Source organism: Pagrus pagrus (assembly GCF_965226575.1).
Source record: "Pagrus pagrus genome assembly, chromosome: 12".
In the NCBI taxonomy this organism is placed as follows: Eukaryota; Metazoa; Chordata; class Actinopteri; order Spariformes; family Sparidae; genus Pagrus; species Pagrus pagrus.
This window is the reverse complement of record NC_140196.1, coordinates 1803003-1863950: the sequence shown is the minus strand read 5'-3', so window position 1 is coordinate 1863950 and position 60948 is coordinate 1803003. Positions and strand designations below refer to the sequence as shown.

At 43.9% G+C, this 60948-nt stretch overlaps 2 protein-coding genes across 3 annotated transcripts in view; one reads left to right on the top strand and one right to left on the bottom strand.

Annotated features, from left to right (window-relative positions):
- Positions 1 to 742: 742 nt before the first annotated feature.
- basp1 (brain abundant, membrane attached signal protein 1) lies at positions 743 to 49221 on the bottom strand. Its single transcript, XM_084369267.1, has 2 exons — positions 49062 to 49221; positions 743 to 4395 (listed from the first exon to the last, which is right to left on the bottom strand). The coding sequence occupies exon 2, from the start codon at positions 4377 to 4379 to the stop codon at positions 3753 to 3755; it is 627 nt and encodes a 208-aa protein (XP_084225393.1). The 5' UTR covers positions 4380 to 4395; positions 49062 to 49221; the 3' UTR covers positions 743 to 3752.
- A 7423-nt stretch (positions 49222 to 56644) lies between these two features.
- Positions 56645 to 60948, top strand: part of myo10 (myosin X) — a 112131-nt gene continuing 107827 nt past the window's right edge. For both annotated transcript variants that reach the window (XM_084369251.1, XM_084369250.1), the window contains exon 1: positions 56645 to 57100. In XM_084369251.1, coding sequence (XP_084225377.1) covers positions 57080 to 57100 — 21 coding nt within the window. In that variant the 5' untranslated portion in view covers positions 56645 to 57079. The remainder of the gene's footprint in view (positions 57101 to 60948) is intronic.

Below are 60948 nucleotides of genomic sequence, written 5' to 3'. Positions count from 1 at the left end.
AGCAGGTCTTTGTTTGTCTGCTGTTTAGTGTTGAGCGGGTAGAACCAAGATCCATTTGGATTTGAGCTTGTTTCCTGGAAGCTGATGTCTGTGTTTTTTATTGGAGGTTGGTTCAAGCCTGAGAACTGAACCACGCAAAGTAATGAGCTACAAACAGAAAAGAGTTTATCAGGGCTGCAGAACTGACTAACCTAAAGGTTCATATCTGTGGTTTTGAGAAACGTACATTGCCGACTTTTATTCTGGGTCGGCCCTTTCAGATGATCACCTTTATCTGAATCAGTGTTGTTGGCTCCTGTTCCTGGGGCTGCCCTGCTCTGCATGTTTTAAATGTTTCTCTGCTCCAACACGTGCAATGATATATAAGAGAGGCCGAAACCGACCGTGAATATGAATTTACATGAATATACATCTAAGTAGTAAGAACTGTGTGAGTGTCAAAGCCTGAAATATCGTCTGTCTCTGTGCTTTAGAGCTCCTCTGTTGTCCAAAAACACCAGAGCACCAAATGTGGATTAATCCGCCGCTGAAAATAGTGCCTAACAAAAGCAGTATTTCCTCCTGTTTGATTAAAAACTGCCGTGAACAGCTGTTTTTTGGAAATTACTGAACCTTAAAATAAGTTACATCTTCAGTAAGTAGCAATAGACTTAAAAAATGACATCTAATTATTCTAATCAATAATATTTGTTGTGTTAGCTTGTGAGTGCATGAAAAAAAAAACTTGACTTGCACAAAATCCTCAAGTTTCAGTCAATTTCTTACATTTTATTACTGTTGCACCATTTATACAAGTACATATAATTTTGAATGCATCAATTTCCATATCATCTTTTTGTTTTGTTTTTGAATGGACGTGGGGTGGAAGTAGCAGTGGTGAGACATGGAATGAAAATATCAACTGTAGTTGCCATGGATGCAGACTGAGAAATAATTTTTTTTTCATTTTTTTTTTTTTCTCCACTTGACCAAAAAGACAGGACTACAGGTTCACCCAACCACGGACATGCAATTTACTGAGTCAAGAGAGGAAGAAAAAACTGAACCGAGTGACACGCGGCGCTCCTCGAGTGTTTGTTTCTGCTACGGTTTGACAAGTGCTGGGAGGAAAACGTCCTGTGTCAGTCGGATGCAACTGAAACGCTGGCGAATGGATGGCTGGGATGAGTAAATATATACATTTACATACCTACATGTATGCAAAGGTGGAGATTACCAAAGTACGTTTACTCAAGCACTGCAGTTAGGAGGCATTTTAAGGTGCTGGTATCTTACTCAACTGAATTTTATAGTCTTTACTCCCATTCACACAGACGGTTAGATTATGAAATATCGCTGGTATTTCTTTTCCTTCAGTGTTTCCTTATTCCTTTCCTTTCTTGTTTACCTTCCTTCCTCATTCCCTCATTCCTTTGTTTCTACATCTTCTCTCTGTTTCATTCTGTCGTTACTTCGCTCCATCTTTGCTTTTTTCAGCTCAAATAAAAGCATGAAAATCACAAAAACTCAGTATCAGTACTGAAGCGTAGGATGCTTGAGTACTTTTTTTTACTGCTGATTCCTTCCTTCCTTCTTCCCTGCTGATCCTAACACGTGACAATCCCAAAAAACAGAGATACAAACTTTCTTCACTATCAGTACTTTCACCTCGGATGACCGTGCAGTACTTTATATTACTGTGGTGGAAAAATACTCCACAGCAGCAAATACTTTCTTAGAGTAAAAGATGCAGGTGAGTACATTCCCTCTCTTTCAGTCTGTCTTTACTTCTTTTCTGTCTTCAGCTCACATTGTTGTAGAACTGGAGATACAAAGCTTCTTTTGCAGTATTAGTACTTAAACGTTGGATGCTTAAGTATTTCTTACTGCTAGCTCCTTCCTTCCTTCCTTGTTTCCTTTCTGCCATGGAGTATTTTTCCAAAGTAATATTGATAATTTTACTAGAGTTAAAAAAAAAAGTAAGTACTTTTCTTCCACCGCTGCATACATGTACCTACATGTAATATATATTTCTGAAAGTAGAGTGAAGAGATGCAGAAATGATGCATGAGAGGTGAAAATGATAAAATCAGAAGCTCCCTTTTCATGTGCAAGGCTTGTCCATCCCATGATGATAGCAATGGCGTGTGGTTGCCATAGAAACAAAGCACTAAACCCCCAACCCCCCCCACATCCTCGATGGGATCAGACTGCTAATGACTGACCTGGACCAAACAGCGCTTGTAAATGACCTCGTCTCAGGTGCTTTCACCTGCTCCGATACCAAACTGGTGAGGTTCGCTCCACAGGGGCAGATGTGGATATGGGATTGTTTGATGACTCTACAAGTTGTGGAGTGTTTATTAAAATTTCTAAGCCAGGAAATACTTTAACTCCATCATCTGAAAACATGCGCAGACAGAAGTTGGAGATTTTTGGGGTATTTCGGGGAGTTTTCTTCTCATTTTGTGTCCTCGGCTTCTGTTATTTTCTGTCATGCAATAACATGTTGCAGGCACGTGTTAGCATTTTATACATCATTATGCTTTTACACTATACTTTTACTTTTTAAGAATATTTTGCTGCTAATCCTTCACTGAAGTAGATTGTAGGACTGTATATCTACTGTAAGAAAGTCTACTTTATCCCACTTTTACTTAAATAAGTGTCTCTATTTTGAGAGACACTGTGTGAACTCTCCTGATGATGCAGAAAACGTCACCACCTTGGTATTTTCAGCAGCACGTGGTTGCAGCGCGTGCTCGCCCAGGTCAGCAGCAGATTTGTCTTTTAAAATAAAAAATCTGTTCAAATTTGTCATCAGATTGTGATGGAGGATCAGAGGTTTCCTTCAGGCTTCCTAAGAACACTGCGGAGGTCTTTTCAGCGAGGCTTTGCAGATTTTTTAAGCGTATTACAAATGTTAAAAAACCTCTTAGTTCACTTATAATATAGCTAAGGGTTTCAGTACAAAATCTAGAAGTCTATCTGAAAAAATTCCTACGACTGTTTTGTTACGTCTAAGAATGTGTTTCGCTCTGCAGAGTCAGACCTTTCAACCTCTGAAATGTCCCAGAAAGCCTGAACATCCTCAGCCTCACATGAATTTAAACTTTAAGAGTTCTTTGAGAGAGTGGTGCGTGACCCAAAGAGGAAAAAATGGATGGTAACACAACCCGACAATATTAAAAAAGCTTTGGAGGATGGGTTAAAAAAAGGATAGAGCCACAATTCAACCGAAGCTGAGAACACAATGCTCTGAAGAGGAGGATGAGAGGAAGGGTGAGAGCTGAAGGGTGGACAGATCAATGGTCCAGCTGGTAAAGTGATTTCCTAACCCCCCTCCCCCCACCTTCCCTCAGTCCATTTCCCCAAGTGTTTAAATTGTGACATCCACAGAGCGGAGGGTGCACGTATGAACGCAGGCTTTCTGTGGGCTGAGATGGGTTAAACCTCTTGATGTACGAGAGAGAGGGATGATGGAGGTGGAATGGCCGACACAGACTCGTATCAAAGTTCAAATACTACAGCAGAAAAAAATAAAATCAAACATAACAATAATAATAGCAATAATCATCTGCAGCGGTGGGAAACTTCTCCAGGTGGTGTGCTCCAGTCCTCCTCGTTCAACAAATCATCATTATTACAATTATTATTATTATTGTTATCATCATAATATGGGTGGGCTAGTTAATTTCATTTCACTTTTTTTTAATCTTCATCGTTGTTGAGTTAGGTACTTTATTTTTTAATTTCCGAAAAGAAGCTGTCCATTAATCTTGAACTGCTACGGTTTGATCCTTGCTTGGTGCCTCTGTGGCGTTCGCCTCCTTGGCGGGAGGCTCGCTGGCTGGTGTTGAACTAGGGGCTGCGGCGGCCTCCTTTGCCGGTGCCTCTGTGGGCTTGGGGTCAGGGGAGGCAGCGGGGGCCGCCTCGGCTTTGGCTGCTGGTGCCGCGGGGGCCTCAGTCTTTTTGGCGTCGGCCTCATCTTTACTCTCAGCCGCCGGGGTCGGCGCCGCGGCCTTAGCCTCGGGCTCCTTGGCGGCAGGGGCCGCTTCCTTGGCCGGGGCGGGAGCAGCTGGTTTCTCCTCAGCCTTGGCGGGCTCTGCGCTCTTAGGTGCCTCTTTAGGCTCAGCGTTGGCGGCAGGTTTCTCGGCCTCCTTTGCGGCAGGAGCTGCGTTCTTCTCCTCCTCTTTAGGCGCTGCAGCGTCGGCTGCCGGAGCCTCCTTGGCCGCCGTGTCGTTTGCTACCTCCTTAGCGTCGGCAGCAGCCTCGTCTTTGCTGTCTTTCGGTGCTTCGCTCTCCTCAGCAGAGGCCCCCTCTGCCTTGGCATCCTTGTCTTTGGCCTTTTCATCGTTTACATTGTATCCCTTCTTCTTTTTGCTGAGCTTGCCTCCCATTTTGGATCTCTGGCCTCTGAAACAGAAGGAAAAATACATGAATTTCAGTTAATTCATTCATTTACGAAGAAAGCGCAATAAGAAGAAAGCACGTCCTCAAACCATGTAATGAACCAAATGTGAGCAAAAGTCTTAAATAAAAAAATATCGCTACAGATGACTGAGTGATGTTCCTGCTCCTCTCCTCTCCTCTTCCTGATGAAGAGCAGTCTCTCTTTGTGATAAAAATGACTCACTTTATTGCAGCAGCAGCGTCTCAGTGCACAGACTCGTCTGTATGAGACAGCGAGTGCAACATTTTGACATGTCTGCAGGAGCTTTCATGAGAGCAGAGACCAAGAAGAAAATGATGCTCACAGAAATGATGTGCAATAGTTATGCATTTATGGAGAAACATCTCTCATGTTGCATTTTTGATGTGTTCTCTCGGCCTGAACCACATGCTCCTCAGAGAGCCTCTCAGCACGATATCTTCTTCTTTCAGATCAGGCAAAGCTTATTTAACCATGATGAGAGGAAACAGTAATGTGAGCTGCTACAGAGAGAAATTGAAGAAAAGAGTAACAGCAGTTAGACTCTGTGATGTTCATCTTGAGAAAGACGCTGAAATCTTCACAGTTCAACTACCAAAGAGAGACAAACTGAGTCTTATATTCCATCATCCTGGACTACAGAGACCCTCACATCTCGTCCTCACCTCTCAGATCAACAACTTCTAATTAAGAATGCAAAGAAGCGCCTCCGCAGCTGAGAGGAAATTACAATATGTGTCACAGAGACAACACTCCAGTCAAAGAGGTTTATAAGTTCCTCTAACTGAAATCACACCTCGCAGAGATGGTAGTAATACATTAGACATCATCCTCGATGAACAATCAGCCCATTAGTCACAACCGTGAGCAGATGAGACACTTCCTTCTGCGCAGTGATACAAAAAGAAAATTGTTCCGACGTGAAACTGCTCACAGCAATCGTTAAGTACCCTGGGCATGATTTCTGGAACGAGACATCTCTGAACGATGAACGAGGTGAACCCGATGAAACGGGGGTGGGGGTGAACTGTCCCTTTAAAAGATTTAACAGAAACTTCTGTTTTCAGAATCAGCGTAAAGCAAATCAAACCCAAACAATCTGAATCCTGAATTATGACCTCTGAAACAATCCTTTAATAAATAAATAGTGCATAATGTACAACACTGTGTCATCAGCAAAGAATATTCTCCTGGAAAACTGAAGGTAACCTGGAGATTTCTGTGTGAAGAGACACAAAGATTGGTCTTCATGTGATTAAGAGCTGTAGGTAAACAGCCATTGAGCAGGTAGATAACACTGTGTGTAGGCAGGCTCTACACACACACACACACACACACACACACACACACACACACACACACACACACCTGCAGATTCCTGGCTCACTCCCTCAGCCGAAGCATTTTTTTCATGGATCTCACCATCTGTCAGCTCGACAGGGAAGAGGACTTCAATACCACAACAAATCAGGCTTATTAGGAGCAAAGACTCAAGAACGGCACAATTTGTTGTTTGAAATATGAAGTCTGTATATTGATGCCTAAAACTGCCAAAAACAACTTGGCGCTCTGTCCTGCTCATTAAGCCAAGAAAACGTGCTGTTTATGTTTCAAAAGCTGCCTCTACATTTCCAAACTGCTGCATTCACTGATGAAAAACTAAAGATGTTTTCTTCAACCTTGACAGTATTATGACAAGAAAATACTCAAACTATTTATTTACTGTCCCTAAAAAGGCAACGATCTAAATTTGATGACTAGAAAGCACTCGGCGAGCGCACACCTCCGCCAAAGCACAATCCTCAAATTGTTTTTTATACTAAAGATGTCTTTAATCCATTCTCGGCTCTGAAGCAGCATGTAAACACTCAGTTTATTCTATGACTGTCTGTCACTGTGTCAGGTATTTAACTATGTGCAGCACTTCATGAGAAAACAGTGAACATAAACTAAAAGAAATACACAATCTCACAATAAATCCCTGATTTCTGTCGCCAGAATAAAATGTTGGCAGTTAATGTTTCTGCAAACCACCGGTACATTCATATTAGTACATTTCATACGTATCATATTAACATTTCAGCAATATATGTCATATCACGTCACATTACATGTGTATGAGCTGACTTTCATCTCAGGGAGTGTCGTTACAGCTACATGAGAAGGCTGCCAAGCCGGTGACCACTGTTCAAGACTGCGTTTCAACATCTGTAAGCGTGTCGTGTCAAGTTTGTCGTGACGAAACCAGGTTTCTTTTTCTAACCCTTACAAAGTAGGTTTGGTGCCTAAACCTGGCCAGGCCATAAGCAAAGTGTCGTCACAACATTACATTGAAAATTTAACCTAAAGAAACCAGAATTTAGAAGATAAAAGTTTCAAAAAAGATAAAAGTTTCAACATATCCGCAGTTTACAGAAACGTTCATTGTCAGTATTTATCCTGGGCTGATGCATTTAAACTTTTGAACTTCTGTCTTTACTCATGTTTTCATTTTAAATCTGTTGTTACAATTGAGCATCTTGTACTTTATGAGTATTGCATCAGAGTCAAAGCAGCACATGTTAAAAATGTATTTATTTTGAATTATTAAACACTAATTCTGATAATCAGAAAAATGCTGAAAATCAGATCTGATAATCGGTTGACTACAGTGTTCAATATATAGGCTACATACAAGTAAATATATGTATCATTTAGTTTTACTAGTACTTTTGATACTCAAGTACATTTAATATAAGAGACTTTTTAGTTCCTTTCAGTTTTACCAAAGTAATACTTGAACACGATATTTGTACTTGTGGAATGATTTTGTTAAATCTACACATTTATTGAAGTTGTTCCTTCGTTGTATCATTTTCTGTGGATCCTACATTTTGAGTTTTCCCCACATGAATCAGTCTATGAGTGATTAAAAGAACATGAATAACTGCAGTCGAAGATCTTTTGCTCGTCCTCATAGAATCTGTTAATCTGTACAAACATTATTTAATCACCATTGTTCATTTTTAATTTAAAAACAAACATTTTGATAAAAAGTTAAATTGTCAAAAACAGAATTCAGCAAATGAAAATACGTCAAATAAACGACTGAAAGTCTTGAAATGTGGTGATTTTAATGGACTAACTTCACAACACCTCGAGATTACTCTTCATTGGTGTGGCTGACACCAAATCATCTATTTATTCTGCCGTCTGTAAATGTGAAATGTGTCAGAACGTCTCTGAGAGCAGACGTGACCTTTTCCACCCAAACAAACCCGACCACTGAGACACTCTGCTGGCTACTCACAGATTCGCCCTGTGAATGGGACAGAGCCGGCGGTGAATCCACTCAAAATGCTAATCACCTCGTCGCCACTGACTGAATTACTCCACTATTCATGCAAAACTCCCCTGAACGTCCAACAGTCGGTATCTGCCAGGGCCGCCGTTCCTGCCGCAGCTTTATACGGGGCCACAATGGAGGTCTCTCTGCTGCATCACATCATTTGACTCCCGGCTTGCGCTGCCAGTACAATGACTCACAATCATCTGGGCGGACAAAGGCTTCTTTTCAACCAAAGGCACGCTTCCTCGCTGCTGGGCGTGTGGTTTTAGTGTTTGAAGAGCTGGGGCAGGGCCGAGACAACCTGGAGAAAATGCTCCGGGTCACACAAAGGGCTTGATTTAACCTGCGAGCTGCGGCACAAAAGGAAGTCTGATCTGCCGGCTGTGAACGTCCAGCATCAGTTCATGCAGATGCCGATATCAGTGCAAGCTTAGGTGGACATGTAGCAGACCCTCCTCCCCAAAGTGTCTAATAAAGAACTACAGTGAATGAGCAAATGTTCAATGACTCAACAAATTCTCCAACTTGCTTTTACAGACCTCATTCCTATCACTTCATCTTTAAGTTAATTAACTTAAATGGATTCTTTTGACCCTTCAAACGTTCCCATAAAGACTTTAGAAAGTGTCTCAGTCGCTTCAGACACAGATTTATTGTTGCGGTTGTAAAAGCTAATCTTCTAACCGTGTAAATCCCTGATCTCAATCTCTGAAATCACTTTCCTGTTCCCTGGCCGAGGTGTTATGTGGAAATCTCTTATACTTCGACTAAAACTATTAGTCAACAAGATTTCGCCAGTCATTCACTAATGTGTTGATTTCTGGTCCTGCACAGAAACCTCTGCACCGCTTTTCAGGCCTCAGTGTGGCACTTTAATGGGCCCAATGATGCAGGAGGGGGTCATTGTTATATTCACCTCTCCTATCAGTCAGTCCTGTCAGGTTTTATTCAGTTTTGTTCAGCAAGATGAGTGAAGACCACAACATCAGATAAAATGTGTGTTGAAAACCTCGTGAATTCAGATCTGAAGCAGTTTACTGGACCATGCTCGCCAGAGAAATGAGAAGTCGTCTTTTCAGACACTTCAAGAGAAACTCGGCACCCGTGAGTGTCTTCTCTTCGTGCTGCCCTGCAGAGGTCAACTTTACATTTTCGGGTGAAGTGTTCGTTTAAGTGTGTGTCAGTACACCGTGACATCACACATTAGTCTCTTTTTAACCACGAACCTTCAACAATAACTGTTTGTTGCTTGATCGAAATTTAACGACTGAAAGTCACCGACATGATTTGGTTTGGAAGACAACGACCTGTTTTGTGATTTAGGGATGAGGACTTTCAGTCATTCATTCATTCATCAGATGAATTTTAGACACACGGAGACTCTTCCTGGATCTGTGCTCTCCACGTTTTTTAATGCAGTCTTCACAGACCTCAGTGAGAAAACTCACTGGTCCATCTATTTTCCCTGAGAGTGCAAACACACAAGATTAACACCACCTGCGCTTTTTCCTCCTGCTTTTCCGTCGTGTTCAGCAGTTGCCTCCCCTAAACCACCGACTCTCCAATCGCTCAACCCCGCGAGCTGCTGAGTTAACAGAACACATGATTGATCACAGCGGCGCTCGGAGTAAAAAAGTATTTACACAACATTATTAATCGACGATCAGATTTGTGTCTGGCGAGGGGAAAAGGTGGCAGAGAGGTTTTAAGATGAGCAGAGGAGCAGATGGCTGAGTCCTCCTCAGATTCGTTCTCTCGCTCGCTCTCTGACGAGTCATCTGTCACGCCCACACGCCGACGACACCGCTCCGCTCTGCTGTCTTTCTCGTCTACGCCGCTCTCCTCCCACTTCCTCCTCTCTGCAATAATCCCTCCATCATCACTCCAGCCTCGCCTCTTCTCCGTGTCTTTGCTCTCGTTTGCTTCACCTGCAGTGTTTTCTGTCCTGGGTGTGTAATTTCAATCCTCTGAATTGCTTCTCCTCCCTCCTCTGCCGCCAAGTCTCTCTCTCTCTTTATATCTATATTTTCTTTGGCACGTCTAAATTAGACTCTCCCACCTGGGATTATTTTCCTCTTTCTATTTCGCTCTGTTAGATGCACCTTCGCTATCTTTTCTCTCAGCTGGATCCTCGTCCTTCTTAAGAAGTACACAAAGTTAAACGATTTTTTTGTTTTTTTTAGTTCAGATAGTGATATGATGGGTTTATGCTAATATTTAACAGGGGTATAAACAGTGGCCAGGTATTGTATCCCTCTCTGTCATTACTCGATCTCTGCTTTCTCTTGGCACATGTTCGGGGGTCAGATTGTCATCGCTCCCTCCCGTCCCTCTGCTCAGGCAGATGGAGGTCTCCAGGAGGTCCTGGGGTCTCAGTAAATCCCCGGCCTTGGAGCAGCGGTGAGCCCGGCCTGGCAGGTTCTCTGTTCCTGCCATCCAACATGACACATTAAAGGTTAAAGCTGTCACCGGCCGACGTCCCGCCGTCCTGCTCGGACACACTCACTCCGCTTCCACGTCCGATGGAAAATCATATTGACAGCAGAAAGCAGAAGGAGCTGCAGGAGCACTAGCCACACTTTGGTTTCAGGGCCGAGGAGCCGGATGAAGAAGCTTTTTTTAGATCGTGTCATGGAAAGCTTCTTCCTTCCACATTTACATGAAGTTACGTAAGTGCTTTCTCTTAACCTCAACTGGTGCTTCTCATTCACCAGCCTCATTATCAGAAACACACCGTGTGTTCGTTGTGAGTTCTGGATTAGACTCTTTAACACTGGATTTAGTGGCTCGGTTGTTGCTGTTGACCACCTGTAAACTCACTGATACTCTGTATATTCTGGTCTTTAAATCAAACATGCATCTCTTGGCATTAACAGCGCCGTTTCTTTGTTCCTAGAAGTCGACGTTTTGGGAGAAAGGTGGTTTTCATGGGACTGTGACACAGACAGATCGTCCCATTTTGGATCCAGCCTGCAGCTAAAAACAACACGGTTTCACCTCGTGTGTCACACTGACCTTCATTTTAAGACACTTCTACCTTATCAGAGTGTGACTGAGCCAATCTCAGCGGCTGCAGCCGTCTGTTTCAGCCCGGCTGGTGTAGATTTAGACTCGATCGGTGCTCAGCCAGTCGGCTCTTCACCTGACCTCCCTGACACAGCAGCTGTCAGATTAGTAACAACTCTAAAGCTTCACAGAGATTGGATTTTCATGGTTTTAAGCAATTTGTCTGCATTTTTTTGGGATCTGTCAAAAGCGCTTAAAGGGTTGTTTGATTTCTCAGAGCCACCGCAGATTCATTCATTTGCATTAATTCAAACTAGCACATACTTTTCTGATGGCACCTTATAGATATATGATATTAACACTCATCACTGTCTTGTTTTCAGGATTCTGAGGGTTCGACAGGACGATGAAATCACCCTGACTGCTCGACGTCTCCGTTATGTCTTGTATTGTGAACTGGATGGTGGGTGTGCACAGGCCTTTGCTTGTCACGATGCCGCTGTAACTGTTAACATCACGGATCGATCAGCAATAAACGAAAGTCCAACAGTTTTGCTAAAATGTTATTGGGGCATTGAATGAAGGATTTCATTTGCAGCTCACCTTCGCTGGCTTATTTCCTGAAAGTGCCACATGTTGCTAAACAACAGTAAACACACGTGTGGTTCCTGCACACGTTATACTCCACGAGCCCTCATAAATTAATATTTCTGGATACACTACTGGGGGACAAAGTATATTTTATCTCACTCAGCTGCCAACCTTTTCTTATGAAGCCAAGGTTGCCAGATATGGTCGCCATAGAGGATTTTGCTCTCTACATAGACATCAAACCTGGACACCTCACCCTGACGACACTTAGATTAGTGATATATGAAGGAGTACAGTGGAGTGAAGTATCTGCCCTGTGCGCTCCCAACATGAATGTAACGCTATAATTCATAACACAGGCCTGAGCACTTCCTCCCGCTGCCATCCAGCTGGCTGATTTAAGACGAGTCTGTTTCACCAAACTGCAGCAGGCGAGTGCAGGGAGCTGAGCGGACAGGCTGGAAAACTGGAGCAGAAAATTTGGCCCAATCACACACGCAGACACACAAATAAAAAAAATAAAAAAAGCCCTCTGCACCGGCTCTTTGCACTGAGTTGGAAGTAAAGTGGGAGCAAAGGATGCTGGGAGCTCACAGTGAGCGGAGGCCGATTTGAGATATTCAAGTCACTGAAATGACAGATTGGAGTCCATGACGAAGGTTTTAGGAGGTGAAATTCTCACATTGTGCCCGGATGATTTTCCCACAGAAGCGTGCTATTTTAAAACGCAGCTCTCCGAATACTTGGCGAGCGAGGAAAAATTTTCTCCCACCGTTTCCACCACGTTTTCTACACTAGTATTCCAGCCTGAAAATGTAGAGCTGCCTGTGAATCTCAGGATACAGTAGCAGGCACAAAGTGTACCATCAGCGCTGCTCCCCTGTGTCAGAGCTAGCAGCAGGCCGGCAGCTAGCAGCTATTTCTGTCCGACAGTAAACACATCCAGTCTACTGTGACCTCCAGCTGTGTGCAGATCACTTCATTCACGTGTACAGAAGGAAGGTGTTTGGAGCTCGAATGTACGACTACGTTTCAAATTACTTATTTTAACACAAACCGTTGAGATTTCCTAAATCTAACCGAGTCGTTTTGGTGCCTAAACCAAACAGAAACTGTTCATAATGTGACGATAAAGGTCCAGTGTGGGTCACCAGGTACAGCGGTCGTATGTCAGTTTGCATGTTGCTGTGGGTTCGGTCATATATGTCATTCGAGTGAATGAACTAGGCTACATAAAGCGTAATTTCATGGATGGCGGCCGACCCGTCCTGCAATCTCAAAGCGTCTATGTACAAGTTGTAATACCTTTTCAAATAAAATAGGTCATTTGTCAGACACAAAACAAATATCACACGTTTGAGCAACGATAACTTCTGAGTTTTCTGTGAATAGTGATCTGTTTCCAAAGTCTTCAGCCACACTAACAGCTCAGTGAGGCTGCACTTCAGCACAGCAGTGCTATAAGCTAAATGCTAATGTGAGCGCGCCAACACGCATGACTGTCCTGTAATGAATTATGGGTATTTTGCTGAAAGCTTTGATATCACCTGTTCAATCAGTGAACGCAGCCTGAAAGTCTGACCTGGTTGTGTCAGACAACAACACAATCTTACAGCAGAAACAAGGCCAGAGGCTCGGTCCGTTTCACAATACATCGAGAAGAGAACGACAAAGTGTTGCAGGCTGGTGAGCAGAGAGAGGAAATGATGTCACAAAACACTTCCATTGTTACTTAATCAGAGAAGCTTACAGGCTGTATTTTCAGTGCTGGCTCTGATATATTACTTTAACATACGCTCAGTCTAACAAATAATGGACCCACAGTCTCTGTCGCTTTATCTCTTTGTTGCTGTTGTACCACCGGCACTAGACAAAGTGTTCCAGTATTATGAAATATTGCCCTCAGTGATGTCCATTATTCTCTTGGTGCATTTCCATAATCATAACATATTACATTGTTTGTATCAATCATGAAATCCAGAAGCTTTTATTTCAAACAGAACCAAACTACTCAGACTGCAGCAGCCAAGGTCATACTTTAACTTTTTTTGCTTGTTTCGGTACAGAAATCTACAGAAATGGGACAAGCAGCTCATTTGTGGTAAACGACTTCCCATCCAGACAAACTTCTGCCAGCTTTGCAGACATGGAGGTCATGTGAGCGTCTGAGGATGAGAGGATTTTGCAGAGTGAAATGCCACCGAATCCACAGAGGGGGACGTAATCCCTTTCACTTCTCTGTTTTGTTTTGTCTGCCGTCGGTTTTCCTCTGCAGCCAACAAAGCGTCCGGAGCCATTTTGTATTCAGTAATAAACGTCTCGGTAAAAAAAGCGTCTCAAAGCGTCTCGCTGGCTTTCATCTCGGCCGAGTGCGTCCTCTGACTCGCAAGCAGCAGCTGAACACACAGCGGCTCTCTGTGGTCGCACAGCGCTGATCAATAACCATTTCCAACCCAGGAGTTTTCTCAAGCTCTGTCAATTTGAGGATTGATCCTCTAAACACCAATGAATCATGGTGCTGTTGGTGTGTTTATCAATGCCTGTGTGTGTGTGTGTGTGTGTGTGTGTGTGTGTGTGTGTGTGTGTGTGTGTGTGTGTGTGTGTGTGTGTGTGTGTTCAGCCTGAGGCCAGTGGGCAGTCTGTGTGTACTCTGGGTAATTAGAACAAAGTGATGACTTGTTTAGATCACTTCCTGCTTCAGGAGTAAATCCAAAACGTGCTATTAGCTCAACTTTGACACGCTGCAGTTAGCAAAACTGTTTAATTTCCTTTGGGTTAGAAGTTTTTTTGAATAAAAACAAGCTAAATAAATAGGACGAGTCAGATAATGACTCTGATCTGATCTGCAAACCGTCTTTCAGTTCCAGCAGCCGTAGCCACTCGCAGCTACAGTCGATCCACCATCTTGTTTTACAGTAAAACATCTCAGGAAATATTGGGTATATTATATAAAATGTATTTTGTGACATGACCCAATACTTGCAAACTAAAGTCATTCCTATCATCACTTTGCGTTTGTTGCTATTTAGCAAATGTTAGCATACCTCAAAATGTATCTCACAGGGTTCCCAGTGACCAGTGACACAAAGTTTTTTCACCGAAGATGTTGATTAAACGTTCATATTCAGACGATATTTCACTGGGATTGGAGACACTAGTTTTGAACTGTGAAATATGAATTTGGTTTCTTGTAGTCAGGCTCCAAGATGATGATATTTGCACATTATAAAAGTTGTTTTTACAGCAATAATAAATATAATGATGTGGACAGTCTTCAGCAGTAAACACAATGTCTTCTTACATAAATGTATAAAGCCGCTCTGATTATATCGTCCTGGTAGCTTTTTGTTAGCAGTATACAGATGATACAGTTCCATATTTATCTAATTTCATATCAAAAATGAAATTAAATGACGTCTACGTGTAGACAACATTTCAGCTGCCAGTGCAGCGTGATTTTAAAATTACACATGACAACACATCTATAATGCAACAGCAGTGCACCTGAAAGCATCGTGTGCAGCTGCAGAGAGTAGACACCAACGCTGTAGTTAATGTGACCGATTGGACTTGTCAGGTGCGTTCGCTGCCTCGACTCTGTTTTCACAGACTGATAACAGAGTCAGAGGCCGCGGACGAAGGCAGCCGCCCATCACTGAACCTCAAGGCCCGTTTGGTATTTACACGGTCTAACCTGCCGACACTGCTGGAAAAACATCAACAGCCAGCCTCAGAGGCGCTCTGTCAGATTTCACAATTAGAGACTGATTATTTCTGATTCATTTTACTTCCTGTTTCTTCATCAAGTAATGAATTACTGTGAGTTAGAGATCCACGGTTACGGAGCTTCGGTCTGTATCCCGCAGCGTGAGAAGCAGCGTGAAGGGACATGAGCCGACTCGCCCGGCAGCTCCTCTGGGAGGTGACGCTAATTTAATGAAGTCTAATTAGTGTCGCAACCTGTTGCTGGAGTTGGATCAGACGGAGCTGAAGGCAAGCTGTACAATCTCACAGGAAACATGGTGAACGCAGCACGATGTCACAAGTCACTAATTATGTGACCGATCAGAAAGCTACATTGGCATTTAATCGGCTGTCATGAGTCTAATGATTTCACCTCAGTAAACTGAGTTTTTGTTAAGTCCTGGGTCTCATTTCTGTTCACCGTGATACCATCTGACTTAAGATCTTAGGCTGACTGTGAAAGCAGCTTATTACCACCCATATTTCTTGTTAGGCTGTGACCTCTAGTGGTCGTAGTAATTATTACAGCGGCAAAGGAGGAAGTGAGGGGAAGGTTAGGACTTTCCCCCTGGAGGCTGCTGTTCATGTCAGTGTGAAGCCAAAAGAAATTAGTATTTGTACTGTTCGTAACTGAAGATGCATCATTAACAAAGTGATTCGAACTAAAATCAATTTGTTTCCTTTGTTTTCCAATCAAACAGCGACCGTACGACGGAGGTCAGGTAGGCCTGTCGCCGTACGCTGCGACATCATGTTGTTGATGAACGGTGATACATGTCGACCCCTTCAGTCGTTTAGATTTGAAGTGTTGAGCTCAAACAGTTTTTCTTTGAATAGTAAATTTATTATAAATATGTTCAGCTTGAAAAAGTTTTCAGTTTCTCCACTAATAAGTGTTTCAGATGACAAATCTAACGTATCAATTTATCCAGACGAAGAAATATGAATCCTTAAAATCCCTTAAAATGAGCCTTTTATATCTACAGAGGGAGTTTCCTCTTCGCCGGACTCCGCCATGTTTACGCGGTTACATGAAGAGGGTGAGGTTTGGGATATTTAACTGGTCCGTGTCACTGGACCTCTTTAAGAGATAACCTACAGTTTTACAACATCGAACGTAGAAACACGTCTTCACAGGTCAACTGGAGGATGAGAACTGTTTTGAACGATTTAGATCGCCGGTGACATTTAACCAACTTAACCCGAAGCAACGAGTATTTTGTTCACAGCCGACATTAACAGTCATCAGGTGTGACCGTCTCTTTCAAATCCAGTAAAGTTTCTAAAGTTCTGCAGCAGAGTACATTTCTCTCCTCAAACTCTGTTGAACTTTTACTTTGTCTATTCCCAGATACAGCTGTGGCACTTTGACATTTTAAAGATCCTGACTGTGGAGAAAAAACTGCTAATTAAACCCTCCTGAATCCATCACAGGGAAAAAGCTTCAGACTACATATAACCTGGAAAAAGGTCTCAGTGAGTGTGAAGCATCACACCGGCTACTTTAAAGCGTCCTGCACACCTACAGTATATAACACTCGGCAAATCTGCGACGCAAACGTGTTGGGGGGACGTATTGTTGAGTGATGTGCATCGAGACTGTAATGATTAACAGAGCTGTGATTGTCTTCAGAGGTGACAGGAGTCTTCAACACGTCTCCAGAAACATGCAGGGCGACACATCGACTGCTGAGTTCTTTGTCGTCTGCATGAATAGAACAAATCGACCCGCCATTGAACTTTAAACACTCAACACGTTGAGTGGCAGCGACACACGAAGCTATGGATCCATGTTCAGTCTGAAGAAACATGCACAGGTCACATGTCAAACTCTGTGATTGCAAGTCAAGAGTTCAGGTGTGTTTCTGTTCAGCTCCTCACACCTGATCCAGATGAGGCTGATTGCAAAGTCCAGAAATAGATCCTCTTGAGCAGAGATCTATCTGGATGTCATCGTCATCGCAGCTTTTAGTTTTATTTATTTCTTTCTCTTCAGAACAGCTGTGCTCTGTTAGCTCGTCAACAGTCCAGTTTAGGGTGTGGGGGACAAAAATCCACAAATCTTCATTCATTTCAAAAAAACATAATATGAGCATCATTCAACTTTAAAACCCAGATTTAGTCCAGGCTTACTTCCAAATCTGTCATCCTTCAGAGCACCTGAGAACGTGACGGAGCCTTCAGTGGTGATTTATGATCAAGTAATCCACAAATCTGGCTTTTAGGGTCAGAGCGAGTTCACACTTACAGTCTTTTAGACAAATAAAGAAGCTGTGGGACCACTGGGACGCTGGAAAATCAAAATCAAATCAGTGAAGCAGAAGAGAAACTGAAGAGAACCGTTTGCTCGAATCCTGCCTGTCGACTCAACATCAGATACACTTGTCAGTATCTCTTCTGATGCTCTTTAACCTCAAGACTCTTTCTCTTCAAGCTTGGAAATGTTGACTTTTAGATTCATTTTCACTCCAGTTTGAGTTGTACTTGACATTAATGAACCTCGTTTCAGAACAATCTACACAACAAGCTCCAGCTCTGTACAGTAAAAGGCAAACACCATTGTGTGAGCAGCTCTAAATACGCCTCCAGTGTTGACCCATACAGCGTAATGAAAAGATAAGATGGGACGACACAGGAGACAAACATGAACTTCAGAGGTAAATATGTAACTTATCCATATGGAGCGGAAGTTCAGTCCATGAGAGCAAACAGGTCGAGTTACAGAGCAGCAGGCTTCCTCTTATCGCACACAAATATGAAGAAGAGGAATGCCAAATATCCATATATCATTCTGCAATATTAGCTCACTTTGTCACAGCATTTTCTACCTGTTACCTAAAAATGTAGTTTTTAAATGTCTTTTTTTTTCAATGATCCATCCTCGTGCTGTGCATCCAAACCAACTTGATCCGGTCACAGATATTCTCCAGTGAAGAGCCATCACTCTCGCGTCTGTTGTGTTGTTATTTACGAGGCTTCAGGCCACATTTCCAGGTGATGCATGTCTCTCAGGGGAGCCGTCTCTCAGCAGGTACAGTCGTTACTGTCGTGGCAGCAGAGGGACGTTTGTCTGGTCTGTAACAGTACCGCTGAATTAAAACAGGAAGCTCATCGATCCTGATATCTGAAGTTAAACAGAAGGTGACTAATGTTTAACACGACTTCCAGTCAGCACTGATTTTATGCTTTCAAGTGAAAATACTAACGTTTGGTTGAGTTGAGGTTGAATTGATGTTGTAAGGAACATCTTAATTCGTCTTTTTTCTGGTCTTTTCATTGGTCAAGAACTGAGACTGCCCCCCTGAGGAGAACGGCATCAGTCGCCAAAAAACAACATGTTACGTTATGATGGTGGGAATTATGACTCTCGTTCGTCGGGAGCAAAGGAGGTAGTTTGATGTTGCGTACGAGAGTCTGCAGAGAGACGTGGACGGTGAAGGAATGAACCAATCACAGCCCACCTCAACACCCAACTACATGTTCTCTGACGCTCTGATTTGAGGCTTCGTGGTGTGTTCAGCTACAACGTCTGCAGCTCAGCACCCCTGAGACCAACGTTAACATGCACACACACACACACACACACACACACACACACACACACACACACACACACACACACACACTTCAACTTCAGCAAACCGTACAGCTGTCCGCTCTGTTGATGCAGTCTGATTTAATTTACTGCAATAACGGGCTGCTGTTTGGCCGCCATCCATTTTTCTGGGCGGTTTGATAGAAAAGCTGTTTGCCGCCCAACAGCATCAATGCAGAACATGCAGAGGATGAAATCTTTGGAAAATTAGGGTTTTTATTCAGTCACATGAAGCTTTGTCTGGTTGTCACTTAAGTCTTTATCAGTGTGTCATACTCGAGCGAAACTAAAGATATTGTGTTAAAATATGACTCTGCCATATGAGGAGTACTCCAGTAAAGGTCTCTACTCATTGCATGTGGTAACGAATAAAGTAATAAGACTGGCCATTAAAGTAATTAAGTATCAAAAGTATAAATAGAGTACATATGCGTATATTTACCTGTATGTATACTTCAATCCAATATTTCTAATTATCAGAATTATTTTTTCCATCCATTCCCAATCCAGTTCCTGATAAAATAAATGAATGAAAATACTTTAATACTACTTTGACTCTGATACAACATGAAATCTGCAGAGTAACTAGTTACTAAACCTATCAAATCATTTTAATGGAGAATATTTGCCTTCAACGTGTACTCGAGGATTTAAATGGTCTGCAACTTATATATTCCCCTCCTCCACTTGTATTTCAAAATTGTACTTCAGTGCAGTACTTGGGTACATGTACTTAGTTACATCACGTCACTGGTCTGTGGGGGTTAATGTCAGACTGCAGCTGAGGTCATTAAAGTTAACTCGGGTTAAGTTAATGAAGGCTCGGCCCAGGAGTTTCCGGCTCTTTTGGCAACACTGCGGCCCTCCTGGCCTTCGTGTCAACATGAGTTGTGATCAGCTGAACCAAGTCAGACTTTTTTTATCCTGAGACTTCTGCCAAGGCCTGAAGATGTTAAAGCAGCAGCATTTCAAATTACATTTTTTGAGTGTTTTTCTTGTCAGAATGAAGAAAAACTGTTCAGATCAGATCAGATCAGATCAGATCAGTTCAGATCAGTTCAGATCAGATCAGATCAGTTCAGATCAGATCAGATCAGATCAGGAGCTACAGGCTTCGTGGCTTACAGAAGTATGCATGTTACTGAGGTGAGGGAGTGATTATGACCACACTGTACAAGCAGTGCTCAGTGTGACAGTCTGTGTTTCTGCAGAAGGCCACCGAGGCACCGCTGACGCATGTGCTCACACACACACACACACACACACACACACACACACACACACACACGAATACAAAAGCTAGACCACTTTGGTTCATGTGTGCACAGATAAACACACAGTGTTTATTAATGAGCGATGTGGACAGTGTGTCTGAGAAATATGTGACCTCTGACCGGCCCACAGCTCCACTCTCTGCTAACACACACACACACACACACACACACACAGCCATCCGTCAGCCTCAAGGTTGCTATAAAGAAAACAAGAAGGGGCCCCGCGTCGCAAAATGTAAACTCAACCAAACATTCACATTTAAAGAGATAGCACGGCTGAAAATGTCTGCAGAGAGACGGGAACAGGGACGACGGAGTTTAGACTTCCTCAGTGAGTCAGAGATAAAAGCAGAGATGAAGAAACATTTAGACGGTAAATGTAGATGTTTATAGACGGACGGGACAGCTCGTGTAAAGCTTCCACAGCATTTGTCTCCCGAGAGTCAAAAGAAACGAATCATTTCATTGAAAGATGTACGTAAACAGCAGCTTCAGCGCAGAGTGTGAGATACAGTGCTGAAAGATGAATGCAGCGAAACGATGAATTAAAAAGTTAAAGATTTCAGAAAATGATGGCCTCTATGAAATGACTTCCTGTTAGTGAAAAGGATCTCCAGACAGATTTGAGAACCTGAGCTGCTGCTGCAGATCTGACTCGCTGGGTTTTGACTTGCAGGGGGCTGAATTTAGGTCCTGATGCTGAAACTGCTGACACCCCGCAGCCTCAGGCGGCTCTGAGTCACCACTTGTTTATGAGAAAACATGCGATGTAGAATATGCTCTGCTCGACGCCGCGGGGAGGGAGTCCTCGCCGGACGCATGAATGAGCCGGACGAGCTAAAGAGCTTCGTTCCTCGCTCTGTGGTGCTTTTTATCAGGCAGAAGGTGACCCAGTGAATATACACTGTCACTGACTGGATCCCTCAGCTGAGAGGATCCAGCTCATGATCATAAGTCAAGGACTCTTCCTGCAGGAGAGCGAAGTTACTTCTCCTCTTCCTCTCTCCTTCATCAGTACGAGCCCAGGGTCAGACCATACTGGGTGTTTGTTTTTCACTGCCTGTGGTACCAGATGGGTGGTGTTTACTACGTCAGTGCAGCTCAGACTGTGTCAGGTGAGTCGTCAGTCCCAAAATAAGGTCACTAAGTTGCCTGTCAGATCATTTCCTGTCAGCAAAACTTCTGCAGCTCACACAGAGGTGAACTCCATCAGCTGTCACCTGGACAGGAAACAACAAATCATAAAGCCGCAGCTGATCTGAAAGGAAGCACATATAGGAAGTCGAAATCATCTCCTGCTTCACATATGATCAAGAGAGTAAGATACTGAGATGGTGATATAGTGATAAAATATTTAAATCATTTAAAATCCCTTCCAGATGAAGTTTTATTAGACAAAAAAAAACATTTCTCACAACTGAAGCAACCAAAAAATATTTTAAAAAATGTAAAAAATAAACATGTGTAAGCCTCCAGAAGCCCAGAGATCACAAATTAATTAGAAAAGATGTTATTTACATCCTAAACATGTGATTAATGAGGGTATGAGGTTATCTGTGAGATTTTTAAAGCTTCACATCTTCAGTACTTTGAAGAGATTTCTGGGTCGAGAAGTCTGACTTTTCATGGGATCTGTTGACAGTAAGAAAAATATGAATCATAGCTCTGAAACAGACCTATAACTACCCGAGGGTCACAACAACCGCTCCACCCTCCATATAATGTTTACAGGCTGATCTTCTGCCTGTAATCCATTCTGTTTCACTCACATCTGCTGTCACCTTATAAACGTGGAGCGATCTCTGTACTTAGATTTAATTTTTTCATCTCAGCAGCCGTCATCAGTACCTGAGTCCAACAGATCCTCCGCAGCCTTTAAAACACATTTTATCTCCCTATCTCTCCCTGTGATCCTTTCGTTGTCTCTGGAGTGGTCTTAAGCGGTCAGACTCTGCTTCGTTTCACCTGGTAAATGTCGCGCCGTGACCTCCACAAGTCTGCATCACCTTCTGCATATAAGGCTTTTAGCTGATGCCCTTGGAAATCCGACAGCAGACGGAGGATAGCTGTGTCTGTCGGCAGCATTACAGAAACCATCGGTGGAGGTCAAAGTGGCAGCCATTAGGCAATAAAACACTCCTGTGTACTTAATGTGACTATGAAAGAAAAAGAGACCTTGAAAGGAGAAAACAAGTGAAGGTGAAAAGGGTTGAAAAGTTTTCCTCTGCACACAAACCAGAAGTACTTTCTCCTCACATTAAAGGCTTTGTTAGTGATCCAACTCTCTTTCCCACACATTATTTCCATTATTACAAAGGCACTTTCTGTGAAGCTTTGCTCAAAACTGACAGAAGTTGACTTTAAATTCTCATCAGGAGTTTTGCAAAGATAAGACACAAGTCACAGTGAACTGCAGGGAAATCTACATAAGACCTGTAGCTTTGATGTAACAGTCAAACCTCAGGGGCCGAAAACTTTCTCTCAAAATAAATGTATCGCTTCAACGAACTGCTGGAGCGAGCAGGAAACGAATATATGCGTAAAAACTGAGTCAAACAGCAGAGAAATGCATATTTATCCTATTATCATTATCATTATTATTAACTCAAGGGATGCTGTGACCTACAAGATGAGGGTGACGGACTGTAAAGTTGTAAATTCGCAAAAATCTCTACATCCAAGGACAAAAGCGTTACAGCTTATCAATTAATTAAAATATGCAGCGCTGATATTTTGCATCAGTTAGTTTTAACAAAGTGGTGCTTTGCTATTTCTGTGATTTAAAGTTAAAATCACTGCATATTGATCGCGAGAGAAACAAACCGAGGCGAAGTACACACTGGTATCCTGCCAACCTCCATCTAAAATATACCTATTACATAAAATGAAATGAATAATTTAAATGTATTATGTGTTCAGATTGTAGAAACAACATTCAAGGATCATTTTAATTCATTTAAGTTACTTCATAATGTCTCAAACAAGCGTTTTTTGATCTGCTGTCAGCAGGACGATCATCTGTCCGTGCTGAGAGAGGATCGTTCTGTCTGCGCTCAGTCAGGTTCAGATACTAAAATCACTTCGTGAGGTCGAGGGAAAGACCTCAGTTCAGGTTAAAGTACAACACATCCTGGTACCAAAGCAACATGACTGGCGCAGAGTACCAGTGACAGACGTACCGGACCTTCATCGTACACCCCCAGGAAACGTGTATATATATATAATATATGCTTTACAAACAAAGAGGACTCCCTCCTTTTCTCCTGCAAACTTTGTATTTGTCACCGACTGAAGTGACTGATGGTGTCGATGTTCTCTGAAGGACGCTCGGTGTTCAACAAAAGACAACCCAGTGAAGCATCATGAATAGGAAAGCACGTCTCCAACACAATGTTCCAACAGTTCGATGTCTCTTTATCTGGATCTGAACTCAAAGTTAAGCGGGTCTTTTCGGCGCTGAGACCCGTCCTCCGTCCAGATTTTGTGCAGCTCGAGTGTGAAGTCATGAGTGAAATATAACCTCTTTAACGTACGTAATGACTTCACTGAACACACAGTCAGTACTGATCCTTACAAGATAATGTAAACTCTGAACAGCTGATAGTGGTCAGCCAACAGACAACATGCTAGCTGTTTTAGCACTAATGCTAGTTTGGTCAGTCCATGTACTGTACACTCCATCCTGCTTCTATACAGGAAGCTGCTCTGTACAACACTAAACTGTTGGGAGTTTCCTGTTTAATTCAGATTCAAACCATCAACCCTGTTAGCGGTGTGTGTTTTACCCTAACAGCTGACTGACAGGTGAAACCACATGAACACTGTCTTTATACTGAGCGGCAGAGAAAAGATCAGGATCGACGGCATCAGATGTCCGATCGATCTGGAAACAATGAAGAGAAACTGTAACTCTCGGTTGTGTTTGTGGACGCTGGCCGTCAGCCTCATTCTTCCCTCACACACAAACTTTAAGCTTTAAACAAACTGAGTTTAATCTGAAGAAGAAGAAGCCGTCGTCTCAGTTTGCTTTCTTGCCTCTTTGTTTGGTTTATGTGGTTTCCACAGTTTACTCTGGATGCCGGCCAGCGGATTTCCATAACTCTTGTATTTCTTTCCTGTCCGGGTTGTGATGAACTTGATGAACTTTGATATGACAAGCAGAAAGTCGAGGAACCTTCAAATCCTCCCAACGTGAAGCTGAAACATCTCTTAAGAGCACTTTCTGGATGATTTTTAAGATAAGAAAGCATTAAATATGATGTCACTCTGATATATTAAAGTCAGCTCTACTTACAATAAAGGGGAAGGGAAATATTTTAGTTACTTGCCTCCAACTTGTCAAAGCAAAAGAGCAGCTCATAAAAAAGCACTTAAGCATTTATTTACCTCTTTATGAAAATTAAACTCATGTGCGTGTTTCCAAATCGTTTCTCCAAAAATAGCAGCAAAGTCCTCGGAGGACTCGCCTCCTCTGGGAAATCACAGATCCCAGGGAATAGAAAGTGGAGCATGTCCACATGAAACAGAACATTTCCTCCTGAAAACACCATCATTAGACGTAATTATTCACAGAGAGGAAAAACAAATCCCTGAATTGCATTAAAGATTGCTTTTATTCTTCGAGTTTAACACTGGATGAAACGATGGATCATAACGTAAATAATTCATATTGTGTTTGGGCAGTGAACAGACGACTGGTGTTGGCTCAGACGTGTCCTCCACATGACAATGATCTGTGAAGTTACTTTCACTGGACTCGAACCTGAACAACTGGACAGGTGGATTGCCAGTGACCCCCGACATGACACGCACTGTTCCCACAACCACACCACCGTCACAGAGCGGTGCACCAGCGACGGGTGAACTGGGCCTTCATCGTGGTTAGGTTTTAAAAAAAAAGTGGTTTGGGTTAAAATAAGTGCGTTACTTATGTAACTTGACCGACATTCATACCTACATTACATATGCAACATAAGTTACTTTGTGTACATGTTGGTCAACTCCAAGACTAAGTTAAATAAATCACTGCTGACTTCCAGTCTCGTGGGTGAAATTCATGGGCTTGTTTAACAGCACCATCCGACCCGTTCTCCTCCTCCTACGCCTTCTCTGGAGGCGAACTGGACCTTTTTGTCGTACAGTCTCAGTCTGGGTCGGTTCAGGTAAGAAAAGTATTTTGTCAGGAAACTTTATGGTTTGGTTAAAAATGTTAAAAATTGAAGTTGCGTACAAACGTACGTAAGTAATGTAACGTAATGTAACGTTGTGTATGTGACGTAACTTAACTACGCTGCTGCGTTAAAATAACTCCCCGCTGACGTTTGGTTTCACACTGGACATGATCAGTAGTCTTGTGGGTTTGTTTTACAGCCGCCTTGTCACCTTGTGATTTAGTCTCTCTTCATTCTTCTTCACCTGACTTCCTCCTTTGCTGCTGTGATTATTACAACAGCCACAACAATGTAAATATGGGCCGTAATAAGCTGCTTGCACAGACGACCATCGTCATTTTCTCAGTACTTCAAGTAGAAAAATCTATCGCAGGTTCTGTTATTATACGGGTGATCAGAAAATATCAGATTATTCAGACTGATGGCTGCAAGCCGACTACGGCCAGCGCTCTGTCCAAACAGCCCGATGCGTTCACACGGTAACCCAAAGACTAAAATATAAAAGTGTCGGCCGCCCATCAGTACAGGGAAACTTAAAGCAGTTGTTTTTCTGTTCGCAAGAGGTCAGACATTATGAAGCATGCTGTCAGCTCTGCTGTAGTTTTAATTGTTGCGTGGTTGGTACTTTATCTTTTAAACGTAATAAGAATGAAGTGGAAATGTGGAACTGGTGTTCTGATCCCTGTTCGGATTCATCCCGGCCACAAATTCTGCTAATCTCGGGTTCTTCTTGTGTTTAGTGTTCATACAAAGGTACACTCAGATGTTCTGTTACGCTTTGTGTGCTGTTGGGATTAGTATCGTTGCCTCGGTGCAGGCCCTGATAATCATGAAATGAAGCGTATGTGGTGAGCCAAGAAAAGGTTGAGGGTTCAGCGTGTATAGCTGGGTTGAGCAAGGCAGTATCGCACCAGGCTTTTAGGTTTGATTCCAGCGTGGGCAGAAGCTCAGCAGCATTTCTGCTGATATCATGGAGTCAGGTCAAAAGTTTTCACAAGTCATCACTTCCTGATTTAAGAAAGCAGAGCCGGATGTTTGTGCCTCAGAAGCGCCCAAACCCTCCTGTTTATATCAACTGTGAGCTTCTTATTTGTTGCCAGACATAATATAACTTAGATAACTAATAAAAACAATACAAAAAAATACTGTATAACCTCACGTTTTACAAAGACGGGAGGAAAGATAAAGCTGCTGACATCACGTGTTTGAGTCAGATGAGGTGCTTTGTTTTTGGCAAAGACTGAAACATGTTTCCTCGTTAACTCCTAATTTAAATGATTTTACTGAAGCTGTGATGAGGTCAGAGAGAGACGACCAGGTAAAGTCAGAAAGAGGTCACACACACGCACACACACACACACACACACACACACACACACTCACACCACGCAGACGAATAGATGTGCCGCCGTCGGCTGAGCACAGACAGCCTTTACAGAGAGACGACATTAGTTCTGGCCGGTTGCTCGGCCTGTCAGAGTGACAAAGAGTCTGACGAGATTCCTCAGTTTCGGCGCGTCCGGAGGCGAATCGACAGCAGAGGAACTGGTTGTGTGTGCTGATAACAGCTTTCTGTTCACACTGCGGCTCATATTTATGGGGAAACCACGGCGATATACAAATAGAGGAATTGAACAGCAGATAACGACGCAAACAAACAGAGAAGGACCACCTTTAGCATCCTGATCAGCTGCTCTCCGCAGCTGGATTATTTCTCATGCTTTGCATGAATAGTGAACTGAAACCGAGCGTCAGGTCTCTGTTGACTTTACAAACGTGATCCTGCTCCTGGACTGCAACTACAAGCTGCACTTATATTTACATTATAAGCACATTAGTGTTGTTTGTTATCTATATGCTCAGTTTGGTACATTTCCATCTTTAAAGCAACATTAATAGATTTTTTGGGGTATGGGGTCAGCACAAGTTAATATGGCTAACAATAGTAGCATATTCACACATCACCTGCCCCTTTAGCTGCTACACGTTCCCCTTTTCTTCACCAGCTGGTCACAAATTTGTGACACATTTATGTGTCTGTCTGCCAATAAGCACTGGGCAGGAAATGAACAGTAGGCGTATTTTAAGCACATCCTGATGGCGAAATGACTGATATCAGAACGTGACCATAGCTGTTCTTAAACCTATGTTCAGGAAAACATCTTGGCCTGGGTTGCAATAACTAGTTTACCTACCTATGCACGTCACTACTGTGATGTAACTTAACTATGTTAGTAAGTTGAAATATCTCAGAGTTGACTTTTGCTTTCCTGCTGGACAAGAACGACAGTCTCCAAAATAAAAGTCCTGTTCTTGTCTGACCCGACCATTAGGTTTGATAGTACTGTTGCTGGAACGACGCTGGGCGATGGACTCTGAGCTGAGTCACCTGGCTCGCCATTTTCTCCCGCTTTAAATCTGAAATATGGCCAAATTGGTGAGCTGGTGGGAATCTTAGAAACAAAGTCCTCCATGTCTGCCTGATGTAGCAGCATGCACACAGCGCTTCAACATGCAAAGCCCGTGAATGATGTAACAGCTCTTTCATATTGTGAAAAATCTCATATGGTAACAAATATCACATTTTTCGATAACATCTAATATCGGCCCAGGTCTACCGACCGTCCACCCCAACTACCTCCCTGAGGACTTGTCGCTCTCTATACTACCTCTGAGGGGAACTACAGTCAGGTGATGAGTCTGTGTTTGTGACTACAAGCAACACTTTTCACATTACAGCCATTTTATCTCTTTCTAAAACCAAAATCTTGCTTCAAAGCCAAACATTAAACTCTGCAGGAAGCCATCATGTTGAAAATGTCCAACTCCCAACTGACCTCAACACGAACCACATCAGCTCTGAGATATCAGCAGCTCGACACCCACACTGTAACTCAACCACGTATCAGTGACTATTGAACCAAATATGCAGACAGCAATAAATGAAGCTCTGAGCTGCCCACTTCCTTTTCCTCTGAGTGCAGCTCTGGACGCTGCCAACCCTCCAAATGTTTTCAGTCTGGCAGCTCGCCCCTCCGTCTACTAAATCATGCGATGCACTGCAGTCCACTCAACCTGTCAAAGGCTCTCTGAATCCTCTCAATTAGGAGAGCTGCAAAGTGAAGCCAAAACACCCCGGTGTTTTCATACCGGCAACTCTGCCAGAGCAATTTATTTATAATACCAATTTATTAATATTGTCTCTTGGTTTCAAAGAGGAAACAAACACGAGCTGAAGTGTTAAACCCCAGAGCCGTCGCCTGATGCTGCTCCATGGAGCTGCAGATATTCTGCATCAGTCGTGCAGAAATTAAAATCATTATTTTATGCTTTCCATTTAGTAGAGCATCCATCTGTGTGGCGTATATGTGGGACTTAATTTTCCATAATTCATGCAGTAACTTTAGTGATCAGACACTAAAAGCCATCCTTTCCATTCTAACTGTGGCATTTTCTATTTTCATACTCGACACATTACAGAATAATGAATAGCAGGCGGCACGGGGATGCAAATTAGAGGCTAGTATGGCTGCAGAATATCAATGACTGTGTTCGTTTCCATAAAATATTCATTAAAACACTGCTTTCAGCCAAGTGAAGGACTACACTTGAAAAAGCAATGAAAATGCATCTTATTATAGAAGAACGAATACATACTGTAAGTCTGTTCCCAACACTGTGCGTCTGACTGTATAGGAGCACAGTGTGGCCAGGTGTACGTTAATATTGTATTCGTAAGATAATTTTGCCTCTTGTACACTCATCCACTCGTATTTTAACTATGTCAGTGATGTTTAAACCGGAGACCTTGTGACACGCGCCTCACATCCTCCGATTAACTGCTCGAATGTTTTAACCGTTTGGTTTTCCTCAAGTTTTGTTTCAACACATCCTCATTCAACCACTGACGAGGTCGAGTGCCAGTGACATGAACAGCAGTCTCCTGGGTCAAAGTCCTCTGCTTCTTTAACACAACCAGCCCTTTTATTTACTCTTTATACTTCATCTTCGCGACTGTAATAACCACTACATCCACTCGAGGTCGCCGCCTCACGACAGACAGAAATACGGCTCGTAATAAGCTGCTTTCACAGTCAACCATTAAAGCTGTTTCCCACCAGTGTGATGCAAAAATTGCGATGTGGCAATACAGAAAATCTGCGTGCAATTTTTCTGCATGACAACTACTTTGCTGTGTTTTATTTTCGTCCCTGTCTCCATTTCGTCAACAAAGGATTGTTCCTCAGCGGTCTGCATACGTTCATAAGAACCCATAAAATCAGTTTTTATAAATCCACAAATCCACGTTAGGCGTGAAACAGCTGTTAATGTTGTTTTTCTGATGAGGACAGGCTGGTTTAAGAGCACAAAAGCTATACCACAGATTTACTTCCATCCTAGCATTGAATGATCTAAAGCCGGCATTATTACTGACTTCAGTTGTTAAGTCTGGATTTAATTCTGGAGTCTTTGTTCATTTATTTTTGTTTTAGCACCTGGAGCACATAGTCATGTCTGAATGACACCAAGGTTTGACTAATGATTCGTCTGCTGACTTCTGGCTATTTTCCGACCACATTGCAAATCCTGACCTGTTCCAGCCTTTATATGACAGCATGGTCTGATCAGCTGTCTTAGTCATACTCGCAGTACAAACCTTTCTCACTTCCTATCAGAGCACGCTGTCTGCTCACTCCCCGGTCCACAGAAAACAGTCTACGCCCACACAATGACCGCTATTGTGTCAGTCTTACAGAAACACAGCGTGTGTCATGGATCAGCTGTTCTGTGTTATCTGTGTTCATGTTCAATGTTTGAGGGCTTTCAGCTAACATAATGTGCTCTCTGGCAGCCATATTGGAGGTGCTCAGTGTTGGGTAGTGGCGAGTAAGAATGGCTGATTGTTGTGGTTGTCAACATATAAAGAGTAGACAGTCGTCTGCTTGGATGAACATCTGTATCTGCGCTGTCTGGTCGGGTTGTCAGCCAAACATTACGTCCGTGTTGTGAGTGGCCTGCAGGATGACAGCGGACGCTGGCTGCAGTTCTGTAACACGACATTTGTGCTGCATGTCGAAGTTTTAATACTTTTTGTATTGTTTGGACCCGAATGTTATATTTGTGTCAACAATATGACCAACTGGAAGAAATTAGATGGGCTTTGTTGTCTGTTTTGCGCTGCTAACAAGCTACAAATGCTTGTACCAGCTAGTGTCAGCTGTGGCTACTGCAGTCAATGTTAACATGCCTTGCTAAATATCTAGGTTAACAAGTTAAGACAAGTTATTAAAATGTCAGATGTTTCACTGTTAGTTTGTTAGCTTCAGCCACCTGTTTCCTACCAAACTGTATTCACGTCTAATTTCCTGATCTTTCATAGATTCAGCAGTTGGTGTTTTGGTGATATGGTATAAAAATGCCTAATTACTGGAGAATGAGAATAATGAGCTGGCTGACTGGAGTAATGTACTAGCAGACTCAGTGAATTTATTGTTTTCAGGTTGGACTGTTTAAAAGAATATTTCCACTTTTCAGTCACAGTTAGATTTAAGCAATAAAAATCCTCGGTTAGGTTCTGGATCTAATTCTAGGTTTAATGTCACAAGTGACGTCATCCCAGACGAAGTACCAAGTTTCCGTTTCAGCTCGGCCTACTGCTCCACTGCAGCTTCTTCTGCTTCTTTAACATATGCTCAAAGGTTGGATGGAAAGTGATGTTTTTCTTTTAAAGATCATCGGGCATGATGGCACGAGGAGCATGGCGCTCAGGTCAACATTCAGAAATACAACTGAAACTTAATAATACAAAAGGGACTGAGGCAAACAAAAACAGATGGCTTATATTCACCAGAGTACATTGTTCACGCTAACTGAACCCAGATATACTGGAAGTATTTCCACCATGTTCACTGTGTTCTCAACCTGACCAGCTCTGCAGTCAGACATCGTACCCACATGATGTGAATGAGCACAAAGCCATGGATCGTAGGCTACACCGAGAGTCTGAGTCAGAAAGCTTGTTGGGTCAGTTGCATTCAGTTCATAATAAATCAGGTGTGCAAACAGAAAACATCTTTCAAACTAACTGCAGTGTTTTGGTTCTGTTCTGTTCACAGTGTAACAGAGCAGCTACGAGGGCACGAGGATGTAAATTAGAGTCCGCGGTGTCGGTGGAATATCAACGACTGAGCTCGTTCATCTCCATAAACGTTTGGTTTAATGCGGTTTAAAGTCCATTTTCTCCTCAGTTTGTCCGAACGAAATGTGCTTTCTAATTATCGAGTCAGACGGTGTTTTCAGGACGCCTCGTGGCATATCAATGACGACGTTCATCTTCATCTCAAGTTTGTTTTTTCATTCTCACTTGAGCTGCAAGATAATGAGAAATCTCAGTATCGGACTTTCATTTCCTTTTGTTTACACTGTGACGTTCATGCTGTCACACGTTTGGTTTCCATCTGGGTGGTGATGTCCTTTTTGCTGAGGGCCTCACAGCAGCGTCTGCCATCCTCTCTGAACAGTCCACACGGCAGCCATTTTGAGCAGGAGTGCACGCTGTATATGTAAGATAAGCTGCAATAAAGTGCACATCATAAACCACAAATCAAAATGGACCCTGAGTGGAGTCTGAGACGGCGCAGGGTGGATGTATTAGTCCCCTCCGTCATTTCAAAGGGACTCTTCCCAAACTGTTGTGACAGCCGGCTCTATCGTCCACTCCATCACAGGCTCCTGCCAATAATCCTCCCCCCAACACACACCGCCGCCGCCGCCACCCAACCTCAGATACACGCTGTTAAGACAGGAGACTTCAAGTGCTGTCAAGTGCTCGGTTTGCGTGCTTTCAAAGGAATCGTGATCTCGTCTCTGCATCTTTCCTCACAGGCGCTGCTGAATTTAAATGAGCAGGCCCACCAGTCTGGCACGCTGGGAGATTTTGACTCAAGACTGAAGGGGAAAAAGTTAATTACCACCAGAATACTTGGATTAATTGTCCACCTTTGACCTGGCAACCTGTGAAAACAACCTGATACACCTGTGGTGTCAGCCCTGTCACCAGGATAACATGTTGCCAGTTTCAGTAAACCACATATTTAAATTTGAACATGTCAAACGCACCATGTTGACGAGTCATAACGAGTTCACATTACATGTATATGAGCCGACTTTCATGTCAGCAGGTGGAGGGGATGGTGGTGGAGTAACGAGAAGACTGTCAAGCCAGTGACCACTGCTCAAGACTGTGTTTCAGCATTTGTAAGCATTAAACTACAGAATATTTTTGACGTTGCAACATTTTCCAGTCATGTCTGTGGCGAGAAAATGTGATATTTTAGTTGTGACTTTGGCACGCTGTCCAGCCGTGGTTTTAGCAACTAAAGTAAATGTTTTTGGCAAGACTTCGGGACATTCCCTGCCATGTTGGTGGTGACGAGAAAGGCTATTTTTTCTTTATTTTCCTCAAGGAAGTTGCAACATAAACAAATGTAAAGATTTAACATATCGGTCCTTTGCAGAAAACGTATGTCGCCAACATTTACTCTAGTGTTTTTGTTGGTGGTGTGGTCCTTATACACACAGAGTCTACCAATTCAAACACTCGGCCATATAACAAACACATATTACATACTACATTTAAATAAGCCCATAAACCTGGTGAACTCCATCGTGACCACTGTTTGTATAACATAATACTGTGGACTGTGCCATGAGGAGCACTGAGGACTTTGTGTTCTCAGCTGTGTTTGCATGTTATCTATAATATACAGCAGCTTTGTTGTTTGCAGTATTTGAATACCTTCCCTCTTCTGTCTTGTTTTAAGCACACATAGAGAATAATAGAATACCTGAAAATCCTGAACAGGTGTTCAGTGTCAGGAGAGAGAAAAACAACTGTCGAAGAGTAGTTTCACAGATGTGAAGCCACAATACACAATATTACTTAAATAGTGGACTGTGGGCTGGCAGGATGAGTCATTATAGAATAATTCAAAATGCATATTAAAGTATGTGATGATTTTTTGCACAATCATGTGACTTTTTATACTCAAAACATGTAAACATTTGGTTGCTAACTGACGTAAGCTTGCTTATGATAAACAATTGGACTTTAAAGGTCAAGTATGCAGGATTTACAAGCATCTAGTGTTGTGGTTCCAGATTGCAACCAACTGTGAATGGAGTCAGGAGTTCAGTTTGTCCGTTCTGAGCTACTGTAGAAACATGGCGGACTCTTTAAAAGAGGAGCCGCTCCCTCTGAAGATATAAAAGTCTCAATCTGAGGTAACAAAAATACGATTTTAGTTTCAGGTGATTACACAATAATCTGAACATAAATATCGATATTACAGTCCAAAAGCTCCTCCTCTAATATTTTTATTGGTGCAATATGTAAGAATTTTGGTTTTAAACATTAAAAGTAACTCAAAATTAGTTACGTCAAAGACATCAATGTACTATGTTGCAGAGATAAACACTGGTTATCATGCTAACCAGCTAGCCCCAGCTCGCGTAATACCACTCCGAGCTCCGAGTCTGGACCGCTCGCTGCACGGCTAACTAAGTTTACTAGCTAACGGTAGCTATAGTTAGCTATAGTTAGCCGTTACTCTCAGTGACTGAATGTAACTAAGTACATTTACTCGAGTACTGTATGTAAGTACAATTTTGAGGTAGTTGTGCTACACTACATTTAGGAGTCAAATTTTGTACTTTTTACTCAACTACATTTATTTGATAACTTTAGTTACTAGTTACTTGTAGATTGCATTACTGCATTGAAGCCAGAGTGGCACATTTTATAATGATTTTATTGGCAATTGGATTAAAAAAACACTGATTCTGATAAACAGGAAAATGCTAAATATCTGATTTGATAATCAGCCAAGTCGATCGTTGGTCTCGTGTACATTATTGCATAAATGTAAATAAATGTATAATTTCTTTTTACTTTTACTTTTGATACTTAAGTACATTTAATATGAGATACTGTCAGACTTTTACTCAAGTACTGTTCATATGGTTCACTCCCACTTTTACCAAAGTAATATTTGAGCGCAATATTGATCCTTTTACTCAAATTAGACTTTGGGTTACTTTCTACAGCACTGGTAACTCTGGAGATATTCTGCCCCCTGGTTGTTTGGAGTGACCTTTGCCAGGTGGCCCGTTCTTACATTTTGCATCTTTAATGTAAATGTAGCCACATTTTATACATAACTAAACGATAACACTTAAAGCTCCAATCCGATGATTTGGAGCCTTCACAGCTGCAATAAACAACACAAATGGAAATGTTTCATCGGGGTGCGTCTGTAGAGCACAGCGCTGGGCTCTGTAGGTTGGTGTTAATTGATGTCAGAGTAGCTCCTGATTGGTTTGAGATTTGTGTTGTGCGTGTTCAGCCTGCGTTCCCAATAGAGGTAATCACATTAACATCTTACATCCATCTGACAACAGCTTACTTGCAAACGCACCAGTGAAACATTTCCTTCCCTTTTTTTTACTTCTGCATTTCCATTCTTTTGATTTCCTGATTGAGTTTGTTACATGAAACGAACAAGAGCGACTACAGAACGACTGTGAACTACATTTCCCATGTGTACTTGTACGACAAACCATCTGCGCGCTTCAGTTGATGTCACTGTCAGCTCCCTGACAAACATTTAGCATCGTGAGGATTTTCTAACTTTATCATTAAATATACTTCTGCAGAACAGTAACACTGACTGACCAGCGTTACTTTAACCTTGAAATGACCGAAGTGTTAAAAGAAATGAGAAAATCACATTTTTCTGTGATAGAGTAAGATATGGGAGCAGGGATGGGTCTAATTACTGCTTATCTGCTGTTTCCTGAGGCACCGTCCAGCCACAAATATTATAGAGGTAGATATCTGCTCGTATCACATGGAGATAGAGGCTCCATTTGGCTACCAAAACCACCCGGGGATTGTTTCAGAGCAGAATTCTTCTTTTCTCTTTGTCTTGCTCTCAGCTCGGCTTCGGAGGGCTTCTATCTCTTATGTCAATCAATAGCACTGCAGCTTTAAGCCCACCACTAGCAGCTCTGCCATCCCAGTGTCCCACACCATCCTCCTTTCCATCTGTCTGCACTGATCCCCGAGGCCCCCGGCCTCCACCCCGAGCCAGACACGGTCCAACATCAATCAATATCTCTGCAGGGCTGCACTGGTGAGCAGAGCGGGTTTCTCAGAACGGATCAGAGCCAAGTGACATTTTCGGAGAAAGTTCTGGGAAGAGAAGGAGGAATTCTGATGGGAAATGGGGTTTAAATGACTATCAGTTGTTTTGCATGTTTTAGCTCATTAACTGCAAATTGTGCTCAAACTTCACATGCCAATCATAAGTTTTTACATTAGCTTCTTAGTCTTTAGGCAGCAGTTGTTTTCCATTTACTGATACAGTGAATCACATCTCGACTCCGGCCAAAGATCATTTCTTGTTCCGACTGTTGAAATCTCTCCTTGAGATTAAAGTCACACTTAAGATCTTCTCAAGAGCGACTTTTTAATTTCAAGAAAATAAAAAGTTCATATTTGCTCTTTACAATCGTGTATTAATAGCCATGACTGTGACGATGGTCGGTCTGAAACATTGAAATATCTTGACACATATTAGATTAACTGTCCTAAAATCTTGCACTGATAATAATCATTTCCAGACAATGAAACCTGATGTACAAGTTTGTCCATGTTTGGTTTATGACAAAATATTAAAAATGACAATCCCATCAGCCTCATCTTCGTGTTTCGCGAGTTACAAACGCTACATGTTTAACCAAAATGGTGAACGTGGTAAACATTATACGTCCTATACGACATGTTACTGTGATTATGTTAGCATGTTGACTTTAGCTTAAACTTTAGCTGGTTGCAGACCTTTAAGCCGTCTCAGAAGTCACTAACTGTGAGCAAGAGAGAGGTCGCATCACAATCAGTGGGATTACAGGAGGGATGGGATCATCTCTCTCTCTGCAGACCACGGGTGATTGACAGTAGACGGGAGAGGAAGAGTGACGGCAGATTGTCCACTAGATGATCGATGTTGGATGGTGCTGTTCTCTTAGATGGATTAAAAAAATAACAGTATAAAATGCTAAAATGGGTCGCCAGATATACCTGGACCATCTGCTCAAGTAAAGTATACGTGTGGGAAACACTGAATATTTTGCGCAGACCAAAATGTCTGTAGATGCAATCTGACTGACCTACATCCAGTCGGAGCAGGGAAACGTGATGCAGCGCTGAGTGAGGACACGTACGTGAAACAAACGGTGGTGAATGTTTGCCTCCCTGTGACTTCCATTCAATGCAAGCGAAGAGTCGTTCGCACCCAGTGGTGAAGCTTTGTCATCTTGGCTTCACGTGGAGTTCGACTTTAACCAGCTTCAAACAACAGTAACGATGTGTGTGTGGCTGACCCCTCAAACACACTACAAAGCTCACGTCGGGGTGGTGCTCGGTCTGTTTTCAAGCAGGAAAGAAATGGTGGTCAAATTTTCTGCAAACGTTTGTCGAAGTAGCAAACAGGAAGTGACTTCAGGCTAAGCTTCCTCTTGTTGCTCCTGAGCAGATATCTTATGTATAAAATCATTTTTAGCAGCCAGGACCACAAACCAAGATCTTTTTAAAGCCTCTCTGCTGTTACATGCACGTACCACTGAGACAGCTTCCTGTTTTGTGGCATAAAAACTGATTCTAACATGGCTGCCACTCAGTCCTCTCAGTGATGGTCTGGTGTATTCATTTTTCTAGTTAAGTAATTATGAATTCATCTACACAGTTATTACTGATGGAATGACAAAATGTCAACCCTGCCTTCAATATTTATGTGTTGGTCAAAGTTTTATGTTTGTTTGGGCCTTTTAACAACACTTGAGATGTGACTCAGTCAGTCAGAACCGAGGAAACAAGCTGTCTGTTGTAAAAACCCTTCTCCACGCTGCCTCCTCCTGCCTCTGAGCCCACAGACGGAGGTAATAACTCCTGACTGCTTTCTGGGGACTTTTTTTCTCTGATGTTTATGATCCGCTTTACCGGCTAGATCCGAGTGCACAGGAAAACATAAAGTCGCTGGAATCATCTTTAATATCTTTCCATAAATCTGACGCATGAAGGGAGAAAAAGATTCCCTCAGATGTTTTTCTACAGGAGGCAGTGAAGCACAGGATTATTGTTGAAAAACTGCTGCTGCTGCCCACACAGAGCAAATGTGAAGCGTAACGCTGCTCCACGTTTTGCACTTCCCTCTTTCAGACGATCAGTCCTTCAGTTCCTACTTCCAGCATGTGTAATACGCTTGAAGCTGTAATCTCTATATTCTCACATGTTCAAACTAAAGCGATGACTTTAACTCAGTTGGTCGGGCCAGGTGAGAAAAACGACTCTCGTTACACCCAACCTGAACATATGGCTCCCAATCCACAGGCGGCAGGTGAGGCTGAGGACAGGGAAGGCTAATAGTTGAGCAACGATCATATTAAGTCCGTTCAGGGTAATATTGCTGCAGCAAACGTCCCGGCATATTTTAGTTATAAACTTGACAGGACAGAAGAAATCATTATTTGAGTCTGATGGAGCTCTGGATTCTTCAGGAAGATGGCTACTTTATGTGCCACCTGGGCAAAAAGGCTGCCCTGCCAGTGACCGCTGTTCAAGACTGTGTTTCAATATTTATAAATGTCAAACTATTGGATATTTTAAGCGAGACGTTTGGGTGTTCAGCCATGTTTGGTGCAGCATAACCAGGTGTTTTTATTGAGACACCGGGGCATCTCCAGTCCTGTTCGTGGCTTTAACATATTCAGTTTTCTGAAACATGCATTGTGGTATTTCATTGTTGTTTCGCAGATTATCTGACATTTATGATGCTTTCAAGAATTCATTTGTTTCCTCTTTCTATTGTGCCAATTCATCTTCTGCCTTTTCCACATGTAACATGTTGACCCGGCCTGTCTCAGGTCACAGCAGCCTTATTTTGCCCCATTTTGGAAGATGACACTTTGTTTGTGCTTAAAAAATGTTGAATAATTTTGAGGGGTTTTTTGCATTTAGTTGTTGGTCACAAGTGAATATCACACATCTTTTTAACTGACAGCAAATATCAGTCTTTCATTTAATTTCCTGCAGCAAACGACCCTTAATTCTTACTGAAGTGTAAACACAACAGAAGAACTTCCTCTGCTTCCTCTCCTGCAGCCTGGAGGGACGACAGGTTGCAGAAGTGTCTAATAAATGAGCCGTACGTGAGTCATGTGACTTTAGTTTACAACCTCCTGGCTGGTTTCCACCAGAGCTCAAACTGAAGAAAGAAAACTGTCGTCGTGACCTTAAAATGGCACCAGAAACAGCACTCGGCTTCAAATCCACAGACGCAGCAGTAAAAAGAGGCTTCGGGCTGAGATCTAACAACACGACTGCATCTGTTTCTTACAAACACATCAGACTCAGACATCCACCCCGGCCTTGTTTTCCTTCATTTGTCTGTCTGACTGTCTGGCTCCGATAAACCGGCCCTCTCGGCGTTGCATCTAAATGACCCCTGTCACCAGCGCGTTGGCAGCTCGCGGCCAGACGCCGGTGAAGCGAAATTGGACGTGGCGGTCGTCCGCTGTCCCCAGCCACAACAGCCAGACAGTGAGCGAGAGAGAGAAAGAGGCCAGCCCTGCAGTCAGCGAAGCTGGGTGGCAGACCAGACGAGGAGACGGGACAAAGTCGACTCTAAACTCCAGCTAACCCCAAAAAAGAGCCACAGGGGGGTGAGAGCCAAGACACACATCATCCAGCACCACGCAGGCACACTGCACTCACTGAGGACACAGGCCGCACAGTCTAGACTGCCTCTAATTGGTCTGGTATCAACTGTGTTGCAGCAAAATGAGCCATCCAGCCATTTAAATGACACCAAGCTTGTTACGTTAAACTATTCAGATTCTGTTTACTTAGAGTTGATTTCACACAGACCAGGAGAGATCAGATGTAACACACTCCATCATACTGAGTTCAAATAAAATAAATGTTGAATGCATTTTAAATCAAAGTAAATGTACTAAAGTTTTTTTAACACTGAGAGGATCACTGCGTTACATACTCGCTCACTTCATCATACAAAGTTTTCAACACATAACTTAGTGATGTTTGTTTGTAGTTAACCTACATTACAGCTGACAAACTGCACTCAGAAACTGTGGGGGGCGCCAGATCGCACAAAAAATGCAATTTTATGTTATTAAAAAGTGAGAAGTCACTCTTAATATAATATCTATTTCATCATTTGTATTCAAAGATACAAAAGATATATAAAGTTAAAATCCAAATTAATTACAGCTCTGCTTTTAAGGCCTCAGGATGGTGAAATATTGACAAATACAATCTGCAATATTTTATATAATTCATTAATAATTTAATAATTCAAAAAATAAGATGATCCAGTGAATGATTTTCAAATTAGTACAACACAAAGTAAATATTTCAGCATTTTTTTCATTCGATAACTGAATGTTAATCTTTTAAATAACTGAAAGACAAATTAATTAAATGAATTACCAGTCAGATATTGAATAATCAAACACCGTGTGTGTGAAGCGTTGTAGCATCAGCCCCGTACTGTCACCTTAGATGTTAAAAACCACACACATCCACCTCCTCACAGTCTAATGTCACACACACACACACACACACACTGACACACATCGCTGAGTGCTTGAGACAAGCCCTTGATCACGTCTCCCACTTGAGGAAAAAAATAAATAAAAAAGTACCCGGTGAGAGATATTCCTGTAATTTTCTTCTCGTCGTCAGTTTGCGTCCCGTTGATGGGAGCTGACAGAACTGGGACTGCAACACAAACACGACGAGGCCGAGCACCTACGAGTCTAAACTCTGTCGCACCGTCTCATTACTCTCGCACTCCATCTCTGGACTGTTTAAGATTCACGTAAAGAGCAGCGCCGGTACTGTTTTTCCAGACTCGGCGGTCCTTAAAGAATTACTGCGAAAGGAAAAGACAGAGAGGAGGACGGGAGATGCTGATGGATGCTGAAGGCTGTGGAGCTCCAACATGTTCCCTCAGACTGCTGAACAGAAAAATGTTATTTCTCCAGTTACTCCTGCTTTATTGTAACCACAACTGGACCTGCTCCTATGAAGCCTGTTCACTACCGTGTTAATATGAGAACGTCTTTGTTTTTATGTTTTCCTTTGCTCATTGCACTTCACTCTATCAACATACTGAGCTGCACATCGCCTTTAAATGCATCTTAATGTCCTCCGATTGGAGCAAAATGCACTGTATTAGGTGAAAATGGTAAATATAGTATAAAATATTTCACTGCACAGACACATGGTGAGTGTCAGCTCATTGTTCGGTGGTCCGTTCTGCAATTTTACTGCTTTGATTCACTGCTGCTGCTTTAAAAGGGTCGTTTTTGTCCTCAGCAGGCAGCTGGTTTAAATGAAAAAGCTCTAAAATCCCACTGTTAACTAGCTGTTCAGCAGCAGCAGACAGTTAGAGAACAGCTGGTGAACATAGTGAAGCAGTTAGCAGCTAAAGAGTCAGATATTTCCCTGGAGACCTAAAACAGAGCTAACAGAGCGTGTGTGTTGGAGCTAGTGGACGCGAACATGAGTTCAGATGAACCATCATGTCCTCCGCTCAGTCGGTGGTGATGAGAGGAGCTTCTTCCTTTTGTAAACTTCTGGCCTGATGAGTGATGAACGATTTCAAATGTTTACAATGTTCAGCATTTTACTTTAGTGTGTTAGCATGCTAACAGTTGCTAATTAGCACTTCACACAAAGCACAGCTGAGGCCGATGGTCATGAAATTATTACATAATTTTGACCTGATGATGGCACGAGATGAAAAGTCAGGGGATCAGCAGATTCATCCTCGGACCATCCGTGACCTGGTGTCACGCCCGACCATGTGACAGATACAAACACGTTACATAGTAGTAGTTGATTGTTGAGTCTCGTTTCATTGGCGACCGACCTGACAATCCCAACGTGTCAGTATTTTCAACTTCGTTTCAAAGTGGACCTTTAAAAAGTTAAGATTGACTCTTGACATAAACGACCTCCTCCCATCATGGACTTTATACTGCATTTGTCCTTTACGTCCGTCATCATCGCCCCCTGCTGGTACACCTTCATACACGTGCATATTTCGGTGCCCAGGCGAGGCCACGCTCTGTCACTGGACGGTCTGTTACACACTTTGTCACGAGACTGGGCTGCCGTCCAATCGATAGCTTTCAAGTTATTTCAGTCCGAAGCAAAATGGTGGACTGGCCGAACAACAGCATGAGGAAACAGAAAGATTAAGAACATGATCAGACTTGTTCTGCACAACCAGCAACTTAGTATGAAGTGTGGGCTGCGTATCAGAGGTCGTCATGCACCGGTGGGCTGTAACAAGATGGCTGCTGCCCACCTCTCTGCTCAGCAGCAGCAGATACGACTGTGAACTTTTTACGGAGGTTCACACTGATCTATAATTCACACTGCATGTTTGCACCAGGAAATTCCAGCAGTTAATAATTGACTCTCGCATACAGTCACAGAAATACCTCGGCTGAAGCGGAGACTCTTGAAACCATGAGACAGGAATGCCAAGTATTTTTTGGGTTTTCTCAAGATTTACTGTTCAGTTCCTGTCGTGTACATTCAGAGAGACGGAGAGGAAAACTCACTGTCCTCCAAACCAAGATTTAATCGTTCACAAAACCACCAAGTGATATCTCTGTACGAATGTTCCTGTTTTGCGAGCACAGGTGTTAATATATCCGTCACAACGCTCCATTATTCTGCTGCTCTTTCACAGCAATTACTCTGCAGTAACAGGTGCCGCTTTCTATCTCGTCTGAAATGAAGTTGTTTGGCTATTAAAATCTCATAACGATCAAAATCTTATCGGTCTGCTCTGCTTTTTAGGATGAAATCTGTCTCCTCCACAGATAAGAGGACAGGTCGGTGGAAGAAATACAGTCAGATTGTCCCTTTATCTGCCCTCGCCGAATGATGTTCAAATCCACGAGGACGCCTGAGTGAGTGAGTGGATTTTGGGATTCAGCAGAGAGCGAGCTGAGATTGCTGAGTTCATTCCCGCCCGGCCGGGGTACATATCAGATAACGCTGTCGCTTTCGGTTTGAGCTGTAATTTCCTGGAAGACGAGGCGCGATGTGACAGATGGCGCTCATGGTGAAAGAGCTGCCGAGGACGAGGACATGTTGCACTGCCGTCAAACCTCCGGAGGGACCGGAGAGAGCGGGGACACGAGGAGGGGCCGGCCGCCACTTCCACTTTTTCCTTTTCTTGCAATTTTTGCAGAAAAAGCGACTGCGAGGCACGTCAGAAAAGCTCGGGTCAAAGACACGAGTTTAGCATTTGTAAAGTCTTGTTAGTGTTTATGTTGAGCTGCTGTCAGCTCCGGTTCTGCAGATGAAATGTCTGTTTCTGCTTCTTCCTTTACTCAAAGGTACAGAAATCCAAAAATGTGTTCCCAGCTTACTGTTGATGCTTGAAAACACAAACTGTGAGGAGATTAATGACATGAAACAGCATCTTTAAAGCTGCATTAGTCTATTTTTGGCCACTAGGGGGCTGTAAAACAGGATTACAGATGCAGCCAACCCTCAACAACAGTTGCCTTTTCACACATTAAACATACATGGAGCAGCTTAATTATTCCATTGGGGTCACGTTTGTGTTCATGTGATGCAGGTAAGCACAGCTCTTCTCTCTTTTAGCTCTGTCTTTGGTCTCCAACAACTCCTGAGGAAAATGTCTGGCTCTTTTGCCACTACATGTTCTGAACTGTTGTTTTTTACATCAGTAAATGAAGCTGATGAGAACGCAGAGCCTGAAAAATAAAGAAAAGTGTATGAAGAACAAAAGCAGCCGAGAGGTTTGACTTGGGAGCTACAAAACACTACTTCCACAAAATCTATCTAAAACGTCGATTAATGCAGATCTACTGCAAAATATTCTGCCTCATCCCAATACAATGAAGGTGAAAAGACTTTTATTTGTGGACTTGATGTGCTTGTTATTCAGAAAAACACAGATGCGAGATATACCGGACAGCAAAACTCTCTATAAACAGCTTTTATTGGCACCTCTCTGCAGATAACACAGACAAAGGGGAGTCAGATTTACAGGCATTGAATCTAAAAATAAAAAGAAATCGGCCTTGTGTAATTTTCTACTCTAATCTCCCCCAGGTCACTAAACCACCACTTACCATAGAGAAAACACAGAGGACATGACCTCAGTGAGACATACTGTAACTATGACGCTCTGCTTCTCATTAAAACATCTATAAAAAGACATCCAGATATAAACTGTGAGCAGCAGCAGGCGACCATGTTGTTGGGAAATGAAGATTCCTGATCATCGCGCCGCCTCCATCTTCCCTTCAGCCCTCTGCTGCTCTCTCTGTGATCCACTTCAGAACGAGCAGCACGCAAATAAACTTTGAAAATAAGTTCAGAGTCATTTAAAACTCACTGAGGCGGAAACATCCAACTTCCTCATTCCTGTCAGACCAGCGTGCTGCGCTGACCGTCGCTGCACGGACACTCACCTCTGACACATGCACAGTCCCAACAGTCACCAGTCTACAAGCTAAAGCGTGCAGCTTGTTCTGGTTTCTCTGTCCGGAGAGTAAACACTCAGCCAGCACTTAACATTAGTGCGTTCACGCCGCTGTGAGCTGCTCTGTCAAACAACATAAAACAATTGGCTGCTAACTGTGGCTTCTGTCCAACACAGTCACTGCCCGGCTCATTCAGGCCAAACAGGAGAGCTGTGATCCAGCCCAGCGCCACAAAGCTGAGTGTGCAGCTCACTGTGAGAAAGCTACTGAACCTGGTGGTTGAATATATCCTCACCTCGTGAAATAATCTGAATAAATGCCTCATGTAAACACAATCAGGAGGAGACTGATCCGATCTGAACACATTCTCAATCGGATCGAGAGGAACGCTGTAAACCTTTACTATTCTGATCAACAGGTTTAATATTAACACTTATTTCTATCGTTTCTCTCTGGTTGGAAGAAACATATTCTTTCTGCTCACGCTCGCCTCTCGTGGGCGGAGCATCGTACGGGAGGTGACGAGGCACAAAAACACGGCAGGCGCAAAACAAAACAGCTTATTCGTTGGAGGTCTGAGAGGAGGCGAAGAGTGTTGAGTCAGAATATAACTGACGGCTGAAAGGCTCCAAACAACGAGTGGTTCAAAAGATGAACGAAGCCAGAACTCACCAGAACATCTGGAGAAGTCTGAACTTAACCCACTAATGGTACCAGGCTAATGGTACCAGGCTAAGAGTCACACTGACGCAGACAGAACTTATGGACGGTCCAATGAGAGAGCGACGGTTCTGTCTGAACCTCGTGCTCAGCGGTACTGGTCGGTTCGGTGTTGACAGCTAATGCTAACATCACAGCGTTAGTTAACTTTACTGACTTTACTAACGTGATATTAAGTGTTTTGACAGAACTGACTGAATATTCTCAGTAAAAACTTCTGTAATATTTCGGGCCGATGAGACGCTTCACGGCGAGCAGAGCCACGTTGAATGTGTCAAAAAAAGTTCTGTTCTGATTTAAAGCTCGGGGCATGTGACATCGTTATCGGATCAGCTTATTTAGCGTTCATGTAAACAGTGAAGCTGGAGTCTCTAATCAGAAAGATTTCAGTCAGATTATAGACATATTGTCAACGTAATCGCAGCTATTGGCAGAATATGTCTGTTTTTTCTTCTGTATGAGCACGTTAGGAACAAAAATCGACCCAGTTGTGTCAAAATGTCCTTTTCTTCAGCCGTAATGAGAGTAGTAGCAGCAGTGGTGACTCAACCTGCCGCTGCACCCATTCCCCGCCTTCCTCCACACACACACACACACACACACACACACACACACACACACACACACACTTGTATAGCAGCTGCAGCCTCCCATTGTCCTGCTTCATCTCCTCTGCTGTAAGTTAACGAGCCCTCCGTCTGCATCACACGCAGGCTGATGATTTAATTAAGACAGACGCGGCGTCGTATGAAAGTGATCTCGTTGATCACATGACTCACTGGAGCCTCGACAGGAGCTCAGTTTGTTTGTGTAATCTTTGACACCCCGACAGGGAGGGAACTACAAACAGACAAAGAGGGGACATTCTAACTCCCCGAGAGGAGAGAGGAGGTACGACACCTCACCCACCCTTTTTCTGTCTGACAAAAGTATGTGGACATGTCTGTTCTGACCCCTATAAATTCCTGTCCACATACTTTTGGCCATGTAGTGTATGTCTGTGTGTGTCAGACAGTATATGTGACGCAGAGCGAGACAGAGGGCGAGAGGGCACCATTGTTATGTCTCCTCTTCAACACACACACACAGTCATCTCTCTCACACACACACACACACACACACACACACACACACACACACACACACACACACAAACACACTCACACACACCTTGACAGCAGCGGTAACGGATGAGTCACCGTCGTAACTTCTCATCAGGTTGCTGTTTGTTTCTGTCCAGCAGGATGAATGAGCCGAGCTCAGAGCTGGATTTATGTGAGCCAATCAGACAGGACTCGTTACTACGGTCCACCGGTTACCATGGCGATCTTATAACAGGGCTCTAACGAGTGAGACGACTGCTGCAAACAGATTCAACAAATATCTATAGAGCCTTACAGGAACATTACTGTTTAATTAACAAACAGCTGTCAGCAGAGTGCTGGAAACACCTGACAGAAGGTAAAGACAGATGATGAATGCCTCCAGGTGGGACTGAACATCAGTCACCTGGCCATACATGAGCCAATCAGAGGGCTCCATACATCCACATTATTATATTACTTCTGAAAGAGCTCATATCTCTGAGATGTGTTCACATTATAATGTACAATCCATCATAAACATGTCAGAGTATTAGAGTTAACGTATCGATTACAAGCACCTCAGAGTACTTGAGTAATACTTAGTTACTTTTCATGCATTGTCGGTCATTATCAGTATGTGTTCACATCGTTGGTAAATTCTCGATTGTGATTGGCTGAAGGTGTCAATTAACTCCTGATATAAGAACACCAATCGAACTTCTGGCTGCAGACGCCTCGACGTTAGACATAAATAGCTTTTTTTTTTTAATATCAATATTTTATTTACAGCACTGAGAGCGGTCCTGCAGTGCATCATCCTCTGAACACCACAGGAGGGCGCTGTGACACGCAAGCTGCAGGAAGTAGCTACACCGTCCCTCCATCTCGTATTCATTCAGTGCTGACAATCTGTACTCCAGCACGAGTAGAGTTACAAGTAAAACTACTGGTATTAAATTAATAGTTCACAGTACAAAGTGTTCTTCTCAAACACTACTCAGAGTATTAGCCTGCGCCGCTGCACACCGTCTCTGTACGTCAGGGTTTTCATTGGATCCCTGTTAGCTACAGAGTACAGGTGAAGAGTTTGGATCTCATTTCAAATTTGACTCAGTCCTCAGTTATGATTGTAACAGTGACCAAGCAGATTTCATGATGTAATGGAAACTTCTGACGAGTAAAATTACAGACACGTACCAAAAATGACTTAATCACAGTAATTTGAGTATTTGTAATTAGTTACTTCCATTCACTCTTGATATTGATTTCGGGAACGATGTCACGGCTGCTCAGCTAGCTCGTCCTGTTCTCCACACAAACATAACATGAACTACAGTCGCTGCACTCAGTGTCTGGGACTTCGAATATTGTTAGCATAACGTTAGCGCGAGGGCTCACTGAGCTGAGCGGACGGCTTATCTCCCGCTGCTCGGTCGTCTCTCGGGTCCGTCCTGTTTACTGCGGTAGTGAACAATGTCTCCATTACATCAGAGCCTGGTGGGGTTGTACTGACTTCCAGCTATTAGTCAAAGCCTCAGGTGTTGCCACGGAAACTGAGTGACTGCTTGTGAAAATCTTCAGATTGTGATCCAACAACGCATGAACACACGAAAATTAGAAAGTGGCCATGGTGCGAGCGTCACATGATCTCACTGAGCAGCACCACAGAGACAGTTAACGACCCTAAAGGTGCATTTCAAACATATTTACAGGATATAACACGCGTTGGCAAACAGGAGCTCCACTTAAAGATCAAGCCAGCTGATACCCAGCAGGCCGCTGTGCGACTGTCAGGAGAATATCTACATCAGACGTCCATCAGGGTCGGGACCAGCACACAGAGGATTACTTCATATCGACCTCAGTATGTGGAGTTAGTGCTTAAACTAATGCACATCTGCATTATTGATTGATCTGTCTCAATAATCGACCGGTTGATTAATCTGTAGAAGGACAGAAAATACCAATAAATCTCCATCGAGACCCAAAATATTCACTGAACAATGACCTGAAGCAGCAGAACCTCACATCTGAGACACTGGAGGCAGAGTGTTGACTCCAATGATGAATTGATTATCGGCATTATTGATATTAATTTTCTTGAAATCAACTGATCAATATATTGACAATCCTTCTGTCTGTTAGTTACAGCATCACATTGATCTGCTGCACCGTGTTTCAGTGAAGGATCGGTCTGATTCTGCTTCAGCCTCACCATCAGTGTGGATCCACTCACACACGCACACACACACACACACACACACACACACACTCACACACACACACACAGCTACAAAAAACATGTCATTTTATTTCTATCATCATGTTTTAACTGAACAGACCGAGGATTCAAACCCCGCCGTCCTCCTCCTCCTCCTCTCCATCTCCTCTCCATCCTATTGATAGGCAAAGTGGCATCTCTCCCATCCACACCCTACTCCCACTGCGCATGCGTGCCGCGGCAAACAAAGGACCGGGCAATTAACCGACGGCGGATGGCTAATAAAGTTTGACTCGCTGCAGGAATCACATCCAACATCGATGCAGCAGTAACTGAAGATGCGTGCGTGTGCGCGCGAGTGTGTGTGTGGTTCAGGTGCGATTCTCCATCACCCCCCCATCAACCCACACGCGCTCCCCAAACCCCCCCCCTCCTCCACCATCCATCCTTCTTCTTCTTCTTCTTCTTCTTCTTCTTCTTCTCTCAGTGCAATAAAACGGAGATATCAGATCAATAATTCATCTGAATCATGACATAATCTGGTTAGAGACGCTGAGTGTGTGTGTGTGTGTGTGTGTGTGTGTGTGTGTGTGTGTGTGTGTGTGTGTTCCAGTTGCATGTGTCACACCTCCACACAGACAAAGAGGGCGAGCCGCTCTTAAATCTGCACGTTCAACTGTAAATTATCAAGAAACAATAAATAAACAAATAAATAAATAACCCGCGCTCCTCTTTGCGTTGCCATGGCAGCATGAGGAAATGAAATTATCATAAACAAATTCGAAAGCGATCAATAAATAAGAAAAAGAGCGCGTGAGACGCCCGTGCGCATTTTTCCTTCAATAAAAGTGTGAAAAACGAGAATGTGTGTGTGTGTGTGTGTGTGTGTGTGTGTGTATATATGTGCGCGTGTGTGTGTGAGGCTGAAGCGCGTGTGCCTCCAGACTGTACACACCCCTTTTTTGTGGGCTCGTGAACGGTTTTTTTTTGTGTGTGTGTTTTTTGTCGCCTGGATAAAAAAGGAGGTAGAAGAAGAAATCTGTTTGTGTAAAATGTTAAATTCTTCTTCTCTCCTCTTTTCTTCTTCTTCTCTCCATCAAACCTCGCGGATCTTTTGTCTCGCGCGCAGCAGCGTGCGCTCCCCAAATGGAGAGATGGGAGGAAAAAGGACAAAAGAGACGGCGGAGAGAAATAAATGTCACAGAAAATAAAAAAGCAACAAGCATCCAACGCGCCTCCTCCTGTCTGTGAGGCGAGGAGGTTCGGTGGTTCGGTGGGTCGGTGGTTCGGCTCTTACCGTGCACACTGAAGTTCCGACGCTCCCTCTGCTCTCCTCGCAGTTTCAAGTAGCGGCTGCTGTATTATTTTGCGGCTTCTCCTGCGCGCCCAGCGGCTTGTGCCTGCTGCACGGTACGGCTCGGCTCGGCGATCCTCCGCCTGCGCGCGCGCACACGCGTCGGTTCGTGCACGCACGCACACAGACCGCTGATGCACAATCCAAAAAATGTCCCTGTTGAGGAAGATGTTTAACTGTGTGAGTCCTGATGTGATCACTGACACTTCCTGATGTTTCCGCTCGCGTGGCTGTTCACGGCTGTTTAACTGCTGAGTGTTATTGATCACTGATCATGTTATTAATAATATCTCTGCCTCCAAACAGGAAGTTCACACTGAGGCTGCAACATTAAAACAGCCAACTCTTAATGTATCTCCACATGTGTTCAGTCTTCACGGTGGATTCATGTTATCTGTAATTAATTACTCAGATTTTCTCCTGCGCTCTGGACGGTAATATACATTTTCAGTGCGCGTGTTTTAGAGGGACTACGGCTCCTCCCTCCGTGTGTCTGTGCGCCCCCTGCCGGCCGCTGCAGCTGCGCACTGTGTCTGCGGCTCCAGTCACCTGTTGACGCACATGAACGCACCTGACGGCCCACAGGTGTTTTACAGTGCAGTGTTGATACTTTTCTCTAGTAAAGGGTCATTCCACCAAGTTTCCACATTAAAGTGTGTTCAGAGGAAGCTGCATGTAATCTGATCAACTGTGAACGATGCATTGTGGGTAATGTAGGCACTAGGTCTTGAAAAGCAGTGCACTGGTCTGACATAGCTGGACTCACTATGGACGGTTTAAAAACAAATGATCCAAATCGATCCAGCAGAACCAGAATATCTCCTGTTCACATTAATCTGTCCAGGCTCCTCTCTGTCTGTGTCGGTTTGTCCTCACACGTCATGTTCATTGACAAATCAATGCTATTTTAATAAAAAACAAAAAAGCTTCTTGTGGCTTCGTTGTAGTACTGACATTTAAACACTAGATGGCGCTGTTTGTAAAGAAACCCACTGATCAGACCCTCCGACACACACTGACACACTCCAGGTCCGTTTGACTGAACCAATGAGCTGTAGATCATTTACTCAGCTACATTTCAGCTGCAGGTGTGTTTTGTTGTGCAGAGCAGATTCAAACCACCACATTTATATTTAGATACCAGCCGCCTAAATACTCCATCGATGCATCACTCTGTCTGTTCTGGGTTCAGACCCATCGTCTATCTGAGTTTCATGAAAGTCTGTTCTGTAGTTTTCATTTCATCCTGCTGACAAACCAACCGACAGGTGTGAAACATGGCCTCCTGGTCGAGGTAATAATCATCTTGCCCGCCTTCCTCTGCTCAGTGACAGTCGGTGCTTCTCTCTCTGTGCAGGACTGAACCGTTGCACTGAGTGAACACACGTCTTCCTTCATCGTCTGTCGGAGTGAGTCAGCAGCTTGTTATCTTCAGCTCCGGAGGGATCCTCAGGGTGAGGACCAGCTATCTGCAGCCCCCCCTGCAGCAGGAAGCATGTGGGGATTAGGGAGAGGTCAGTGTGTTCTGACTGACCCGGCTGAACGTGACCTCTGCTCTGAGCCGCTGATAAATCCTGCCTGTTTGAGACGGCCTATAACCGAGCCTCCGGATCCTGCGTCCCGCTCTGTGTTTGCTGACATCCGGGGCTAAACCCGACAGCACTAAGTACACGTTGCACCAACAAAGCTGCACAAGCCTCTGAGAGGTTTATCTGAGAGCAGTCAGCGCACAGACCGTGCTCACTGACAGCTGGATCAGCTTTAAAGAAAGTTCTTGTGGGGACAAAAATGGAACAGAACCACAGATAATTCACATCCAAGCAGATGTTCTGTATTACTGCACTGCATGTTCGTCTGACACTGGTGGGAAACATCCATCTTCTCCTTCTCCTGCTCATTGTGACCATCATTGGTTTTATCTGCAGTCTTGGTGATGTGATGGCGCGAGCAGCAGACAGACGCACCTCCACGCTGCTTCTCCTGCGCGTGTTTCAGTCACAGCTCAGTCATCAGGTTTGATTAACACGAACAGTCTGTCGTCGCCGAGCAGAGAACAGGACGGTTAGCTGAAGTGAAGGTTCTGCCTCAGGTCCAAAAAAAGAAACATCAGAGTCGAGTTGAAAAGCAGCTTTGAAGCGTTCTGGTTCTGGTGATGTGGTTGGGACAAGTCGTGACAGACGGACCACAGCGCCATTACGACCTCCACCAGGGAGGTTCTGCTCTGTTCCTCCGTCTGTTGTTGCTCGGTTGGTTTGTTGAAACCCATTAAATGTTGCTTGGGACCCGGATACAGACACAGAACCAGAACTTTTTTCTTTTCTTTCTTTAACACTGTGATTTAGGTGGCTGGTTTCTATCTTGATGCAGATCCTGATACAAATCCACATCTGGCGGATTTAAATATATTTATCTGATTAGACTTGATTGATGGTACCGAGGCCCAACAGGCTCATTTACTTTAATCAATTTCCAATTTGCAGAACGGTTGGTTGGTTCATCCAAATTGTTCTGACTTAAACAAAAAGTTACATCAGGTTATTGATCCAGAATCACAGTCTAGATTTCATTTGACTCATGAGGCTGAATGTTTGTTGGACTTCCTCAAACACTCAAACGATCTAGTATTTTAACTCTTCAGGTTTGTGTCTGACTCTTTATGCTTGATGGTCGTGAACAGCTTCGTCATGCTCCGTCCGGCTTCAGACTGTTTGCTGCGTCATCATTTGTCAGTAGATGGTTCAGATCATCGTGCAGCCGTCAGGAATCACAGCGAGCTGAAGCCTGAGCCTCCCTCTCTCTCCCAGGAGCCAGACAGCTGTTTCACACAGACTCATCGTTACTTATTATTTATCACGCTGGTAAAAAAAAGAAAATAAATATTTCTCTGTGATGGAGCACGATGATCTGCTGAGCAGAGTGTTCAGGGTGTTTCACTGATGAGGAGCTGATAACAGAGTCTTTGTCTTCTTCACACTCAGGATCAGAGCATCGTTCAGTCTGTGTGGTGTCTCTTATCTTTATCCTCAGGATGTAAATAAAACTGCGACACATCACGATCACGCTCACACAGTTTGAAACATGATCATGATTCTTGTCCATGTGTATAAATCGGGACTCGAGACTGACGGCGTCCTTCTGACACGGGGACGATGGAAATGTGTTTGAGACTGGATATTTACCTTGTTTTAAGCTAACGAGTTAGCAGCTGCAGCTCAGCAGGGGTCACCAACCTCCCCAACTACCTGAAGAAGAGAGTTGTTTTATAACATCATCTCTTATCTCCTCCAGGCCTCCACGTCTCTTACGTGTCACTGTCAGGGCTCCACTCTCTCCGTCGTCCTCAGCGTGACGCCGGGTGGAGGAAGTCTGTTTTGGCTTCACCACTGACACACGTCAGCAGGAGTCCCGGCTCCGTTATCTCACAATCTTTGGTAGATGTCTGAAAACGGCCACAGGAAATGTTTGTCTTCCTCATCCTGTTTTGGGGCGTTTGGAAGTTTAGGGGATGCTGGCAGAGAATCACACACCAAGAGACAAGAGGCTCCTGTAGTCCTCCGGCTCGGCTGGTGATCTATTCCAGCTGTCAGGAGTCACAACCTTGTGTGATGTTCAGGTGCTGTACCTGTGTTTCTTTGTGATGCTGTTCATGACAGCCGGTAGTGTGTCGTAGTTTTCTGATCCCACCACTCACAGGTGGCTTTAACCTGTAAGTGATACGCTGACACACTTATGACGGATCGTGTAAGAAAGAAGAAAAAAATGATGTCAGAGGAGCCAAAGATCGAAGACAAAGACTGAACTCAACTCAAGTAATCCACCCTCACCTCATGTGAGGTCAACTTTAACTCACTGGAGGCTGTGAAGAGACTGAAGCAACATTAACCTCTCTATTTACCTGATGCGTGAACAGATTCACTTAGAAACTCAGACCCAGACTCTCGGTTCTCTTCAGCAGCCTGTGGACTGATTTGTGTAAAGGACTCCTGCCTCTCTCCTGTTCCCAACAACACCAACACTAACTAATTAACGCTTAGAAATGGAGTCCATCTTCCATCTCAGCACAGTCCAACACAGAGTCTGAACACAAAGCAAAGTATGTTAAATATTACATATGAGGGTGACGACTGCATAGACGAGCAGGACCATCTGAAGACCTCCTGCTCATCAGCTGCCATCTCAGCCACATCGACCTTCTCAGTGAAGCATCCTGTTAGCCAGTGTACAGGTGTTACATAATAAACTGCACCCCGTGCTCACATTGGTGTCCTGTGATGTCCTTTGGTTCCCCCGGGCTGGACCCTGGAGCGCTGTCCACTCAAATAAGTGACTCTTTTTCTGAATATTAATGCAGGACAGGAACTTTCACTCTCGTTGTATCTTGATGATTGTGACTAATAAACTTGATGTTTTGATTGATATTTGGGTGTTAGCTGGCTAATGTTAGGCAGCGTTAGCTTGCTTGTAATGTCACAGAGAAGCGGGTTGAACTTTGAGAACCTGCCTGCACATTTTGCTGTAAATACAGATCATCAATACATTTTCCTGACCATTGTTGAAGGCATGTTAACCTGTTAGACCCGAGCAGATATTTACTCAGACCAAGTGACATATATTCTTATACTTACACATCATATTTCAAGTGTTCCCTTTATTATTCACAAGGACCTTGTAGTTGCAGAGATACACTTCATTATCCAGCAGTGACCCACATTAGAGGCTGGTTCTGAACGGGTTAATCAACTTCAGGTTGTTGGATGGTTGCAGCTGCTTGTTCCTAGTGTTACAGTACGGTTGGTGATGTAAAGGGTAAACGGATATCTGGAAAAGTAGAAGAAATACATTTTAATAAAACGTTAGCATGGTGATGTAAAGCATATGTGATCTGTAGTGAACAGGCTAAAACATGCAGAGGTGACCTTTGTGGTTCAGCAGCTCCTCATCACTCAACAGACGGATCAGTCGTTCACTCAAACTCAACGCCAACACGTCAACCCCCAACAATCCCCGAACAAAAGGTGGAGACCGAAGGTGGAGCTGCGTTAACGTCGTTGTGCTTTTTAAAGCTGGGCTGAACTCATTCAAATCCACTTTGACCCTGACTGAGGAATCCTCAGGGGCTTAAAGGCCGTCGCTACAGGGAACGAGTGTTACTTAACCCTTGTCAGCAGTCGGGAGTGAGAGGTCAAAGGTCACTGAGGTGACACTGTCCAGCCTGCTGACCTGTGAGTGTGATAACGGGTGGAGAAACACCTCGGAGACAAACAGGTGAGGAACAAAACGCCCAGCGCCAACAACCTCAGGCCTCCAGAGACAATTAACCAAAGCAATGAGCCGGTGTTACTGTGAGAGGATCTGACATCCCAACTACACTTCATATAAACTATACGTCTGACTTCTCCTCTCTACATCTGAACTCTCTCCTCCTCACAGCTTCAAAACAGGCTCGTCACTTTAGTTTGATGCATCTGAAGATGTCTTGTATCTGCAGAGAGTTTCTTATTTTCTCTCTTTGTTGCTCCTCGGGGCACTTTACCAACCCAACATGTGGCTATTTGACGTCCTGGGAACGAGACTCAACAATCAACTATCTTTGTGGTGCGTTCAGGAACAGCTGGGACAAATCCTACTGATTCTACCTTTAACTTTAACGAGGTTCAGTTACCAGGTGGACGTTGGTCAGTGATTTCTCTAGTGCACGTGCTGTGTGGAGAGCTGAGGTCAGCCTGGTGAGACAAATAAATGTTCGACCCTGTTTGCATTGTGCACATATAATGTTTGTGAGTTAAAATGATAATTTTCCAGGTCAATAAAGTAAAATATCATCTGGTTCTGTGAGAGCGATCGCACCAACACCAGCTCCGACCGGCCCGGTGTGTTTGACAGATTATCTGAATGTGAACTTCACTTTGTTCTGCTCAGTTCTGAGACTGAGGCGTTTAGTCAGTTATTTATCTTCCTGTGGCGGGGTCAGACTGTGTTCTCGCTCTGTAACGAGCTGCTGATAGTCACAGGATCGCAAAAAACCACAGCAACATCGTGGTTCAAGTTCAGAACGAGCCCAGAGCGTCATGACACAAAGACTTCCCAGAGAAACATGGAGGTCATCTGAAGCACCTCAGCTGCTGCTGCTCCTCATGAGGCTGCGAACAAACGCTGCTCAGGAGCAGAAAGTATCAATACAAATGATCTGATTCTGATTTCTGCCATCTTCTTAATGATAACGTGAGAACTCAGACTGCGTGCTGTGATCGTGTTGATCCAGAGCGTCTCTCCTGCCGGTCAGCAGCAGGGGGCGCTGAATCCCAAAATGACAGGATGGATGTAAACCAGCAGGGTCAGGGGTCATCAAGGCACACACACACACACACACACACACACACACACACACACTGGTCTGTTTGGATCAGACATGTCGGTGCTGACCCACAGCTGGGATGTTAATTCTGTAAATACAGTACTCATGTAAAGTACTCGACGTGACTTAAAGGTGACTTATTTTAACTTACAAATGTATTTACCTCTGCAGAGGAGGTTATGTTTTCACCTGTGTCCGTTTGGTTGTAGGCAGGATTACATAAAAACTACTGAACGACTGCTGATTCGACCCAGAACCCATTATCTTCTGGGGCGGATCAGAATAAAGGGATAGATCCTGGAATTTAATATTACAAGATAGAGTGTTTTTCTACATTTCTGTGGAGCTAGATTAAAATAAACCTGATGTATTTATGGAGCTGGTATCTATGAGTACAAAAGAGGACTGCTGGGCCTTGGCAGAGGTATACGCTCTACTGAGTGCCGTTCAGCTGACCTTTGGATCCACACGGTCTCCTGAGTTAAAGTCCTGTGTTTGTTCGACACAACCATCCACCCTCACCCCGTCACTCTTTACACCACTTCACCTGACGTCCTCCTCTGCTGCTGTAATACTTACCACAGCCACTAGAGGGCGACGCCTGACAAGAAACACAAATGTTGGTCTTTATAAGCTGCTTTCACAGTCAAACCCCTGTGGTTATTGTTCTGGCTCTCTAAATGATGAATATTAAATCATGAAAGAAACATTTGTTCCTAAATAAAGCTCTTGTTTCCTGAAGTTTCTGGAGCTTTCGATCACATCGCTTGATCTTCATCAGCAGATGGAGATGTTTCGAGTCTTCGTGGGATATTAAATGGTCATAATTCAGTTTTTCTGAGCACTTTAATGACTTCTCGTCCATGTTGGTTTGTAGGCTGAGGTCCAAAGTTCAGTTCTGACCTTGGAAACAACACCTGGACACGACAGCAGTGTCACATCTGCTCATCCTGCCTCTGTGCCTCTGTGCTTCTACCTGTGTTCATCAGCTCCAGGCTTTGATTCATTCAGCTTCAGGCTGCTGACAGCAGGAGGAGTCAGAGAGGCGGCCGGGCTGCAGGAGGAGGAGGAGGAGGAGGAGGAGGAGGCGCTGGGTGCGGAGGTGGAGCTTCAGGATTATTGTCCACCGGTCTGACTGACTGACTGACTGAGTGAGTGAGTGAGCGTCTCAAAGTTTCACCGGCCTCGTTTATTCGCTTCAGCTGCACGTTTGACTGTTGACCAAACACCAACCACCCAAACAGACCCGAGGACGAACGTGACGCACGGAGACGCAGCGGGGGCGCACGGAGGAGCGCACGGAGGAGTCTGAGCTCCTGGAGGAGAAGAGCTGAAAGTTTTTAAAGGACTCTCCTGGAGGAGTAACCCATGAAACAAAGAGTGAATTTACCACTGTAGCTCCACACTGACTGCCTGCCTGCCTGGCTGACTGACTGCTGACTGACTGACTGTCCTCCAGCCTGCAGACGCTCAGCAGCACCATCATGGACTGAAACTCTCGGATCTGCTTCTCTTTTTGTTTTGTTTGCTTGGACACATGAGTTGGATTGACGGGACGCGCGCTTTCCACACAGTCAATCCTCGGGGATTAAGATAACGAGGGGCAATGGACAACTTCTTCACGGAGGTAAGAAAGACTGTTGCTGCTGCACTCACAGCAGGATGGACACACTGAGCTGAGGCTGACACTGCATGTAGGACACTGACCTGTAATGAAAGCAGGAGAACATGTTAAAACTTTATTTAAACACACATCATTCTGTTTATTAATCACTTCTGAGACACTGCACGTTGTTGTTAGGATATTAATGTTCACAAGCTTCATAACGTGCAACAACATGAGCAGAAACAAAGTTATTCAAAGATTCTCTAGTAGGCAAATGATGATCCAACACAGTCAGGCACAATTAGGTCAGCATGAACTCACCACTATGACTTCCTGCTGGAGTATCACAGGGATTTAACGGGACCAAAGGTGTCATAAAGAACTTTAAAGAGTCCAGAGCTCGGTTCTGCAGGAGGACCCTGATCACAGTGCTGGTCAGACAGGGGAGCTGGTCTGGGACTGGGACTGGGGGGTTGGACGGGGTCCCAGTGGATCTCTGGTATTTCCGCACCTCTTTTCTGGTTTCCTCCAAGAAAGAAAGAAAAAAAAGTCCTGTAAAGCTAAATATAGAAGTCTGAACCTGAGTCCCACCAGCAAGAGAGCTTTTATTGACTGGCTGTGTGTTGAAGGACAGTTTGTGATGTCTGTCTGCAGACAGTCAGTCAGCTGTGAGGCTGCAGGTCTGAAGTTATTCAGAAATATAATCATTTTGTTTTGATGGTGAAGCAGCTGCAGCTCATAACTGATGTTTGTATGTTTCATGTGTGGCTGTTGTAAAGAGTTTGTCTTCAGCTGTTGGATCATTATGAGACACAAAGCTCTGATGTGACACCGATTCTTCAACAGTGTGTTGGCGTATTGATATTTTGTCCCACCTCTGATAAAGAGCTGAAACAGTCAGTTAATATTTAATCAGTTGACAGAAAGACTGAATTATTTTTGATAATCTGTCGTTCTTTCAAGCGAAAGCACTGAACTTGTAGATTGTGAGGATTTATCTGTCTTCTGTCCTTATTAAGATCTGCAGCGATTAATGGATCAGTCGATCAGTTGCTTACTGGCTGCTTCCAGCATCACACCAATAACTGTTTGTTGCAGCAGTGAACTAAGTATCTCTCAGTGTTGGACTGTTGATGGACACAGCGAGACATTTTAAGACGGGTAACTGCTGAGTCAGCCATTTTAGTTGTTTCCTTTAATAGAAAGTAAACAGAGAGTTGAGCTGGTGGTCGTTAGATGGCTGATCGGTTGTTTTGTCCTGGTAGGACCCTGTCATCATAACTGAAACCAACTGGATGGAAATTTCAGTTTGATCAGATTCGATCAGTTCATGTCAGTCTGACAGGTGAGTGAAGCTCAGCTCAGGTGAGTGAACCTCAGCTCAGGTGAGGTTACGCTCCACAGCAGCCATGATAATAACCCACACTTCAGTCTGTCAGGTGGTTGAAACACTCTGGTTGTGTAAATCTTCCCGAGCTGTGACTCATACGACTAATACGCTTTCGTTGCGGTCGATTTACAACATCGGTCTCCGCACCTCTCTGTTGACGTCGGCCAGGTAACAGCAGCAACACCTGAGTCACTCCTGACCTTTTTTTTCCTCTCTGAGCCTGTAGGAAAAGAGTCTGTCATCGCAGCGCTGTCAGCTCCCCGACAGACTGACTCTCCTTTTAAACAAGCGATTTAAAACCGGTTCCTCCTCAGGTGGTGCTGCAACGGTCGCACAGTTCTGCTTCCTGGTTGGAAGATCGCCTGCTTTCTCATTGGTGCTCGTGCATTTTGAAAATCCAGCGAGGCCAAAGGTCACGAGACTCTGTGAGCTCACGGCGCTCGTGAGAGCAGTCGGGCCGAGTTAAACAAACAGTGTGAGCTTTAAGGTTTTTCTCTCCTGCTGCAGAGCCGGCCGGTCTCATGACGAGTGTTCGGTACATCTGGCTGCTGAGCTCTCCTGAAGTCTCCGACAGAGAGAGAGGGGGAATATTTGTGAGTGCCAGAAGCAGGCAGGCGTGCACAATAGTCTCAAATATCGGCCTGCCTGCCTTTATATCTGCCAGCTAATCGCAGCTGAAACAAAGAGCCCAGTCTTTAAGGAAAAGGGCATTTGACGAGGAAGTAAACCAGCTTCCAGCCACCACATATGGAGGCCAACGGTCTGAGGGGAGAGGAATGTGAGCCGGGACGGAAACTGGAGTGTTTCATATTTATAGTGAAGACAGTTTAGATGAGACTGAGGCCGGACAAAGACGCTCTGTCCATGACGAGCTTCGAGCCTTCAGCCATCAGTTTACTGCCAGAAACCTCCAGTCCTCCTCGTCGTCTGAACTCCTGACCTGCAGAACATCAGGAGCACGTTTGGCTTCAACGATGTAAAACTGAGATTGATTTTTAAAACTCATCTCCAACTCGTCAAACACTGACACCTTCAGATGGCGGCCGACCCGACCCACAGGCCCAGAGCGCCAGAATTTGGAAGCAGAAAAACTTTTTGTGTTTTTAAAAACGTTTTAAGTTTAAATGAGATTTTTCAGATCTCATCCAGTTCGTGTGTTTCCACGGGTGTTTCAGGTTGAGGTAAACATTTGAACACTGGCGCTGGATCAACAGGAATAACTTCCTTTAACTAACTGATAAAGTGCTGGTTCTGCCGAGCCTTCGGCTGCAGGGTGTCGGAGGTTCAGTTTAACTGACAGACTGAATCGTAAACACAGTCTGTGTTCAGAACAATGGTCCTAAAGAATGTGTTATTTTCAGCACCTGGTAGTTGTAGTAAGAGTTTCTTCCAACAGCAAAGCTCATTGTCCCGAACTACAGAGACACGGACGTGTTGACAGTGACACATCCGTTAGCAGAAGGTTTCTCTCCTCTCTAATTACTGAGCTGCAGCCAAAACAGTCTGGACCCGAGTCAGAACAGGGACTATAAATAGAGTCGGACCGCACTTCCAGGCTGCACATTTTCATCACTCGGTCATTTTTCTCTCCTGGCCGATGAATCACTTTATATCCTGCACAGATTTTTACTTTTATGCAGAGACGCCTGCCAAACGCAGAACCGCTCTGCACAGACTGGACCTTTGTGGAGCAGCACGAGTGAGCCGGGCGTTAGGATTCAAGCTGCTGACAGTCGGGACGCCCTGGATGAGAAGTAATGCGATTAATCTTCCATCCAGTTTGCATTAAATGTAGTTTCACCCTGATAAGACACTTATATTAAACACTGGTACATGATACGACCTGCTTGCATCAGAACCACAAACCCACTCGGTTCTGTTGTGTTACAACGTTAATGTGAAAAAAGTGGATCCCGTAAAAAATGACTTTTTCTCAGAAACAGTAAAATCCTGCAGTGAAACTGAGACGAGCTGCTGCTGCAGGCAGGACGAGGCAGGTTTCACTCAGGTGTAACACTGACGCCCTGCAGGCTGCAGAGGCACCGGCCCACTGGCTGCAAACCACTGGCTAATATTTAGTTTCTATCACGTCCAATGAGGAGGCAGCGGGGGATCAGTGTGTCCCGGACCTGCTGTGTGTTTAAGCGTGGAGTGTGTGTGTGTGTGTGTGTGTGTGTTGACACAGCAGAGTCAGTGGGTTGAGACGGACGGTTACAGGGTTTGTTTCTGTTTGAACTGGCGGGCGTGGTGCGTGATAGGCTTCACCTGGGCACCAATCAGAGAGCAGGATGGGCGTCAGCTGTGGGCTTTGCAGTGATCGCCGTCAGCGAAGGCAAATTTATCATCAGAGACAAAAAGACGGGCAGATAACAGATGAAACATGAGGCGAGAGGCGGGTCGGGCTCCGGTGCAGCCGGGCCTGACGTTGGAGCGACGGCACCGTGTGAATATCTTTGTGTGTGTTTGAATTGTTGTCTGA

What these genes read in the sequence shown, in the direction of transcription:
- basp1 (XM_084369267.1), bottom strand. Translation starts at nt 4,379, where the DNA reads ATGGGAGGCAAGCTCAGCAAAAAGAAGAAGGGATACAATGTAAACGAT.